Source organism: Malaclemys terrapin, chromosome 1 (genome assembly GCF_027887155.1).
Source record: "Malaclemys terrapin pileata isolate rMalTer1 chromosome 1, rMalTer1.hap1, whole genome shotgun sequence".
Classification (NCBI taxonomy): domain Eukaryota; kingdom Metazoa; phylum Chordata; order Testudines; family Emydidae; genus Malaclemys; species Malaclemys terrapin.
In genome coordinates, this window is record NC_071505.1 from 229503774 (window position 1) to 229575862 (window position 72089).

The 72089-nt window shown below is 40.5% G+C and overlaps 1 long non-coding RNA gene across 1 annotated transcript; it reads right to left on the reverse strand.

Annotated features, from left to right (window-relative positions):
* Window positions 1–6813: 6813 nt before the first annotated feature.
* On the reverse strand, window positions 6814–49269 carry LOC128830657 (uncharacterized). The gene is made up of 5 exons (XR_008443634.1): window positions 48978–49269; window positions 47537–47685; window positions 15027–15083; window positions 11666–11770; window positions 6814–7051 (listed from the first exon to the last, which is right to left on the reverse strand). It is a non-coding gene; the product is annotated as an uncharacterized LOC128830657 (long non-coding RNA).
* Between the last annotated feature and the right edge of the window lie 22820 nt (window positions 49270–72089).

Below are 72089 nucleotides of genomic sequence, written 5' to 3' on the forward strand. Positions count from 1 at the left end.
TGTTAAAATCATGTGGTGGAGGACTGGGTGCAGACATCTTTGGGGGGAGGAGTGGAAAGTCTGGTGGTATTGGAAATCTTTGTAGTATCATCAGGAGAGAGAGAGTAGGGGTGTCCAGGTCCTACTACTAATCTTTAAAGCCCTTAATGGTATGGAGCTAGGCTATACCAAAGGTCACCTCTCTGCCTGCAAACCACCCATACAGTTGCTCTCATTGAGACAGCCTTTCAATATGAAGGTGAAACATTCAGAAGCAAGAGCATTTTCTGTGCTGATTCTTAGCCCATGGAGTGAACACCTTGTCAGATAAGACCACAATGAGTTCTGTATGTCTGGAGTCCAACCCACGTCTTTTCCTAACATCCTACCTTCATAAAAAATCCTAAAGAATGAACATAAAGAAGCATGAGGAGAGAGAGGGGAAAATAGAAAATGAAGAAAGAAGAAAGCGAATATGGAGTAAAAACAATCTGAGTAAAATAAGGAACCAAAGCCAAGGAGACCCAAAAAATTCCATACAAAGTGGAAATTGGTCAAAGTACGAAGGATGAATATAAACTAACAACACAAGCACACAGGGACAAAACTAGAAAGACCAAGGCACAAAATGAGATTAAACTAGCTAGAGACATAAAGAACAAGAAACAAAAAAACATTCTACAAATACATTAGAAGCTAGAGGATGACTGGTAGGCCCATTACTCAGTGAGGGGGGAAAGACAATGACAGAAAATATGGAAATGGCAAAATTGCTAAATGATTTTTTTGTTTCAGTTTTCACCAAAAAAGTTTGTAGCAATTGGACATCTCACAGAGCGCACACCAGTGAAAGTGAGGTAGGGTCTGAGGCTAAATTAGGGAAAGAACAAGTTAAAAATTACTTAGGCTTGATGTACACTACACAGTTATGTTAACGTAAGCTTCCTTGTATTGACCTAGCTGTGGAAGTGTCTTTAATTAAATTTGGCTCCTACCAATGTAAGTGCCTCTCTACTCCGACGTAATAATACTACCTCCCCGAAAGGCATAGTGATGGCTGAGGTAATTAGGTCTACAATGTCTACCATAGGTGCCAACTCCATGGGTGGTCCAGGGCTGGAGCACCCATGGGAAAAGAATGATGGGTGCTGAGTATCCACCGGCAGCCCCCCTATCATCTGCCCTCCATCCCACCAGCGCCTCCCGCCTGCCACGGGCCCCGTGGATCAATGCTTCCCCTGCTTCTCACATCTCCTGCCTGCCACAAATAGCCGTTTTGCGGCATGCAGGGAGGTTGGGAGCAAGGGGGGGAGGAGTGAGGTTATGGTGCACTCAGGGGAGGGGGCGGAACTGGGTGGGAAGAAGGGGGCGGGGATGGAGCAGGGTCAGGAAGAGGCAGGGCGTCGGTGGGGCCTTGAGGGAAGGAGTGGATTGGGGGCAGAACCTGGGGCAGAGCCAGGGGTCGAGCACCCCCTGGCACTTTGAAAAGTCAGCGCCTATGCTGTCTACACTGCATTGCTTACATTTACTGTTACTGGCTTTCAGGAGCTGTCCTACAATGCTCCACACTGACAATACAATCAATACAAGAGCTTCTGGCCGACACAGTGAGCCATGTGTGGACACACACAAGCAATTAATAACTGCAGTGGCTGTATGCCAATGTAAGTCAACATAATTTTGTAATGTAGACATGGCCTAAGACAAGTTAGATGCCTTCAAGTCAGCAGGGCCTGATGAAATACATCCTAGAATACTCAAGCAGCTGACTGGAGAGATATCTGAACCTTTAGTGATTATCTTTGAAAATGCATGGAAGATGGAAGAGATTCCAGAGGACTGGAGGAAGGCAAATATAGTGCCAGTCTATAAAAAGGGGAATAATGACAACCCAGAGAATTACAAACCAATCAGCTTAACTTCAGTACCATCAAGATAATGGAGCAAATAATCAAGCAATCAATTGCAAACACCTAGAAGATAATATGGTGATAAGTAACAGTCAACATCGATTTGTCAAGAATAGATCATGTCATACCAACCTAATAGCTTTCTTTGAGAGAGTAACAAGCCTTGTGGATGGGGGGAAGCAGTAGATGTGGTATATCTTGACTTTGGTAAGGCTTGTGATACTGTCTCACATGACATTCTCATAAGCAAACTAGTGAAATACAGACTATATGGAGCTACTATAAGGTGGGTGCCTACCTGGTTGGAAAACTGTTCCCAGAGAGTAGTTATCAGTTGTTCACAGTCAAGAAGGAAGGGCATATCAAGCGGGGTCCTGTAGGAATCAATTCTGGATCTGGTTTTCTGTTCAGTATCTTCACAGATGATCTAGATAATGGCATAGAGCAGTGTTTCCCAAACTTGGGATGCCGCTTGTTTAGGGAAAGCCCCAGGCGGGCCGGGCTGGGCCGATTTGTTTACCTGCTGCGTCTGCAGGTTCGGCCGATCGCGGCTCCCATTGGGCGCAGTTCGCTGCTCCAGGCCAATGTGGGCTGCGGGAAGCGGTGCGGGCCAAGGGATGTGCTGGCCGCCACTTCCCACAGCCGCAGTTGGCCTGGAGTGGCGAACTGCAGCCAGTGGGAACCGCGATCGGCTGAACCTGTGGACACAGCAGGTAAACAAATCGGCCCAGCCCGGCCCAGACTGCCAGGGGCTTTCCCTACACAAGCGGCATCCCAAGTTTGGGAAACACCAGCATAGAGAATACATTTATAAAGTTTGCAGATGATACCAAGCTGGGAGGTGTTACAAGTGCTTTAGAGGATAGGATTAAATTTCAAAATGCTAGAGACAAACTGGAGACATGGTCTGAAATAAATAGGGTGAAATTCAATAAGGACAAATCCAAAATGGGAAATGACTGCCTAGAAAGGAGTATTGTGGAAAGGGATCTGGGGATTATAGTGGATCACAAGCTAAGTATAAGTTAAGAGTGTAACACTTGCAAAAAAACCGAACATTATTCTGGGATGTATTAGCAGGAGTGTTGAAGCAAGACACGAGAAGTAATTCTTCTGCTTTACTCTATGCTGATAAGGTCTCAGCTGGAGTATTGTGTCCAGTTCTGGGCACTTGGTTTCAGGAAAAATGTGGACAAATTGGAGAAAATCCAGAGGAAAGCAACAAAAATGATTAAATGTCTAGAAAACTTGACCTATGAGGAAAAATTGAAAAAAAAATGGGTTTGTTTAGTCTGGAAAAGAGAAGACTGAGAGGGCACAAGATAAGTTTTCAAGTCCATAAGAGATAGCTAACTATATTTGGGAGGAATAGCTCAGTGGTTTGTGCATTGGTCTGCTAAACCCAGGGTTGTGAGTTCAGTCCTTGAGGGGGCCACTTAAGGGTCTGGGGCAAAATCAGTACTTGGTCCTGCTAGTGAAGGCAAGGAGCTAGACTCAATGACCTTTCAAGGTCCCTTCCAGTTCTAGAAGATAGGATGAAAATTGTCTCTTTTAATCTCCGAGGAAAGGACAAGAAGCAATGGGCTTAAATTGCAGCAAGGGCGGGTTCGGTTGGACATTAGGAAAATCTTTCAGTCAGGGTGGTTAAGCACTGGAATAAATTGCCTAGGGAGATTGTGGAATCTCTGTCATTGGAGATTTTAAAGAACAGGTTAGACAATCACCTGTCAGGGATAGTCTAGTTATTATGTCGTCCTTCCTTGAGAGCAGGGGACGAGACTAGATGACCTGCGGAGGTAGCTTCCAGTCCTGCACGTCTATGATTTTATGATTGACATCCTATATATACCCTAGCATGTAATATATATTTGGTCACATTCATTCCCTATGTAATTCCAGTGAAGTCAATAAAGTTACACCAGGAATAAATTTGGCCCATAGATCTTGAATGTCCTCTCATTTACATCAGTATAAATATGAAATAACTCAAAACATCAATAGCATTGACTCTATTAATGTACTGTAGAATTCTCTGAATATGTAAACAAAATAATAGATGAAGGACAACAGGTAAACAGAATTTATTTGGATTTTCAAAAGCATTTGACTAAATTCTTCACAAGAGGCTGTTTAGGAAACCATGTTGTCTTGCAGTGAGGAGTAAAGTATATCATGGATCAGAAACTGGCTAAGTGACAGGAAACAAAGAGTAGAAATAAATGTTCAATGTTCAACATTGTGAAAGACTGAGATTGGTGTACTCCAAGGTTTTGGTCTAGAACCAGTGTTCTATATAATTACAATTATTAGTAATCCGGAAAGGGGGCTGAAGAGTGAGATGATAAAATTTGCAGATGGCATAATTATTACATTAGTCAAGACTGAAGCATCTGGTCACATACCCCAACAAAGAAAGCTTTGTCCCCAGCTCTCACATGCTTCATCCTCAGCACATTGTTCAAAGACAAATAGAAAAGGAGAGTTGCTGGGACATCTCTCAGTCTGGAGGAAGCTGGAAAGACCTTTCTTCTCATATTCTAGCATCTGTGGATCTAGTCCCAGCCAGAAAGTAGAAGTAATAAAGTTGTGGACAAATTTCAAAACCTCAAAAAAGGTGCATTTTAATTTTGGTTTTAAAACTGGGCAAACACATGAGTGTGGAAAGACATATATTATATCCAAAACAATTTTCCTCTTCTCACATCAAAAGTAACTGCTGTAATCCAGAGACCAGCCAAACTGTGGACATATTTTCATTGCTTGCTGGTCTAACACAAAGTTGGACAATAATTAGCAGGAATATTGCTTACTTATTTTCTGCATTTTAAAGACAACTTCATCTTTGGCATGGTATATGCACAGAATAACTTTAATCCCAGGATGGCACATAGTACTGAAACCTGGGTTTGTCAGTTTCTTTTTTGTTGCCTTCAACAAACCACTACTTAAATCACACTGCCCTTAAGAAATGCTGATCTGCAGAATATTACCAGATGGGTCTGTTGCCTTCTGAAGAAAGGGGGAAATGAAAGAGTCTCATGTTTAACAGCATATGAAAGAAGAAATACAATGTGTAAACTTTCCACTGACGGACATAATAGTGTTCTCACTTTTAAAGAAAAACAGTACTTCCTAGCAGGAGGCCTGCAAGAAATTTAACAATTACCCAAGATTTAGTTATACAGCATGACATTTTCAAACATGTGCAGAGACTGTTATTTTTTGTAATTAAATTAATTTAAATAATAAATAAAGTAATTAAAATACATGTGGACTGTATACTCCCTAGGGTTGGAACTATGTGAAGAGAAGTGATGCATATTCAATGCGAAGTTTAATGAATAAGAAAATGCAGAATCCTGGAAATCTGGTAATGTGCAATGTATTTTTGTCACAAAACCCCCTGTTGCTTTTGAGAGTAAAGGAGGGGCCAATTTGTGAATCAGGCTTTAAATCATTCACATGTCTAGTTTCCTAGAAAGGAAATGTTGCTGGTGTTTAGGGTTTTTTCAGTAAAACATGTGGTTACCCAAATGTTTCCCTACAATAGCCCTAGTGAAAAGAGATAGGAAATTGAATCTGTAACTTTGTAATAGCAATATTTACTTTACCCTCATCCATATATTACAGACTATAGGAAATCATTACTTGTCTCTTTGTTATAAGGCTAACCGTCATTACAATCTTGGGTTGAGATTTTCAATAGTGACTAGTGATTTTGGGGGGGCTTACTTTGAGACACCTTAAAGGGGCTTGCTTTTCTGAAGGTAGGTGCTCAGTATTTTCCCAAAGTTGGGATCCTGTAAGATATTTTTCAAGATGGTGGTCAAAAATCGCAGCCTGCAAAATTAATAGTCATTATTGAAAATTTTGGTCTCTATCAATTTAACTGAACCTCAAGTATGGAGCCTGGACTTGTGCCTCCACAATACACTTTCTGTTAGTGCCTGATTTTGTTCCCGAAAGGTGTTTTTCCACTGGGGTGAATGGGAAACAACAGTTACATCAGCTGAACTATCACTTAATATTGGCAGGGCAGAACATGTGGCACTGTTGCAATTCGGGCCACATCATGTAAATTACCACGTAGCCTAAACAGCAAGGCTGTGCACTGGATTTCTTCATTGGGGCTGGAAGGAGAGAATCCTCCTTCCTAGGCTACAGAGACATTTTGCCTAGCTTCCAAGCTGTCAGTGCCTCCATTCCACAAGGGCCAATAGCTGGTGGATCCACATAAGAACAGAATCACTGGCCCATCCTCTCCTTCCCCAACACTCCTGCCCTGTTACTAATGCTCTCCAAGTAACAGTGGACGAGGGAACCTCCATGCTTTTTAAACCAGTCTCGTATTTTTGGGAGGACCTCCCTCATTAGATTTTAACAGTTGACCATACAGATGTCTAATAGAGGAGCATTTAATACTGCCCTTCTTGTGGATGTTTGCAATGACTGTTTAGTTAGCTGTTTTCTTGTAGACAAGCAGCCTTTAGCTCAGATAAGACAGATGGGTGCTTTTGGTAATGAAGGTTTTGGAAGTTATCCCCACTGATGACTGTGGTGTATGTATATGTATATGGCCACTATGTATTATAATTAGCTATTATCAGCATTTATACTCCAGAATAATTCTAAAGAAAATTATTACAGTGCAGCAAAGTGGCAGCATCCATAATGCTTGACATTAAAATGTCTATTGACAGGAATACCTCATTAGACATACATTCTTTTCCACCGCTGACATGCCAACTATTAAGACTTACAAATTATGCAGTTTCTTACTAAATAACAATAATACATGATAAGGGCCATTATTAGTTTGTATAGAATTTTGTAATTTTTCATCATGAAATGAATTACATACATGAAAATCACTATTTCTTAACATCGTCATTAACATTATTTTATATGATCTTTCATCCAAAGATCCAAAAGTTTTCACAAACTTTTTTCATGAACTGATTACAAACTATATATATATATATATATATATACGCACAGGCACATGCACCAGACAGAGGGATATTGTCACCCTTGCCTGAAATATAGCCAGCCACCTTTGAGCTTTTTTGCTGACATTTTCATTTCATCCCAGTAACTGCCAGAAGGTGGCAGCAGATCTCTGCCTCATTTTCTTTCTAAGGGGAGTCTTTTTTTCACAATAGCTAAGAAAGAAAAGAAAGAAAGAATTTGATCAGTCATCTGACAAGTACATAACTTTAATGTATCGAGGACATTATAGCTGAGTTTTAACCCCACAAGCAAATGTTAAAAGGCTGAATCTCACATCTCTTCCTTATAGCAATATCATTCTTTCAATAGCATTTGGGCCTCAGCAAAAATCAGGAGAATCTGCAGAGGACTAAAAATAATTCTTCATCAAGATTAGCAGGCAGGATTGATGATTATCAAGCTATAGAGCCAGATTGTGCTTGGCCCTGGGTGAGTCCCCAAACTTGGCTGAAGGCTTGTAGAGGGACTGGTCGCAAACTGTAGTCTTTGCTCTCCCTGAGCACAAGAACTTTCTAGACTAAGTGGCAGTAGAGCTGAGCCAGCATGGGGGACAGCACATTCTGCCCCCTTTCGTGTGGCGGAAGAGCACCACTCAGTTGTGTTCTCTCTAGAGCCTACGTAGGAATTTCAGCCAGAATTTCTGCATGGATCTCCTGTTTTATTGAGAGAGAAAATGTTCTCCAGTTCCCCTTTATTCTTTAAAACCTCTCTTGGGATCTTTTAATTTTCACCATGACAGCCACTAGAAAACCTCAGTTTAATACCTCATCCTCAGGGCAAGGCTTCCCATTGTGCAGCACCCCCTATTGCTGCACTCCAGTGCCAAAATTACACAAAAACCTCCGGCCAAATGCAGCCCTGTTGCAAGCAGGAGCAACTCCACTGATCTCAGTGGAATCACAACCCACTTATATCAGGTTTGAGTTTGGCATTTGGAGATAAACCCACACCCTTTGGAGCTAGAGGTGATAGTGCCACCAGAGCTAAGAGAGACATCCTAACATAAGGAGGAAGAGGATTGCACAATTTAAACCTGTCATAAATTTAGATAAATTCCATGTGTCTGTCCATGCAAAGCAACCCACAAAATAACCTTGATCATCAACAGCAACAAAGAAAGAAAAGTCATCATTTTCCAGTTCAATTTTCTGTCCCCTCCCTTCGTCTGCCACATTGCCCCTTTTCATTAAATCTTTTCCCCAGCCTTTTGATCTGTAGATGCTTCATACAAGTTACAACTACTTCAGCCAGTGAACCAACAGCACAGAAGGTACACTGTTAGAAAAGGAAAAGAATTTGAAGGGGAGGTAAAACCCTTAATAACTGCACTAAAGCGGTCATAATTAATTATTTGGTTGTAAAGGCAAGAAGCCAAGGACCCACATTTACTAAATAGTTTATTGTTAAAAGGGAAACTTTCATCTGTGACTAGATTTTTTTTTAATGTGTAAGGTGCAGATTATTTATGAAAGGAAGCTTTCTTTCTCTAGGTTTGGCTTAGGTGTCAAAATACATTTTAAATGGATTTACTTCTGAGCGATTTGTGTGAGGCAACCACTTTTGTTTGTCTGGGAAGTGCCTGCTCCTGATTGTTTGAGTTAGTTTGTTTGTTTTGAAATAAACCAATTCACCAAATGTTGATTCATAGATTTTTAAGGCCAAAAGGGCGCATTGTGAGCATCTAGTCTGACCTGCTACATAACACAGGCCATGCTATTTCCCCAGCTCAGCGAAGTATGGTTAAACTGGAACAACTCGTAGAAAGATATCCAATCTTGATTTAAGAACTCCATGTGATATTGAAGTTACAACATCCTTTGATAAATGGTTTGAATGATTAATTTCCCTCACTGTTAAAAAGTTGAATTTTACTTCCAGTTTTTAACTGATTTGGGACAATTGAATTGTGTTAGGGAGTTAAGACTAATAGCAACAGATACTAACCACTGTTTGTATCTTGGTCAAAAGAACAATGGGCGACAAGGTAGTAAAGGAGAAATCTTTCTCATTTGTCAATTAGGATTTGGCACATTACAATGCAGAATGCACTGCACAGCTTTCCAATGGTGGTACATAGCCATATTATCACCTACTACACATCCAATACCAGGAAATTTTGGAGGCCCTGGTTTGTTGCTCTTCAGAACTTTGTCACAGTTGCCTTATAAATTTGTTTCACTCAAGACAGTAAGAGAAATCGATCTCAATGTGAAGGACGATCATATTGAGTAGCTTTGCTTATAGGTCTTCCCACACACTACATGCCTTTGGATCAGAAGCTGCTCTCAGTTACACTAGAAGAATGGTTCTCAACCAGGGGAATGCATATGCCCGGGGGTATGCAGATGTCTTCCAGGGGGTTCATCAACCCATTTAGATCTGTGCCTAGTTTTACAACGGGCTGCATGAAAAGCACTAGCGAAGTCAGTACAAAGTAAAATTTCATATAGACAAAATGAGAAAGTAAGCAATTTTTCAATACTAGTGCAGCTGTGACACTTTTGTATTTTTATGTCTGATTTTGTAAACAAGTATTTTTTAAATGAGGTGAAACTGGGGTATGCAAGACAACTCAGATTTGTGAAAGGAGTACAGCAGTCTGGGAAGGTTGAGAACCACTGCACAAGAACACAACTGGAGTGGTAACTCTTCATTCAAATGGAGTTATTCCATATGGTAACTGGTGTAACTGAGAACAGAAACTGGCCCTTTAATATTGAGGTCTTTTAATTTCATTATAGTACAGTTAAAATGTTTATTTTAATTGATTGTGGTTATATTTGAGAAATAGATTCTATCTGGTATCAATTAACCTAAATGATGTTAGAGGAAAAAAACTAATGCAGAGAGAATTTTCCAGCTGAACCTTATAAAATGCAAACAATCCCAAAGAAGCACCAAAACAGACAGGAAAGTTATACATAGACAAATTGTCATCAGAGGTTTCAAAGCAAAATGTCAGTTGCTAGAGATACAGTAGTTGAAGATTGATCAACCTTTCAGAATAATTAACAGGAGAAGATTGTTCTTAATCAAAAGGTTGTGACTAGAGCAAACAACATCATTATGAGGTCAAAAATGCTAGCAGGCCAGGAAAGGAGAATAGAATCAAAACTGTGTTCCTGGAGATAGAAGAGAGGAAGAGCTGGGAATAGAAGAGATTTGGGGTTGTTACAGAGCTCTTTAGAGCATGCAAGAAATCACAAACAGCTGCTGGGGCTGGATTTTGTGGGATGTTCAGAATCTCACTCTCAGCTCCCACTGAAATCAATGGCAATTGAGAATGCTCTGCACCTTTCCAGATCAGAGTGACAATGATGATAGTCATTCCTTTTCTTTTCCCCATTGTCATTTTCCAAAATGTCTGTATAAGTTTATGAGAATGTTGACTATTTCCTTTTATTATAATTATGGCCAAAAAGCATTTCCTTTACAGAGCCTATTTTCAAGCATTAATAACTTTCTGAAATGGTCACCACTTGGGCTGATATCTTTCAGGTTTATTCCCAGCACACAGATGATTATGTTGTTGGGTTGGTTGATTGACTTTGGTGAAATTCCATGTCGACGGTTTTTTGTGATATCTGAGTAAAAGCACGAATCATAGTCTTATTCTACATCTGAGCCTAGCAAATTCCCACAACTAGAAAGATACATGGTTCTTACCCTCATGAGATTATAATTAAGACAAGACAAACAAATAAAAAGGCAAAACACAAGCCAACAGTTTAGAATGGGAGGGGGGAAGGGATTATACTAGTTAAGACATTCTGCAGATCTGATTTCCATTCCATATATATATACATTGACAATTCCAAAAAAATAGATGTAAGGGGCCTGCTTCAGCTCTCACACTGGTTTTATACTGGATGTAGCTCCATTTACTCCAATCACATTCTTCATGATTTACACTACTGAGAGATGAGAATCAGACCCAAGACACATAAGCTATAGGCTTAATCCTCAGTGAGGACTAGTGAAAAAATATATTTGGGAAAAAAAGTTTACACATAATGATTGTAGAAGCATTTGGAGTAGCCTATTGCACTGCACTCTACTAACATTTGAAGAGCACAATGAGGTGCAATGCTCCAGGTATGAGCCACTGTGCACACAGTCAGTCTGAAACTTTGCAGGTTGAATATAGTATTGCTAATCCCAATAGGGTGACCAGATGTCCCGATTTTATAGGGACAGTCCCGATTTTTGGGTCTTTTTCTTATATAGGTTCCTATTACCCCCCACACCCTGTCCCGATTTTTTGCATTTGCTGTCTGGTCACCCTAAATCCCAAGCATTCAAAAATATGAATCAGGCTCCAAAATATCATGAAATTGTGTTATTTAAAAAAACCCTCATGATTTTTAAACCATTTTGCTGTTTATTTGCCTGCTGTTTTTTGAGTCTCTAGGCTTTATCTTTCCAGGCTCTTTTCCTGAGCCAGTAGGGCTAGAAACTTACATTGTTAAAAAACAAAAGCTGAAATTCTCCTATCATCACCTGACTCCAGGAACTGGGGCTCTCAGAAAAACTCCAGATATCACAAGGCTCTCAATAACATCACAAGATTTGGCAACACTGGATACAGCTCTGTTTTGTTTCAGTGATTACATAGAGTGTGAGATCAGACTCCTTTCTTCTTCTTCTTTTTCAAGAAAAAATTGCAAGGATGTTAAATGTTTAAATCTATGCTAATGCCATATTATGGTTCAAATTTTACACATATAAAATCAGGACATTCAACATTATGGCTCCTGCCATATTACCTGCACTGATTTCTTTCATGATTGCAGTTTTTGTGCTGAGGCAGAATGTGGTAATGCTCCTTTGAAGTGCTCATGTTCCAAATCCAGAGTTTGAAGATGATGGACCTGGAAAATAGGAAAGTGCTGGAATGTTCTGATTACCTCAGAATTTGTCTCTTGCCCTATGTGATATTACAGCCATTGAAATAATCTGATATGCCTGAGATAACATCTTGCAGTTTAATTCTGAAGTGACCAGAAGTGAGGTACTCTTAGTGAGGGATCCTGAAGGGATCATTTTTCTCCTAAGCTTCTCCTAGGAGAGAGGGTAGAGGTTTGGGAAAGTACATTATTGTTTTTGAATAGGGGCCTGAAATGTTCTTGTTATGTTAAATTACTTCTACATGTGTCTAGAGCACTGACACATTTGTGAAATATTGAAAATTGACTGCAATCCTTTCCTTCAGCAGTAATTTACTCCACATGAAGTCCCACTGAAGTCGATGGGACTACAGTGTACTCCCATTTATCCAAAACCCTATTATCCAAACTTTTACATTATCCAAATCCCTTCCTCGTCCCCCAGTGTGAGATCCATGCCCTCTGCAGTGTGATCTCTTTTTCTGGTGAGGACTGTGAGGAGGAGGACAAGCCTCTGGCTGAGTGGGAGGCCTCCCTGCTGCTGAATGGCTCCTGTGGTGGCGCAAGGAGCCCTCTGCAGCCCTGTCGTCACAGGAGCGAGTGAGCGAGCAGGCCCGTGACAGTGGAGCTGCCGCGGGGCTGGTGACACTCAATCCCTGCAGGCACAAGGTGCAGGGAAGGCTGCAGTTCTGGTGGGACAGAGCAGAGTCTTGACCAAAGGGTTTCTGCTCTGTCCTGCCTGGACCGCAGCCTCCTCTGCCCCCCCTGCACACAACCCTTGAACCTGCAGGGATTGGGTGTCACCAGCCCTGCAGCAGCACAGGGAGCCCTCTGCAGTCCTGCTGTCATGGGAGTGAGTGAGCAGGCCACAGCAGAGACCCCGGGCTAGGACTGGGAGGAAGAGGACAAGCCTCTGGGCACAGGAAGAGCCATGCCGTTGCTGAATGGCTCAATTATTCAAACCTCTAATTATCTAAATATATTCCATATCCCCCCCATGCTATTCAGATAATTGGGCTTATACTGTATTTACGGAGTACAGCGTGACAGATATGGCAATATCCAGCAATATCTTTGGGAGAACTTACTGAATTAAGTTTATGTGTCACTGTGGGCCAGGGATTGTACATAATTACATGGGGGAGGGGAACCAACAGCCCTCTGGGAGCTAAGAACAGTGTGTGTGTGTGGAGGGGCGGGGGGTGATTAGGCAAATTCACTCAGGTGGTAAGACTTCCAGAAAGGCCCCACCACCTGGAGAGACTTGTTCAAATTGGATTCTCTAGAGACCAACAGACAAAAGGAAGGACTTTTGAATAAATAACCTTATTTTAAATTGACGCAGGGCCTTTGTTCTGATCCAGCAAATGAACAAGATCTTCAGACCAAGGGAAGGGACTGACATTGACCAGAGCCCTTGTTGGAGATGGGGGGTGGAGGGGCGATCTCTGGTAAGCTTGCTAGCAAGCATATAGGCTTTTCTGTTTGTTTTAATATGTTTTCTCTGTAATGTTTTTATCTTAACAATAAATGTACTTGCTTAGAAAGAGTTGTGTGGTAACTTATCACTATGGCTATTACATGTTTGTAGCCTTAAAAGTATAGCAGGCCTGCTTAGGCAGTCTGACTTGTTGGGGAATTCTCAGTGGAGGCAGGGAACTGTGCAGCCTTGAAATACCTCCATCAGAAGGGAGACAGACACAGGTCTCTGCCCAAGAGAGGTGATGGTTGGGGAGCTGGAAGTCTGTGAATGGGTGCCATTTCTGGATCATGGAGGGGGAATGCAGATGTAGTTTTTCTGAACTGTAACATACAGTCGTACCAAACGTGAATAATGGTATCATAATCTGGCCCAATATAATTATGATTTTTCCTGGCATACAAGGCATGTGAGTTACAGTGGATAACCTTTACAAGTTTTCTTCTACCTTTCGAGCTTTGGGATAAGCTATTACTGGCATAATCAGATGATTCCTGTTCTTAGAATTGGGAATACCACTAGTACCAGTCTTATTTTATCCCAGAGTTAAAAGGTAAAAGAAAATATTTTAAGAGTGCCCACTGCAGCAGCAAAGCAAATGCAACTTAATGGCCAATTTGCGACAGCCTAACTCACTCTGTGTACCACTTTGCAGTATAGTAATAATCAGTATATCTCATCATTAGCCCCTTTTACAGAGAAATTAAGTGACTTGGCCAAAGTCATCCAACAGCAGAACTGGGAACAGAACCACAGTCTCTTGAGTCTCTATCCAGTGCATTAGCTACTAGGCTACACTACTTTACTGAAATGAATGGAACCAGTCAAGGAGTAAATTACTTCTCTGTATGTGTAAGGCCATCCCAGTTGATCTGTAATGCCCTAATAATGTGTCCATTAATACAAAATACTACGCATGCACTAGAGGGACAAGTTCTAGCGGCTGTACTCCTTGACTCACAAGGCAGTTTTCATGAACTGGATTCTGTCCAACCTTTTGTAGGGTGAAGCTAGCACCATCCTCTCCTTTACACACCTATGTATGTCACTTGTTTTTTTTCATCCTATTCTCAGAGACATCATGCCTTTACTCACATTCCTTTTTCAGGTCCTACCTTGGATGTTTTGATTCAGGATATTGGAAATGGACTGCAATGACAATGGCTCATTCATACTGGCAAATTTAGAACCTATTGGAAAGTCATGAATTCTGTATTTAAAACAGAATATAAGGGCCCGATCCTCAGCCATGGGTAACTCTCTTGAAGTCAATAGAACTACACTGATTTACACCAATGGAGGTTCTAGCCCACAATTCTTGAGATTCAAATTCCATTCTGTTCTGGCAAAACACATGTTTTAGAATGCTACATTTTTGGTTTTTTAATTTTTTTTTATCCTCAAATTAGTCCTACCAGCAGGACAAGAATTACTTTTACACAGGATTCTTTGTTTTCATAGCACTTGTTCCCACTTAGTAAGAAATACATTTTCTTTTTCAAATTAAATTTCCGTTGGAAAACAATGGGTTTAAATTAAGGGGGAAATGTTTCATGAAACTTATTTTTTTTCCAAAATGCAGAATTTTTTTAAAAAATAAAAAAATCAAGAGCATTTGCATCGGGCTCATTTGGAGGGGGAGGGAATTTTGGGTAAATTGTGCTCCCTAGAACTGTATGTCAAGGCATTCTCTACTCATCCCACACATGCTAAAGGGAACAACTACCTTTGTATTCCACTGTTCCCCTGTGACCTACTTACCATGAAGGAGGTTTCACAGGTCTGGGTCTCCATGATCAGGAAGGGAAGGAAGCGGACCTAGATGCATCAAAGGAATTTGCATCATCATTCCACCAGTCCCACAGAGAATGCTCAAAAAGGAAGCTGTGTTAAAATTCTTTTCAGGCTTCTCTACTCAGGGGAACCCCTCTGAAAATAGGTCCTGGGACAACTACAGGCTGAAAAGTCACCATCAACACTGTTCCAATGGAGATCAGGCGCCAATGCAGAAGTAGAAGGACTCCACATCGGTGGCTCTATGCCTTCAGCAGATTTTTCCATGATTCACCCTAATCTCAGCAGATCCTTGGTTGTCAACCCCCCAGTTCATTTAAAGAGAGGTAAGTCTACCCTCCTTACCCCGTAGAAAGAATGTGGAGGAAACTCCGCAAGAGGAACCTTGCAACATTTTTCTTCCTACCATGGATTTTTCACAGAGGAAGTTATGAACGAGCCCTTTTTAAACAAGGTCAAAGTTATGAGGCTTTGCTCTGCATTACTGCTTCAGGCATCTGGAAACTTCTTTCTAACCAAAGCCACTAATAGCACCCTTGCTACGCACAGTCCTACCTCTAAGAATCCAACAGAGCATTCAAACAATAATACGGCTTGATCCTATTCCTAATTACCTCAATGACAACATTTTTAACACTTTAGTGATAGCATGAAGCTTTGCACTTAATGTCTTTCATCTGAGGATTTCAAAGTGCTCTACTTTGTTCTCACTAGAGGTGCTGAAATATCTATGGCTAAATGAAAAACTGCTTTAAATTCAAGGTTTATTGCATTTTGTTTTGACCTCAGAGATGCGCCCAGTAGCATGGAGAATCTCACTGTCATGAGTATTTTGACCTGCCCCCTTTCCCAGAGAAAATGGCCTCATTTTTAAGCAAAATAGAATCTGTTTGCTAGATAATATGTATGAAATAGGCCAGGTTTTTTTTTAAGTCAAGATAGCTTTTGAATTGAAAACATGAGGATTCACGAGTTTACATGTCTTTAAGCAAAAAGAGTTCTTTGACTGGAACCTGAAGGGAGTTGCAATATGTATGAAATAAAATCATTAATAGTTCCCCCATAAAATTCCATAAAACAAAAATGACGAATTTCTTACAACTTCAATCCTGTGCTGCAAAGGAGATCAGACTAGATGATCTGGTGGTACCTTTTGGCCTTTAGCTCTTTGACTCTCATTTTCATAAAAAGGCTCTCAGGAAGTTAAATGAGAACAACAGGGTAGAGGGGGGAAAGTGTAACCTTTTGTGTATCTAACTAAAACCTTTTTATTTATATATTTTTTAAATTGGGCCAAACTCATACTTGATGCAACTCCACTGATGTCAATGGAATTACTCCAGAGATGAATTTGCAAATTGTAATTAGGGCTGGCCTACACTTGACACGTATGTGCTTATGTCAGTTAGACATGTGACTTCTTAGGCCTGGTCTACACTAACGGGTTAGTTCGAATTTAGCCCGGTTAGGTCGATTTAAAAATGAATGAATCCACAAAACCAACCCCGTTCCGTCGACCTACATGGCTCTTAAGATCGACTTCTGTACTCCTCCCTAGTGAGGGGAGTAGTGCTAAAAACAGCTTTGCTGAGTTGAATTTGGGGTAGTGTGGATGCAAATCGACGGTATTGGCCTGGGAGCTATCCCAGAGTGCTCCATTGTGACTGCTCTGGACAGCACTTTGAACTCCAATGCACTAGCCAGGCACACAGGAAAAGCCCCAGGAACTTTTGAATTTCATTTCCTGTTTGGTCAGCATGGTGAACTCAGCAGCACAGGTGACCATGCAGTCCCTCCAGAATCGTAGAGCGTAGAATGTTTCTACACTCCCCCTATCATCTCTGTCCCTGAGGTTATCGCAAATTAGAAGGCGAAAAAAACGCACTTGTGATGACATGTTTTCCGAGCTCATGAAGTCCTCCCATGCTGATAGGGCACTGCTTTATGCATGGAGGCATTCAGTGGCAGAGGCAAGGAAAGAATTAAGTCAGTGCGAAGAGCAGAGGCAGGACACGATGCTGAGGCTAATGGGGAAGAAAACAGACATGATGAAGCATCTGTTGGGGGAGCAAATGGACATGATGAAGTGTCCATTGGAGTTGCAGGAAAGCCAACAAGAGCACAGAACCCCGCTGCATCCACTGTATAACCGCTTACCCTCCTTCCCATGTTCCATAGCCTCCTCACCCAGGCACCCAAGAACATGGGGTGGGGGAGGCTCCAGGCACCCAGCCACTCCACTTCAGAGGATGGCCCAAGCAACAGAAGGCTGTCATTCAAACAGTTTGATTTTTAGTGTGGCTACAATAAGCAATGTGGCCTTGTCCTTCCCTCCTCCCCCACCCCACCTGGGCTACCTTGTCCATTATTTCATTTTTGTTTTTTAATTAATAAAGAAAGAATGCATGGTTTTAAATCAATAGTTACTTTATTTTAAAGGGGAGAGGGTGGTTGGCTTACAGGGAATTAAAATCAACAAAGGGGGTTTGCATCAAGGAGAAACACACACAACTGACACACCAAAGCCTGGCCAGTCATGAAACTGGTTTTCAAAGCCTCTCTGATGCGCCACGCACCTTGCTGTGCTCTTCTAATCGCCCTAGTGTCTGGCGCAAAACGATTGTCTGCCGTTGCTTTTACAATGTTTTTGCCCCATCAGGCGTTGGGAGCTTAACCCAGAATTCCATTGGGCAGCAGAGACTGCGGGAACTGTGGGATAGCTACCCACAGTGCACCGTTCCGGAAGTCGATGCTAGCCATGGTAGCGAGGATGCACTCTGCCAACTTAATGTGCTTAGTGTGGACATACACAATCGTATGTTGTATAAAATCGATTTCTAAAAATCGACTTCTATAAAATCAACCTAATTTCGTAGTGTAGACATACCATTACTGACATAGTTATACCAGTACAAGCCCTAGTGTGGACAAAGTTATTCTGGTTTAAAGGTGCCTTATATTGATATAACAGTATAACTTTCTAGTGTAAACAAGGTCTTTATTTGTATAGATGCAATGAGAGCTTTACTCTTAGCAGGTCTTAATCAGTCTAATAAGGGCAGGCATCACTAATTCCTGATTACTTAGTAGTCACTTACTGAAGAAAAATATCCCTCTCCTGCTGATGTCAAGGCTGACATTCATAAAAAGGAACTAATATGTATAAGCTGCAGACTGACCTTTGAGCCAAGAAAAGGAAAAGAGAAGGATAATGAGGAAAATGCTCACTATTTTTTTTGTCACTCATCAGATACATTAGAAGGGATAAAAGAACAGAAAATAGTTGTTGTAGGCATGCTTTTGCTAAGTCTAGTTGTTTGCTATTCATTTCAGTTTTAATGGCTCAATAAGTTGTGTGACCAGCACAACTGGTTATTGTGCTTTTAACAGTGATGTTTCCTAGACAGTGGTTCCCAAACTTTTTACTAAGGCAATCCACCAACTGCATTTTGTATCTTTTTTGGAACCCACCATTATCTAGCTAGCAAGAAATACTATTTGCTATTTTTAAATCCTATCGCTGTGCAACAACAATATTGATTTTGTGTTAATTTAATAAAAACATTACTGTAGTATGGAAAAGTAGTCTACACTACATTGAGTATTGCTATCAGATCCCAGCATGCCATGTTTTAAAACAATCCTGAGACATGGCCAAGGCTGGATTAAGGCACATACAAACTAGGTACATGACAAAGGCCCAAATTTGGTGACCGGGGTGGGGGGGAATTCATAGGCCTGTGTCCTCCTTCTCCTTCACCACTTCCTCCTCCTCACCCCACAAAGGAGGCTCTGACCACTCACAGCACACCCTCTTCCCCGACACTGCACCATAATCCTGGCTTGGTGCGGGGGGGAGGCCCCAGAGGTGGGGGGAGAGGAAGTTGGAGAGTGAGCCTACCACGTACTCACCCTGCAGTGGCGGCTCCTGTCCCGCAGGTGGGTCCAGCTCCCCACTTGGTGGCCAGGCCAAACCCGAGTGGCATTGAGACTACTTGCACCAGGTAACAATACCTGTAGCGGGGAGCCAGGCGTAGCCACCCAGAACAGGAGCTGCTGCTGCAAGGTGAGTAGATACAGGGCTCGCTCTTCAACTTCCTCTATCCCTTTCCTACTCCCCTGCCCTCCTGTCCGCACTAGGCCTGTGACCCATCTAGAACCTTGTTGGGACCCACCATTTGCAAAATACTCTCCTTGACAATAGCATATCTTGGTGCTCCCAAAATATAAAAGGAAGGTAAATTGTTATATGTTTTACACAGCAAACATGGGTGGGTGGGGAAAGTACAAATTTACATTCCATATTACACTCCTTATGTTTTAGCTTTACTTCTGGTTTCTAAAACTAATGTTATTTATTACAGCACCAGTGCTTGCCCATGTAGAAGTATTATGATTTTTAACTTCTGTCTTTGTGACACTCTGTACCTCAAAGCAGCGCCCTGAAACCCCCATATTCACCACTGTCATATAATTATTATATGTTTTGTACGAAGTGTGCCTTGTGAGGGATCAATTAAAAAGTCTCAGTTGGATGAACATTTATATCCTCTTGGATTACATGTGCTATTATTGTATGTGGAGTTATGAAGTTTTGCTATGCGTGTGTTATTGAAATGTGCTGTGAGGTTTGGAACATCCACAACCAGCCTTTCAGGTACAACAATGGAGTAGCCTTATATGCTGATGGCCCATTAAAGAGAATCCACTATCCCAGGAACTCTATACAATGGAGCCTTCTTGATCGACGTCATAGCAAAAGATCTTTCCAGCAAGCTGGAAGAAACTATAAAAGAAGGGGAAGTGACATCATGATTTGGCCTCACTCCCACTACAACTCAACACCTGGGAACACATCTGGAGGACAAAAACTTTAAACTGGGGAGGGTAGTCCCAGGCTAGAGGAGAGTTCCAGCTTGTGGACTGAAGATCTCTGGCCTGTTTGTACTATCTACCAGGGTGAGACACTGCTTGATTCAAATCCTGTTTAGTTTACAGAACTCAGATTGTGAATTTACTTTTATTTCTTATGTGACCAAGTTTGATCTCTACATGTACTACTTATAATAACTTAAAATCTATTTTTCTGTAGATAATAAATATATTTCTATATTTTACCTGAAACAGTGTGTTTTGGTTGAAATATTTGGGAAATCTCAACTCAGTTTACAAAGGCTAGTGTGTGTCTTCTCAAACATCAAGGGAGGGACAGACAGGGTAATGAACTTACACTGGTTAGACTTTTAACCAGTGCAGAACAGTACAGTTATGGGGTGCAAGACTGGGGAGCTGGGGGGAATTGGCTGCTGCATCTTTATTGTTGGTTCATGAGCGGCTGGGAGAAGCATTCATGTAACTCAGTTGGGTGTACCCCTGCTGATGGATGTCCGTGTAAGTGCAGTACCTGCCAGAGGATTGTAATTTGACAACAGCATCACAGTGTGAGATGGATACCCCAGGCTAGTGGAACAGAAGGCTTAGTGGTCCCACAGTCCAGGTTGCACCCTGGGAATTCCGTCACAGTCTTCTCCTAGGTGATATAGAGGGAAGAAGTGGCATATATGCACCCATCACCGTAGTATCTGGCACCATAGATAATATAGTAATGGATCAATCCGAAGTTCCTGATAGTAAGAAGATAACTAAATTACATACAGAGAAAGAAAACCAGAAAATGTTAGACAGTAAAACAGAGATCTAGCTTAATTAAAATTAGGTTAGATAAATTGGGGCCTGTAAATGCTGGCTTATGTGTTTGTCATATGACCACCAGGTGCTAGCATCCCCTTGGACCTGACAGGTTTCAGCAGAAAGCTCTTAGTTTATGTTATGTTGACAGAATACACCCACAGAAGTTAGATAAAAAATATAAATACTCTTGCTAGAAAGTGGCAATGAAATACTACTTTATTTCTTAGAATTCAGAACAATAACACACACAAGAATCCCAAAACAGTGAAAGAGAAAACAGGCTGCTACCTAAGGCAGAGAGGCACAACTCACTTCACTTTGCTTTAAGATCGCTCTTTCCATCCTGACTGCTCACATGCTTTGCTACAGAGCCCTCTAGCCAGCAACCAAGACCATGAAACATCCACCACACTTAAAGCTATAGCTTACAATTCAAACACAAACAACCAGGAGCTTCACAGATGTCTCTGGGCCACCTATCTTGGAATTTCACAGAACCAGCAGAGACAGAACTCATGTCTTCCTACTCCATTAGCATCTGGTAGCAATATAGAAACTCTGACTGAAGCTTATTAAAGAAACACTGCTCTTGCTAATGTCATGTTCCTAAACAGTGAATACATGTCTTCCTTCATTTTGTTTGAATCCTGTCACAAGTGCCAATCTGTCTTGTCATCTTCTTCACCTCCTGCTGAGGTCCTTCATCCCAGGTATGGCCTGATTATTTTCAAATTGTGGCTCATTTTTCTTTGTGGATTCAGGCAACAGAGCAGTCTCCAGGGTTTGAACAAGTTACTCAACAGCTTTCATTAATACCATTTCCAACTGCAACTAGCAAGGCACAGGCAATCATAGAATACTTTGTTTTCAAGACAGTCTACCCACCAACTGTGTAGGTCCTTCCCTGACAGCTCTAAAATAGGATATGACCAATATGCACTGTCATCAGCTACATCTATTCTATAGCTCAAGGGGGATGTCTTGCAGGAATCATACTGCCCTTTGGGAAAACTGGGCATCAGTGAGAGACTTCACTGTTGTGTTGTTGCACAGAATTAAAGATGAACCTCGTCTGTTAAAATCTGTACAGTTTTACCCAATGCCATGGAACAGTGATGCCAAGAATACCCCAGAGCTATCAGGGTGGGGGCAGGAGAAACACTTCTATATACTCCAAGGGAAAGTGATTAACAAAAAGAATTATCTTTGTCAAAGAATCTTAGAAGTTAGAGATGGAGAAGATACGGTCACACTTAAAAAGTTTCTTCTTTGTTGAAAGATATTACTGGTGCCAGTGAGATTCTCTCAAGAGGTAGAATCATTCAAACAGAATAAACTTTTAAAGGGGAGTAATGTAGTCCATCTCCCTGCTAATATAGGATTAGAGTTTTAACTAGTCCAAGTGATGGGTTTTTTCTCAACATTTCTTTGAATACTATACTACAGCCATAAAAAGCTACTATAAGGTATATTTTCTTTATTTTCAGCTTGAATTTACTCTTTCTTTAGTTCAGCTCATTGTCCATAGTTCTGCTGTCTTTTACTACCCAAAATAATACTCCTCCTTCCTTCAGATATTGGTGAACCATTATCATTTCCTCCTACAGTTATTGTTTACACATTTAACTTTTAATCTTTTCTTGTAAACTAGGCCTTCCAACCCTCGCAGAATTTTTGTTCTTTTTATCTGATGTGCATCCAATGTATCAATAAATATCATTCTGATTGAGACAGGGCGGGTGCAAGGATGTTTTGCACCCTAGGCGAAACTTCCACCTTGCACTCTCCTCCCCGAGCCCCGTGGTAGCTCTCCGCCCCCCCTCCACCCTAAGGCACCCCCCCTTGCAGCTTCCCCCCCCTGCCCTGAGGCGCCCCCCTTGCAGCAGCTCCCCCCCACCCTAAGGCGCCCCCCCACCCCCGCGGCAGCTCTCCCCAGCCCAGGATGCCGAACGGCAGCTCCCCGCCCCAGCTCACCTTTGCTCCACCTCCTCCCCGAGCACGCCATCGCTGCTCCACTTCTCCCACCTCCCAGGCTTGTGGCGCCAATCAGCTGTTTGGTGCCACAAGCCTGGGAGGGAGAGAAGGCAGCGTGCTCAGGGGAGGAGGCGGAGCAGAGGTGAGCTGGGGCAGGGAGTTCCCCTGTGTTGTGCTGTGTCGTTCCCCCCCCCCCCCCCCCCCGGGCCCACTGCCCCAGCTCCCACCGCCTAAATGCCGATGACAACTGGGGCGGCCAAAGATCCGGCTGCCGCGGTCGCCGCCGAAGGACCTGAAATGCCGCCCCCCAAATACTAGCGCCCTAGGCGACTGCCTAGGTCGCCTAATGGGTTGCACCGGCCCTGGATTGAGAGATTCCAGTAAATGCACACAATGTCCAAGATAACATCACTCAGACAACATATAAAGAAGGTTCATGACATGATTTCTGTGCATGTAGCCTGTAACTGTACACAGTGGTGTAGGGCTTTTTTTACTATTCGCTGTCACTCCAAAGCTTCTTTGCATTACTGATTTCTTGACTATCTATATTTTGCATTACAATATATTTCTTCATGTGTATCACATTTTTGGAAGTTGAACCTTTTTTCTGTCTATGTCCCTATTTATTATTTCTCTGTGATAGCTACTGTTTGCAACTTTTTCCAATGTAGTATCACCTGTTAATTTAATTAAAATGTGGTCTTTAACATTCCATTAATAGGCTTTCACTAAAATAATTCCTCTTCTAGATATCTTTAATGACACTTAAAATAAATAACACCTAATACTCATCCCTTTGGTATCTCACTAGACACGTGAAGCAACCTCAAAACTTGATACTTGACTGTTTATCATAGTCTTTGAACAGTCTTCAAACCACAGAACAGATGTAAATTCAAACCAAACTGAATTAATTTTGAGAGTCCAATTTTCATGAGACTCCATATCAAATGCTTGAGAGAGACAGGGTGGGTGTGGTAATACCTTTTATTGGACCTTGTTTCTCTAATATCCAGGGACTGACACGGCTACAACTACATTGCATATATCAAATGCTATAGAAGAGTGCAAATATATTGCATCTATCACCATTCTATTTAGCTATTAAGTCCCTGATCCTTCAAACACTTACACACATGCTTAACTTTAAGTCTCAATGACGTCAATGGGACTTCTCATGCTTAAAATAAGGCATGTGTTTAAGCATTTGTAGGTTTGTGTCCTAATTTTGTAATTCAACAACAGATCTATAAATCATGGGCTCTTATTTGTGCCTGGGTCCATTAACTCTGGAAGCTGAATGCATCCAGGGCATGATCCAAAGTCCACTGAAGTCAATAGAAAGACTCCTATGCATTCAATGAGTTTTGCAGCAGGCCCCAAATCTTTTTTTTTAAAAATGCACAGAGCAGTCAGTGGAGAATAAGGTTCCATTTTGTTCAGTAATCCCATTAAGAAAGCACACGTGAGTTAACAAAGGAGTTGCCAATACCTAGACACTAATAACCTTAAAAAAATAAGGTCCTTAAGGGAAAAGACTGGCAAAAAGTACTTGAGAGTTCTGTACAATTACCTCTAGTTACAGCATAGTGAAACTCAACTACTTGTTAAAACTAACGTTCCCCTTGTAGAACAGACAGCTGCTTTCTTGCTAACGTTAGTGTTAAACTTACAAAAAGAAAGACCAAAATATTAAAGGAAATAGGTCATTAGCAGACAGACTCATAGGCTTTTTAAGACTTCTATAAAACTATCTTCAATTTCCCCAATCTCTGCTCTTTAAACTTCAGCATCATGAAAGCAGCATCTCACAGTAGAACAGGGAATTATATATATATATATATAAATTTCTTCAAATTTGACATGTGAAAGTAAACTAAAATATCCAAGTCTATTAAAACCAAGGGGCCTTCCAAAAAAAAAAAAAAAAAAAAAAAAAAGAGGTCAGCAATAGGGATTTTCTATGAAGAGAAGCAGGGAATCATCAACCAATTTACCAATGACTTTGTTCACAGCCCCTGCCATCTCTCCATTTCAAAAAGCAAAGACCAAATTATCCTTGTTCTCCAGCAGTGGATTTGACATCTTCTGCACCAGGACTGACTGATGATGAGCTGTGTCGTTAACATAGTGCCTTTTGTTGCGATAAATGGCTCGTGGCAGGGATGCTAGCTGAGGGTGACAGATCCTCTTGCATCCTGTACAACAAGAAGACTGATTCTAATCTTTTGAAGTCACCTGTCAATGGAATCATTAGGCAAGTGGATAAAATAAAATGTTTATAGATGGACAGAGAAGAAAAAAATCAGCACAAGCATGTCTGGATAGAGAAATTTCCTCAGATAATGTATTGAAACAGATCAGATGGGGGGAATTTATATACACACATGCATATACATACACATATACACACATTTTATAAGGATTTGTATATATATCAGGATATATATATATCAGGGACAAATCCTGCCTGCTTTATTCAGGAGAGTAGTCTCATTAAAGTCTAGAGAGTATGTCCTGCCTGAGTATGATGGGCAGGATTTTCCCCATAATTTCTAGTTAGCAACCTTATCTCTGTCATAATTTCATTCAGTACAAGAAAAATAATGAAATTTGGAAGAGAAAAAAATAAAGAAAAATTGACTTGTAAAGATTATCTTCTCTGAAATGGGTACTTGGCTTGATATTTTTTCCTACCTTCATAAGCTCTAAAATGCACAAAATGCATTTACTGATTATATGTATAAGCCTGTTCACAGAGTTGCAGGCCAGTGTGTACGTTCACAGAGAGACTAATCCTGTTTCCATTAAAGTCATTTTGCCATTGGATTCCATGGATACAGGACCACACTCATGTTGTATATGAAAAAAATATATATATTGTTACTTTTGTAACAAGTGAACTACAATCCCAAACACCCTTTTGATTTCAGTCTTGTTTAGTATAAAAAAGAGGCATTTTCTATTTTATCTGAGGCCTTGCATCTGGCACAGAAGCTAAATAAGGACAAGTTTCATAATGTTACCTAGTGCTAAGGAAAAGTCTGTATATTTGGTGTTTAAAAAATTCTCTATGCATCCATGAGACAAATATCTGTCATTAATTTCTGTATTAATTCTCTCATGCTTTTTTAAAAATAGAAATGTTTAAGAAAGAAGTTATTGTGAATTTACTTTTCTCTTTTGTCATGTACAAGATTCTGGATGGTATGAGTGACTTGTTGAGTTAGCTCAGATTAGTTTCAATTTTATGGCCTTGTCATATATGTATCATATTGCCTACTTACACAGACTTTTGTCCTTTACAGGATTTTCATTCTTACAGTGAGAAAAGTATGCTGATTAGTAGAATGTGTGTGTGTGTGTGTGTGTGTGTGCGCGCGAGAGAGAGAGAGATGGATATTATTTCTATCTATATTCCTATTTGAAAAAAAATGCAAGAATTAAAGGTTCTCTGTAAAATAAGTGAGACTTTACATATTTAAATATACATCTGGTAAATATGCAGGGTTTTTTGTAGGGCGTACCACATTATTTCAAGCTTCTGTTGGTTTTAGGACTGGTGGGAAAGTAACAAGGGGCCAGCTCCCACTGAAGTCAATGGGAATATTTTAAGTGACTATAGCTAGAGGTGGATCAAACCAAAGACAAGGAAGCTTTTAACTGGGAGATAAGTGGAGGCCATTTAGGTATTAAATCTTAGCTCAGAATATTTTTGTACTCTCTTTTTGTGATTGGAAAGTAGGGTGGGTTCTGGCCAGCCATTATCCTGACTGAGCAATGCAAATGTTTTGTTCACTCCACTCCCATTTTTTTATATCTATTTTCACAGTATAGCTGTTCTCTAAGGGAAGCCATGGTAACATCGTATCTGAACTGTGTCTCTTTAAATTTCAATTACGAGTCCCTTTTTCTATAGGCAGTGTGGAGCTATCAATAGACATTCAAGCAGACATTATCTGCACCAATAAAGACTGTATACATTACAATCTAATCCCTTTACAGTGTATTTCATTTACTGCACAAACTCAATTATCTGGATTGCTCTATTAGAGGAATGGCCCCATAAGACCAATTTTTGAAGTCTTGCATGTATTTACAGAACATAAATTGAAAACTTCCTACTTGTTATATTAGAATAGTAATTTCTTTGGCACTTGATTATCCAAACAGATCACACAACCTTTGTCCCCAGTTAGCTTGGGTAATCAAACTTCAAGTTTGTATCTTTTGGCATCCATTTTCTCCCTTACAATACAGTAGGTTGTGTTAGAACAGCATGCAGAACACGGAAAAATGTGTCCACCGCTCAGTTCTCCCAACAGGTGGTAACATCAGATAATTTAAAGACTAACAGATTTATTTGGGCATAAGCTTTCGTGGGGAAAAAACCCACTTCTTCTCCATGCATCTGAAGAAGTGGGGGTTTTACCCACAAAAGCTTGTGCCCAAATAAATCTGTTAGTCTTTAAGGTGCCACCGGACTCCTCGTTGTTTTTGTGGATACAAACTAACACGACTACCCCCTGATACTTGGTACCAGATAATTTGTTTTGGCAGGTAATAACTTTAATATATACCACACCTTTAAAACAAAGATTACTGTAAATGTCACTTTGTGTGTGTACATTAAACAATACCAGTATTCTGAGTCAGTCTAAACATAGGCCTTAATGTTACCAGCCCCCTAAATATATTATTTAACAATAACACCTTAGGTAGCCCAGCTATTAATACGCTCTTTCTTCAATGACTAACACAAGTGCTGATTATTCCATCCAAAGCTACCAAATATGCGACACATGTATTTATTTAATTAATTAATGTTGTACTTTCAAGTCAGATCTAGCAGTTGGGTATAATGTATGGGCCTTCTGTGTGCTTTTTTTTTTTTTTTTAATAATTGGGACATTATATATATTAGTTCCATGGTAACCCAAAGTGGCCAGAATTGCAGCATTGAGAGGAGGGTTATGAAAGGTGGGTACTGCTTTTTATTGGCAAGTCTAGCCTTTAGGACTGAATCAGTGCTGCAAGAGAAAGGAACTTGGGTTTACCCCCAGCAATTACATTAAGTCCTTTCCCCCCCATATACTATAGGCCCAGGTTTTAAAATTAAGTAACAGATGGACTTTGCAAACAAACTCATTTCAAAGCAAAGTTCTTACATTGAATATACAATTAAATGATCAGTGAACTATCAGAGATATTGAGCTAATTTCCATCTCGTGTTTCAGATAGTGTGGTTATTTCCACAGTATCCAATGGATGACCTTGAACACATCAAAAGAAACAATCTCCTCCCCCGAAAACACTTAAAAGTCGTCCATTAGCCTTCCTTGAATTATTCAGTACAGCTACAACCCACATCCCAGAGGCCACCTGAGTAGCTGGAATGAAGTCTGTGAAGCTATGAGGGTCAAAGGGAGGAATCTTCCTCCCCAGACAATGGAGCACAGGTAGAGAAACTCTACAGACCCTACCCCAGCCCCAGCTCTAACCTTTCTCCAGACTTTCCATCCTCATGCCACGGCCACCCTGATCATTGCCATGCAGGGCTGCCGTGCTCTGTACCACTCTGTACCTTCTTGCTCCCCTTTACCCCCAATGGGATGCTCCCAACTGAAGAGAGGGCTCTCTCTAGGGACTGGTATCCACACAGGGGACTTGAGGCTACAGAGTGCTGAGGACCCCTGGAAGATGCCGTGTCCCTTCTACCCAATGACAGTTGAGGGTACTGAGCATATCACAGGATCAAATCCAGGGAGAGGGGGTATAAACTGGGCGGGGTCCACACCCTTTCTTGATGTTGATAAGGGGGATCCCCACTGAGATTTCCTTTGCTAGACCCCTGCTTCCCGGGGCTTTTTGTCAGAGGGGGTGATCTCTAGGCCACTGATTTTAATGGCAGTTGAAGGAGCTCAGAATCTTGCAGGTTCAGGTCCAAAGTAAACATATGACATTCTCTCATAAAGAGGTTGTTCTTTAATTTTAAAGGACAAAGGCAGGAGTTCAGATTCTGAGCTCAGACATGCAGGCAGATTATATTCCAGTTGTTCAACTAAAAAGATAAAAAGTGGTCAAGGAAAGCTTCCCCAAAGTGGTGTAAGGGTCATCACCAGCCACTACACCTGACCCCGTACAAAGGAGGAGGTGCACACACCACACACCTTCGGAAGGCTGGGCTCCCCAGAGCTCTGGGAGATATCATGTCTGCGCTTCCTTACTACCTACACGGTGGAGTTGTGTCTTCCCACCACCACTGAGCCTTTACTGTGAGGTCAGTTTTCACAATTATATATCTGTTTTTTGTGTCTAACTTACACTCTGGCTGCACAGACAGGAGAAATCTTAATTGAATCAGCAGAAGCTTTCTGAAGTTTTAAACATGTCTCTTTTATCCTCTCTTAGATGGGATTCTTTTCCTGAGTAAAGACTGCTAGATGAGGCCAATTACACTTAACAAATATAATACTATCCAGTTTATTTCTATTATGTTCTTTGCTGGATGCTGTTTTTTTGTTTTGTTTTTTTCATATTACAGTAGCAACTAGAGGCCCCAACCAAGAACAAGGCTTCATTGTGCTAAGCCCTGTACAGACACACAGGAAGAGATGCAGGCAAATGATACATTTAGAGTGTATGTCCTGAAGAGCTTATATTCTAAATAGACAAGACAAAGAAAGGGTGGAATGGGAAAAGGAAGCACAGACAATTGCCTAAAGGTTAATACAAGTCAACAACAGAGCTAGGACTAGAACCAGGTCTTCCCACAACTCAATTTGTTACCCAGTCCACTGGTCCACACAGCTTTTTGAAGAGTTAATGTTCCATGGACTATTCAGACATCTTAGTTTGTGTTTTTGTTCTGTAACCTGTAGATTAATATCTAACATTAAAAAAAATCTGCTCCCGACAGCTGCACAAAGCCTTTTGAATGGATGTTTGGTTATATTGGAGAGGCTGCACCTTTTATTTCTTCTACCTCTGACCCAGAGGAAAAAAGAACAACACTGAACACATTTCCCTCTTTAGTGCAATTCGCTCTTGAATGTCATTACTCTGAAAACAAATGGCCATAGAAAACCCTCCTTTGTTGACCAGGAAAAGAATGTGTGCACATTCTTACATGGAATATGTACAGGAAATCACTCACAAACGTTCAAAGGCACTGATGAGGGGGGAGCTGGAATAGCATTCCTAGGGTACTAGCACATGAAAGTCTGGTCAGATCAGTGTAGTATATTATACAAATGTGACACAAAAATGTTAAGGGATTATACTTCCTTCACTGTATCATATTAGCACCTCATCATCTCAGCCTACCACAAACAGATGCTAACACGATAGAAGAAGGGAGCTAGAATAGGCTGAGATTTTTGTAGCACATTACTAGTATACACAGTATGATGTATTTACAGACACGTGGCGCAAATATTACTTATCTATGCAAAACCAAACCACTATCTTTAAAAGAGTGTTTACAATGTGATGCACAGCAAAGAAGTGTACTATGATGGGGGAAACATCCTGCATCTCCTCTAGTACTATTAAGGCACTGTGGCATGTACTGCATAGATTTATTGGGTCTCAGCTGGTACTGGAAATATACTATCCCGTTACTGGTGCATTTCTTTGCTCTATATTAGTTTAATATAGTTTTAGGGAATACATGTCCTCAAGTTATATTATGTTAGTAGATTACAGATGTCTTCATACTCCAACTGGATCCTCTCTTTCCAAATCAATTTGGCTTCCGTGGAAGTTCACAGGAAACTGCGAAGTATTAGCAATGTGCCAGTCCAGTCCCAGTGAACTCTGTGGGGAATCTTGATTCAATAGAGTTCCTTTCTTGCATTCAGCCCTTAAACCCTTAAATACTGTGATACCTTCACTACATATGCACAGCAGCCATTATGAAAGCTCTTTTTTTAAAAAAAAAAAGAGGCAGAAAACAATGTGTATGCATACACTCGCATTTGTGTACACAAGAGGTGCACTTTATACATGCACTTACTTGATGTGCAGATACAAATTCAGGTCATATGCAAAAATGCATGTGAATGTTTGAGGATCCTCCTTTCCCCCCATGCGCAACAGATAACACGTTCAACTGCTGAAAAATGTGGTCATCAATATCAGTCTCTCAGTTATTAATGAACAAACAGCAAAAGACACTGAGTTGGACTAAGTTCCAAATGTTGCTAGTTTTTTTAAAAAATGTTTATTTTGGGAAAAATATAAATAACAGATAAAATTTCTTTCTCTTTTTGAACAGTTATTATGCCATGCTGTCCATGTTGTATGCAGTGTTGTTGTAACTGTGTCAGTCCCAGATATTAGAGAGACGGGGTGAGAGGTAATTTTTTTTATTGGACCAACTTCTGTTGGGGAGGGAGACAAGCTTCTGAGTTACATAGACTCTTCTTCAGGACTAGGAAAGGTACTAAGGGTGTGACAGCTAAATACAAGATTGGAGAGATAGTACAGCCTAAATAGTTAGCTGTCAGTGTGGTAAACATATGATTACACAATCCTGGAGCTGGGTCCACTGCACCCATATGCATATACATAGGCCATACATTTTGTCAAGTTCGGCTTTTTTAAAATTCTTATATGCTTTTTAAAATAGAAGTAAGAAAAATTGAACTACAGAAACCCATTGTGGTTTTTGTGCCCAGGCAACAACAGCAACAAAAAACTATCTCAGATCTATTCTAGCAGAATTGTAAAGAAAAACAGATTTCCTCCTAGCCTAAAAATTTAAAGAAATTTTGCACTGATCTGCATTCATCTCAGCAGAAATTCCCCAGGTTGAACAGAACCTGGTCTGTTTAAACTTGTATACTAAGTTTCAGCCCCAAAGGATATTTTTTCCCCACAGGGTTATAAATAGGGGTTTATATGGGAAGTCCAGACACAAACTTTCTTTCTTAATATTGAAAAATTGGCTCACATAGCAGCTGAAATTCCATCATGTGTTCAAATATGTTTATTTATAAAGTATGCCATGCTACATTATTTTCTATGCAAAGCAAGAAGGTACTAATAGAAAACCCACAGTTGCTGATGAAATAATAATAATTATTATTATTTAAGGCTCTGAGATCTCTGTGAGATAAGTAAAGTATACAGGACCTGATCTGAATGATATCAAGAGGAATTTTGCAGTGGATTTCAATGGGAGATAAACGGGGTCCATATGGATCACTTCACCCATCACCTCTCTCTTTCTTGTGCCGCCTCTAATAAATTCCCACTGTTGCTAATGCTGGTTCAGCTACACTGGTGTTAGTAATTTTGGGAGCTCTAGTGTAGCCAGACCTCTGACAATCTTAACACTCTCTGTTAGGCCTGCTTGGAGTGGTGTTAAAATGTTGGCAGCAACTAGGAGTTTGGCCATAGGAGGACTAACAATGTAGCTTGCACCAGTGCTGCTGAAGCAGTGTTAGCACAGTGCAGCCCAGGCCTTAAAGCATTTTATTTCCAAGTCCAGTTTTGAAATGACTTTATGGGGTAATTCCTCAGCCTAGGTCTCAATTGTTTGGTGAGCAACTCATTGTCCTCTCATATGCTCCATCAAGCGTTAGTTCAATATGCATGCTGCAGAGCTGTATCTTACAGAATAGCCAATTTCATGTGGATAAGAATAAGAAATGATACGCTGAAAATAATTTTTCTCTCCAAGCACAGTTGGCCATCACAAGGCAAGACAAATGAAAATGGAAGTAATGTGAGTTTTCACTGTAGTGACTGTCTTACTGTGTTTGTACAGGGCCTGCCATCATGGGACCCCGCTCTGATTGGCGCTAGCTGTTGTAATGGTATGTCTCTGAACCCTCACTTTCCCTACATTTGCTCTGATGCAAACGCACCTGTGAAAGCAGACTAGAATCCAGGTCTCCTGACTCAATTTCTCAGTCCAGTGCTATAGTAAAGTGCTCATCAAGGGGTTAACTTGGTTACTCAGAGTATTATGGGTTGGAGCCAGGCTCTATCTCTTCCTTGGTTTCATCAGTGTGTGTTCCCTGCCTCCCCTCACCCTGTGTAAGTAATTGAATAAAGCAGCATGTTCCCATCCTGAGTGCATTTCTGATGCACTGAGTTATCCTTTTACCAAAAGTTTCTAGCACATTTTCCAGTAGACCACACTGCTTCTCCAATCAACTTTTCAAAATGTTATTTTTTTGTATTTAAATTATTGAGAAAAGGAGGTAAGATTAAGGGAAGAAAAAAAGTGACTACATATGGCTAAAAATCAAATTTAAAAAAAAAAGAGTGGCATTTAGAAAAACTGGACATGCACAAGTCCATGGAGCCGGATGCGCTGCATCTGAGGGTGCTAAAGGAGTTGGCAGATGAGATTGCAGAGCCATTAGCCATTATTTTTGAAAACTCATGGCGATCGGGGGAGGTCCCGGATGACTGGAAAAAGGCTAATGTAGTGCCCATCTTTAAAAAAGGGAAGAAGGAGGATCCAGGGAACTACAGGCCAGTCAGCCTCACCTCAGTCCCTGGAAAAATCATGGAGCCGGTCCTCAAGGAATCAATTATGAAACACTTAGAGGAGAGGAAAGTGATCAGGAACAGTCAGCATGGATTCACCAAGGGCAAGTCATGCCTGACTAACCTAATTGCCTTCTATGAGGAGATAACTGGGTCTGTGGATGAGGGGAAAGCAGTAGGTGTGCTATTCCTTGACTTTAGCAAAGCTTTTGATACGGTCTCCCACAGTATTCTTGCCTCCAAGTTAAAGAAGTATGGCTGTAAGGTGGATAGAAAGCTGGCTAGATCGTCGGGCTCAACGGGTAGTGATTAATGGCTCCATGTCTAGTTGGCAGCCGGTTTCAAGTGGAGTTCCCCAAGGGTTGGTCCTGGGGCCAGTTTTGTTTAATATCTTTATTAATGATCTGGAGGATGGTGTGGACTGCACACTCAGCAAGTTTGCAGATGACACTGAACTAGGAGGCATGGTAGATACATTAGAGGATACAAAGGGACCTAGACAAATTAGAGGATTGGGCCAAAAAAAACCTGATGAGGTTCAACAAGGACAAGTGCAGAGTCCTGCACTTAGGACAGAAGAATCCCATGCACTGCTACAGACTAGGGACCGAATGGCTAGGTAGCAGTTCTGCAGAATAGGACCTAGGGGTCACAGTGGACGAGAAGCTGGATATGAGTCAACAGTGTGCTCTTGTTGCCAAGAAGGCTAACGGCATTTTGGGCTGTATAATTAGGGGCATTGCCAGCAGATCGAGGAACGTGAGGCCATTGGTGAGGCCTCATCTGGAGTACTGTGTCCAGTTTTGGGCCCCACACTACAAGAAGGATGTGGAAAAATTGGAAAGAGTCCAGCGGAGGGCAAAAATATGATTAGGGGTCTGGAGCACATGACTTATGAGGAGAGGCTGAGGGAACTGGGATTGTTTAGTCTCCAGAAGAGAAGAATGAGGGGGGATTTGATAGCTGCTTTCAACTACCTGAAGGGGGGTTCCAAAGAGGATTGAGCTCGGCTGTTCTCAGTGGTGGCAGATGACAGAACAAGGAGCAATGGTCTCAAGTTGCAGTGGGGGAGGTCTAGGTTGGATATTAGGAAACACTATTTCACTAGGAGGGTGGTGAAGCACTGGAATGCGTTACCTAGGAAGGTGGTGGAGTCTCCTTCCTTGGAGGTTTTTAAGGCCCGGCATGACAAAGCCCTGGCTGGGATGATTTAGTTGGGAATTCGTCCTGCTTTGAGCAGGGGGTTGGACTAGATGACCTCCTGAGGTCCCTTCCAACCCTGATATTCTATGATTCTCTGATTCAGTGTATATGGCCCGTGACCTCTCAACAATGGAATCCGTTCTCTCTGTCATCCAAGACTGATGAATTTCAAGGCATGATGCCAGGTCTATCTATTTACAAAGGCTATTTCTGAGAGGTGGTTTGAGTTTTGCTTGTATTTGGGGAGGGTTCCCCCCCCCCATTAGTTGACATGGTGTCCATTCATTAATGAAGGAATCTGATTTTACAGTTTTTGCATGTGTGCCTAGAGGTCACCTTCGGCGCATTTTTATGAATTAGAAAAATAAATTAATTGAAGTGATTTTCTCCAGGGAATCTCACCACCTGAAATAACAATTGTTTTCCATGCTTATTTAGATTGAGGCTGTCATATGGCAGTATTTCCCGTTGGCCTTAAAAGCACTGTAAGCCCATAGGCAGGAGTCAGATACTGTGGTAATGAGGTCCTAGACAGACAGACAAAGCTAGCAGTCACTTCTAAATGGCAGAATCATGATTTGATCTATGTTTGGTCTCCCTTTTTTGTTCACTTTTCTGAAAACATTCATGTAACCATTTTGTGCCACACTTTCATTTTGGAAATAACCCTTAGTCATGTGAATGTAAGACTAGAGTGTGACCAATCCTACATGCCCATACAGTGAATGAAGTGAACATATGAGACCCTCCTTTTCTCCTCTGTGCTGCCTACCCAGACCGGTAGTAGTTGCGTGGGGTGGGAGGAAAAAAAGCAACCTCTACAGGTTGTATATCTCCACCGCTGTTCATATGGATGAGAATGAGCAGCAACAAGGAAGGGGTGGTGCCTTGGCTCCACCTACCAACATTCCAGCCAGTTGTAGATGTGCTGGGATGCTAGGGCTCATACAATGTTCCACATTGCAGACACATTCCCCAGTGCTACCAGGTGTCATGATTTTATCTCACGTGATCTGATGTTTTTATCAAAGCCCCAGCTCCTGGATTCATAGGATTATGAAAGAACGCCAGCTTTCATTTTTTATAGGTAAGTTTCTGGTCTTCATAATTCATGAGCAAAGCTTGAAAACATGACTTGACTATACTTTAGCAGCTCACAAACCAGAAGACAAACTGAACTTAAAATTTATTATTTTTAAAGATCACATGCTTTTTAATATGGCCTGACTCATGATTTTTTAATTCTTTAGGTTAGCAATAATATCCCATCCCCCACTGTGCAAGGAACCAATTACTTTTTAATCTGGGGCTCAGTTATATTGTTAACTATGTCTTGAGCAAAACAGGATAGTGAAAGATTTTAAATGTCTCAAAATTTTCTTAAGCCAGTTTATTTCCTTTCTTTCTCTATTTTACTAATGTGTTTCCTACATCTCAATGTTTTCTTCCGTCACTTCCTCTATTTCTAAAGGTTAGGTTCTCCAGTGGGGGAACAGAAGCCATACCATGTGACAATCACACTCAATCCCAAACGCTAGTATTCAAATAAGTATTCACTACACACCAGTCATGAAAACATGAGGTCTAAATATTACAGCTGGTCAAAAATATAAAAGTCAACATTTCTAATTTTCAAAAAAATTCATCTTTCTATAACCTGGTTGAAAATCAGCAAATATTTTTGTCAACTATTTTAAAAATATTTTGCAAAATAAATCAAAATTTTGAAAAAAATATTTTTAGCATTCTAATAGATATCTCCCTAAAATCTGTTGTGAATTTGAAACATATTCTTAGTTTTGATTGGTCACATACGTCACACAGTACCATTCTTGTTCTCTTATTGGATATGCATAAACCTTGTAAACAAGTATCTGGTATGAATGCTCATAGAACCCAATTTAATCTTCACTTTTTGTGACAATTCAAACATACAAGCTTCATGTTTTCTTTGCAGGAGCAAACTAGATTGTTCAAATGTTCATGGAAAGTGCACACAAAAGGGCAATGAACACAGCTGAAGTTAATCCATTAAAAAAATATCAAAGGAATATTCATAGAATTGTTTTTGGCAGTATTCACCCAGATCTATTTTTAACACCAAATACAGCAAAAGAGGAACAGGAGCAACATTTTCTTCTGGAATCAGTTCAATCAATTATCTCTGACTCTTTTTCTTTCTTATTTAATTACCGCTGTGAAAAAGCAAAGGGAATTAAAGCGCAAAACAGCCACTCGGATCATTATGGGTTTAATTTAAGACCATGCAAGTGATCAAATTCAGAGGTAAAGTGGAAACAGTTTCTGTATCCCACCCAGTAGTGCCTAGACATTACAAAGCACAGTGCGCTGACTTAGGGAGGGAGTCAGTGCAAAGGCTGGATTTTTCTGTTTAAATGGGCTCTCAGAATCCATTCAGATCCTAGGAGAATCCCTAAAGTTTCTCTGTGGGACCCACCTTTTCCAGAGGCAGAAGGCAACCCCTTTCCCCTCCCCCAGTTGATTAAACAATTTAGCAGAAAATTCCACAAGGAAAACCTCTAATCTGTGGTCTCCTTCTTAATGGTTCCTGATGTTAATTTGTTTTGGAAAAAATATTCCACAGACCTTTCTCATGCAAAACTCCCAATGAACTCATTACAAAGGTGAAGAGTGAAGATGCAAAGGTGAAGCTGCACTGCCTTTCTCAATGTGTAAGAAACTCTTGTCCCATTTTTTTATTCCCTTTTTTCCTGTCATATGTTTTTCTTCCACTTATGTTGCCTTCTGATATGCCATACAATCATCCTTCTCCCAGCTAAAGAACTGGAATGAACATCCTTCAGGGACCACCACGGCTCTTATTCGGTAGGGTCATTGCTGAATTATGGGAGCCACTTTTTCCCTTTAGGAACTAACCTGTCAGCCTTCCCAACTTTATTTCCTTTCCTGGCCTGGGGAGTGAAGGACAAATTGGGAATGAATATAAGAAGGTCCTGAATGTCAATACAGAGATCACTATGCAATTGTGTTGCCTACACCAGCCACTGAATGCAGATTTTTTCTATTGCTGGCTATCATGTGGGTCAAATTTGTCAGACAACTTTTTTGCCCAAAACAGCAAATTTGAGTGGACTGAAATATTTTGCAAATTCATGTTGAATTTGCTAAATTGTTTCAGAAAAATATAATCTGAAACATTTTGTTCTGACATTTTCAAAACCAAGTTTTTACATTTTTCTTATTCTAAACAACTTTTCATTTCAAATTTCAATTTTTTAAATTCAATTTTATTTAAAGAAAACAGAAAAATCCCTCAAAGCGAAAACATTTTACTTTGGGTCAAACAAAGCATTTCATTCAACCTGAAACAAAAAAGATTTGAGTTCTTTGGTTCGCCAAAATTTGAAAAAAATTAATTTCAGAGCGGCCTGAATTTAATTTTTTCTTGATTATTTGATTCTGTCCCCAAACTGAAAAATTGGTTGTTTGCACATTTCTAAAGCTGTATTTTACTAAGCAAACTCCTAAGTGCAACCAACATTTTTTTCAAGGAATCAGACAGAAACATTATATTTGGTCAATGAGTATCGATACCATACAAAGTACTTGCACAATAATATCACAATGCTATCACTTGTTGCATATGTCCAGACTCCTGCACACCCCCACGGAGGTCAGTGGGGCTCCATACATGGACAGGATTCTGCCCATGAGCGATATGTTGAGAGTTCAGGCCTTATTCACTATTTCTGAATGCTTTTGCGTTAAAACAGCATGGTTGTGAAGCTGCATCCTGTGCTCTTTATTCTTTTCTTGTTGCTACTGGCACTGCAGTTTCATGAAAGAATGTTGGTATTAATTAGAGCCTTGTTCTCTTTCCACCCCCATTATATTTTGGTGAAAGGACTACATTGGTGAAATAAGTAACGCTTTTTATTTTTAAGTCTGCAGTAACCACATCTCTAAGGCTCCAACACTAGTGATTAGAGATCTGAAGACAAATCACTTAACCTATTGATTCTCCCAGTAGAGGGCATTAAACTTACACTGATTCAGCCTTAGAACTGACAAATGGCACACTATTGCTGTATCACATTACGACAAATATGAAAGTGCTTATACTGCTGCATGATCTGAGATCTGTGAAGATGGACAAGGGTAAGTATTTTGTATTAATATCAAAAGAAATTTAGTCAGAGGATTTTTTTTCAGCCATAGGTACTAAAAAAAAAAAAAAATTTAGGGCTTCATATGCCATAACAATGAAAATCATATCCAGCAAGCCTTTTAATTTCCTTATGGTGTTATTTAAGCAATAAGACACGACCAAGTTTGTGTTATGCTGGGATATTGCTGTGCCTTGGGTGGGTTGTGTTAGGCATGAGGCCGAAAAACAAGCACCGAAGCCACCTGAAAAGAGATGTCCCAGCATAAATTGTATTTTTAGCATTATCCTGTGGACCTCTGTAAATATTATTAGGAATAAAAGAAAAGAATTATGCCACTAAAAAAATCCCCAAAGGATCTGTAGACAAATTAAACTATAAGCAATACAAGCACGCCTCTGTCAATTATTTTTTTTCATATTTATTTTCCACTAGCGTGGATTGGTAAATATTTTCCAATGAAAAATTTCAAAAGAAGTGAAACATTTTCATTTTTTAAATGGACATTTTCCTGTTTAACTACAAAACAAACAAACTTTTTTTAGCATGAACTGAAAAATATTGGTTTTCGATAACTGGTTTTCAATCTTGAACCCTCCCATAATTTTCATTTTTTTGTTTGTTTTTCATTAACAATAAACACGGGACATTTAGAAAGAAACAATGTTTTCCACAAAATATTTCATTTAGAAAAAGGGTGTTTTTCATTCAAAAATGTTTGACTGTCTTTGATTATCTATTTTCCACCTTTTATTGTATCCTGGTCAGGAAGTTGCCCTTTCTTCCTGTACCTCCCATTTCGCTCTCTTAAATCCTTCTCTAAAAATCCTTGGGGCATATTAATGGAGCTGTGACAGTTTACACCAGCTGAGGATCTTCCCCCTTGTATCCAGCTTGGGTATGTTCTGTTGGGAGCATGTTCTTTCCTGAAAGAATTGTCTTTTAAAACCCACTTTTTTGCTTTTGGAAAATGGCAGTGTCTACCAGTGGCTCACAGAGGTACTTTCATGTCAGGGACAGGCACAATCTCCACTCTGTCTCTGCTAAATAGTTGAATCAAAAGTACTTTATAACATGGGGGCCAGATCCTGCAAACACTTATGCAAGTGAATAGTAACTCATGTAAAGCTATTAATGTATGTAGTGTTTGCGGAATGAGGGCCTTGGATTTTACATTTGTTTTACTACCTAATTTATACCTGCAAAGCCTCCCAGAAAAGGGGGACTAGAGACAGGCACAAAAAGCCTGATGCTGCTTCCCCTGAGTACCCAACATGCTCAATGATTTCAATGGAAATTTTAGATGTGCAAGGAATACAGAATCGAGCCCTGATAAATATTGGAAGCACTTGGGGGAAGGAGACAAATGGGGAGAGGCCTGCAAAGTAGAGAAAGGTAGAGGAAGGGAGAAGTGAACTCACAGGGAAGAGGCTAGGGACATATAAGCATAGTAGATAGGGGAGGGAAGGAGAAACAAGAAAGAAGAAATGTGTTGGGAAATCAAAATCAGTCATTTTGGTTTAATTACCTAGCTCTTATTGAGTAAAATATAATTAAAAAATAATTGTCACTGCAAAACAACAACAGTGCTTTGCACTTTTATGGCTTCTTTACTCCAAAGACTTTGACTAGTCAATGGGCATTACTTTTTTATTTCAATTGGAGCCAACCGAACCTCTAATTTATCATTCGGATAGATAAACCAACCCTGTTCTGCCTCAATATTGTGCTAAAATAGTGTCATGGTCTATTCCAATTGCTGGTTTGCATCCACCACTTTGTAGTGATTTTTAGGGGTGTGTGCATATAAGTATGTGGAGAAATTAATGGACACATTAACTTTTAATAATTCACAGCAGTGGGCATAAATAAAAATTAGCTTATCCTTGTCCTGCAGTCAGTGTAACATGAAGAAACTGTATTGCAAGCTATCCTGGTAGCTATTTATGTTAGTCAAAGACAAAGTACACTATGTGCTTTTAATTATAGCTGTGCCATTCTCACTGTGATAGATAAAGTTGTGTCAGCACTTCCATTACAAAACCCTATTTTTAGGGGTTTATAAGTCAGCTGTTAAAATTCGCTTTAGGCTGAAACTTGGCATGCAAAGTGTCAGCCTGCAAGCACTATTTTATAAATATGAAAAAAAAATACTTTTGGTCACTTTATTTTACAGGAAAGCAGTTTTTAACACTGTCATTTCTAACTCAGAAAAAGTTTCATTATTCAAATTCAACAGGCTTTATATAAGCTGTGCTACATTTAAAAAAAATAGTTTAGCTTTTATTCATGTTAGCATATGGATAGTAGCCAATCTGCAGTAACTATTTTTAATCATGTATTCTTATTTATATTGGTATGGCCCATGCTATGGATCTTAGAAGAAGAATAGTAAATGATAGGACTTGCAGCACCTGGGCAAAAACACCAACAGCTGTTCTCTCACTATAGCCACACAATTTGGAGTATGTTATTCCACTTATTAGCATTGCTAATGTTTAATAATAGCAATATTCATTCTCTGCATGAAAAATTCACCATAACTAAATATGGGCTTGCCCCCTTCAGTCCTTACTCAGGCAAAACAACCAGTGACTCCAATGGAAGCAGGAGAAAGCCCTGAGATTTCAACCTGTGAGCAAAATTCTGTCCTCAGATGCATGTGAGGCTTCCACTCACTTTAACAAGAGATCCATGCACACACCAAAGCACCTTGCCCTAAGTTTAGGGCACAGTATTTCAACAGCTGAGAACGAGGTTACGATTCCAATCAAATGATTCCATTAGTCCTGCTCATTTTATAATATACACTAACAGAGATTAGCATGATGGATTGAAATGATCCACTGAGTTATAAATAAGATGCTTTTTGTTTGTTTGCATCATGTATATAGATATTTTTACCCTCCTGAGTGCAATGGTTCTTTTTTGCCCAATCCACCAGGTGACTTATTTGTGCCTTTAAAAAAATCTATAAATATTACACAGCTTCAAGACATTCTAACATACTGAAGAACTATGCATTTCAAATAATATATTTACAGGCTCCTGGTGGTTTGTATGTTACTGTGCACCTTTTAAAAATAGCTAAAATACTTTTGATATCATAAGAGCTCAAAGGCATTCTTTCCAGTCTTTAAGGCAAATTTTACCTTCATGTATATGTGTACAGCCTTTGTTCAAGTCAATGGGTAAAAATTAACTTATAGTGTTAACTCCATGGAAAGAATCATGAGACTTCTGTTGAGAACTGTGCATGCAAGGGTAGAATTTGGCCCTATGTATTGTCCAAAAGTAAATGAACCTTTTAACATCATAGATAAATATTATGATCCAAATTCAGACTAGTGCAAGCAGATGCAACTCCATTAATTCTACCCACTTATTCCTCATTAAAATTTGGCTCTAATGGTATTTACACCTTTCTCAAGTGCTAATGAGAGAGAAAGAAATGGAATGAAAACAAAAAAATGGACATTTAGACATGTAAATATTATCAGTTTGATCCTGCAGTCCTTATAGAGGCAAAGCTCCCTTCAGTGGAACTTGTCTACATTACCATTGCAGAATTTGGCCCTATGATTGTATTACACACTCAAAACAAACAGGAAATTCAAAGATAAGGCTGACACATCTCCATCCTTAGTGAACAGTTAGGTTTTTTCCACATCACAGCAGTAGGAGTTAAATCATGCATTTTGCTGCTCTCTGTCACTCACAGCTTCTACATTGCCCAACTAAAATATTTTGTATTTGATGCATTCATATTCATTCAAAGCAATTACCATGTAATTGTAAGATAATGCAGTGAGGATAATAAAAGTCTATTGACAAAGGGGCTCTGCTCTCTCCCAATCATTTGTTCATTCTTGTTGTAAGCTGGAAAAACACTGATCTGCACAAATTCAGAAGAGCTAAGCTTCCTTTCCCTTTAATTCTAATGTGATGTATAATAAAGAAGAAAACAGCAGTGCACCAGCATGATCACATCTAGTGCTAATAGCACAGAACTGGAATCTTGCTATATGCAACAATCAAGGAACAATAACAGGTGACTAGTTAATCAGCCCTGGCATGTAGACAACATGACAGCCTTTAAATGTTAAATCCCTCTTTTAAATAACACTAATACAAAACATTGGAGTTGTGCATTTTTAACAAGTTAATTCTCCCTCCTTCCCCCTCCCTTTTAGATGGGAAGGGGTGTGGCCTGTTTGTTGTTGCAGATTTTTTTTTTATCCTGGTCTTTAATCCCAGACTTGGCTTGTTGCGCTTCAAATTGAAATATCCTGAACAGATGTAAAAACACATGTGAGCCACTGCTCACAAGCTGTGCAAAGCTTTGTTTCATCTGCTGATGATGTGAGCCTAAAGGAGATCTTTTTAAAATTTCATCACTATTCAAAAGGATAATTAATACGTACCCCCAGGCTTTGATTATGCTATACCCAGTGTGTACTGCTGGTACAAAAATAATGAGGCTCTCATCAGGCCGAATGAATACTTGCAGCAAACATTCAGTTTCCATAAGAAATTTAAGATTCAGCGGAGGTACCATGTAGGTGGCTTAATCTAATTTTAATTTGTAACACAATACAATAGATAAGATCATTTGTTTGTAACCAGCGCAGGCATTTTGTTTACATGAAACCCCAGTCAGCATTCAGCAGATGGTCTTTTTAAAGGCTTAATTGAAGTTTTCTAATCTAACCTTTTTTTTTTCCATTGTGAAAGAGGAAAATAAGACAAAAAATAAGAAATTACAAGGAAGCAGAAAAACAGCATTAAGACCATTTCGCAGGGCACGTATGGTTTGTATGAAGAGGTTTGCCACACTATGCAGATTTGATATAAGAAGAGAAGACAGAGAGGTCAGAATTTTAAGTCTCTATTTTGGTGCTCGGATGGGGCACCATGTCCTCTTTATATGTTTCTGGCACAAAGGCCATGCCACAGCTAAATTGTTTCACAGCTACTAAGCTCATTAAATTAGCTCCCAGTTTTTCCAAAGCCCAACTGTATCCGTTTCACTCCGGACTTCTCACAGGCTGATTATTCTGACTTTTGCACTTTCTACAATCAAGTTGTTTCTGCTGCAGCTCCATCCTGCTCTGCTCCTGCTGCCTCTGATACTACCACACTGACCACAATAAACACTTTCCCCCCACAGGCTCCAAGCTGCCTCTGGCAGCCTTCCAGTGAAATAGACTGGAATAAACCTTTCCCAAACATTTAAATATTCCTCACATACTTTGTACCCGAAGTGTCTGACTTTTTGTTTTTTAAAAATGAAATACAACATTTTTTCTGACTAATCCTGGGGAACACACGGTGGGTGATTTCACCCCAATGTGGAAGGCCAAGGGGTGCAGGGCTCTGCATCACTTATGCTTTGGGATGGGGAAACACTGATACAATAGCCTTACAGAAGAGGTGCCACACCCTCCGTGTGGCAAACACGGGTTGGACTAGAGGTGATGTTGGGGGTGGGCCAGGTGCAGGCTGGGTAGATGTCACAGAGCCAGAGGCCCTACGCAAATGATGGGATGGGGGGAAAGTGGCTAGATGTAGTATTACTCCATAGCTTCCAGCATGCTTGTTATGCGACTGTAATTAGTCACGCAGGATCTGATTCTGTTCCTGTTACTCAGAATGAATAGTACTTTGCTCTGAACAGGAGTACTCAAGATTAAGGTACTGTTCAATTTAAATAACAGGAGCAGAATCTAATTGATAGTAAGCAGCCTGAAAGCGGAAGCTCTGGAGACTGTTTTTTATCCAGAAAATTCTTGGTGACCATTGCCATTTACAAATAATTATATGCCTGGTCCTTCCTATGTTATTTTATTTTACAGTCCTTACAATATTACCCTGCTGATGGCTTATACCAATGGGGATAGGTATCAGTGAGAATGACAAGACAGAAATTAGCTATGGCAGGTAATTCAATTAGGTTAACTATTCATAGTCACATAGGCAAACTTTGGAAACATAAATAAGCTCTCGCATAACTATTTGGTTTGGTTCAAAAAGGTCACTTTAGAATCACTATTGCAGTGCCTAACTTCAGGTGCCCTGCCACCTAGGGAAATCCACAGCCCTGAGTTATGCACCCAGTTATGCATACAATGCATGAGGAGAGTTTGACCCAAGAATGGGATTTGCAAAAGCCAGCATGCTAAGTAGGGAGGTTCCCAAATTTGAAAATGTTGACCTATATGCTGTTAAGTTGAGGCTAAATTGTGACTTTAACCCATATGTCATGCTAGTGTAGATACAGTGTCTCCTGTAGCTCAGGGGAATTTGGTCATAGTGATATCCTACAGAAATTGATCCATTTAACTGGCTGCAGTGAAGGATGATATACATCCATATACCCTTTCCTCTTGCCCTGCACACTCTTGTCCACGAGGAGTAAGATAGCACTGATTTTCTGGGGGTTAAACATTTTTTTCAGCTAGCAGAAGTTTGCATTCCATGAGAACATTTTCTTTCTTTACAATTGTATAAATAGAACCACCTCCTCCTCCTCCTCCTCCTGCCCATTAGGCAGCCTCTGAGAATGCCTCCTGGATTAGGACCTGCAGGAGAGATAGGCAGGAGAATGCCTAGTTTAAGGAGCTCACTGGGGCTTTGACAAGGCAGATTTTCAGGTGCCATAGTGACTGTACTGGTGGAAACTTAGTTGTCTAAGGAATTCAGGCAACTGCAGGGTAGACAACAGCTGAGTGGTGGTTTTGAGGATCTAAATTGTGGACTTTGGCCCCTAAAGTCATCAATTTTTTTGTGGATTTAGATGCCTAAATCTCTTTGTGGGCCTAGATCCTACAGTTAGGTGCCTGAATCCCTGCTTAGGCACTGGACTTCAGTAGGAGCTGCAGGTGCACAATGTCTTTGAAGATAATCATTTAGGCATCTATATATGGTTTTCAGTACCTAGCTTCAAGGATCCAAGTTTGAAAATGTTGGGTCTAGTGCACTAAGTATCAAATACATCTCTCAAACTGAAAGGAAACTTTGCATACATTGTTTGATATAAACTATCTGAAGCATTGAATGCATGTTGAGAAGAATTCAAGTGTGTCTTTCTTGCCACAGTAAGGAATAACAGTCATTCATCTTCAGTATCCCTTGTGAAGTAACATATTGATCTAACGAGAGGGAGTAGAAAATGACATATGGGTAAATACATAAGAAAGTATTGTTTGTTTAAAAACCATTGCATCATTTGGTTGTCCATGTTTTGAGAGACAGACATTATGATTTAGACTGAAAGCCTTCTTCCTTAAAGAATATGAACTTTTGGTTTAAGATTTGTGACTCTTTCCCGGACTGGCTAGCAAGGGGGCTATGATTTTTTTGGTGTGAGATTCATTTAAATGGATTTGCTGGATGTGACATTCAGAAAGGTTAACCATTCTAACAAAGCTGGGTTTCATGTTTGAAGCTTATTGAGCCCATAGGCAAGCCTTGGGTTCAGTGACTTCATGTCCATTCATGCTAACTTGCTGCATCACTGGAATTGGGACTAAGATGCAGTTCTGATGCAACAATAGAATGTTTAGAAGAGGAAATTAATTTCCATAATACCAAATTGAGATATAATTATCACATGAGCTCAAACATAAATAATGAAGCAGTGCATGATAACTGGGAAATTCCAAAAAACTGGTGGTATAATTGGCTACTGCCTATCAGACGCAGAAGGACAAGGGGGCTAGTACAATTATTTTTAAGCTGAATTTTCAGAGGTCAAGTAAATGCAGCCTCTTTCTCTAGAAAGCAAGTAAAACTGCCTTCTGCTTAGCTGAGTTGATTAGCTAATGTATCTCCCTAAATGTATGTGCCTCATCCACCATTGGAGTGTCAAGCCACCACTGCACACAGGAAATGGGACAAGTTCCACAGGACTTCCATCATGTGATTTATCTCAATGAATCAGTCTGAATTCAAATATCAGGAGGTAGCCGTGTTAGTCTGTATCTACAAAAACAACAAGGAGTCTGGTGGCACCTTAAAGACTAACAGATTTATTTGGGCATAAGCTTTCGTGGGTAAAAACCTCACTTCTTCAGATGCATAGAGTGAAAGTTGGTAACTTTCACTCTATGCATCCGAAGAAGTGAGAAGTTACCAACTTTCACTCTATGCATCTGAAGAAGTGAGGTTTTTACCCACGAAAGCTTATGCCCAAATAAATCTGTTAGTCTTTAAGGTGCCACCAGACTCCTTGTTGTTTCTGAACTCAAAATTCATCATGAATCGCAACCTGATCAAATTAAAAACTATCCTAATATCAAAAAAAAAACCTCTAAAAAAGCTACTATGTAAGTATCTGGCTCTACCGAAAGAAGGACAGGAGACATTTGATATGCATTTAATCAGGGTGCAACTTTATTATTAGATGTCTGGGACTACCCAGCAGATACACGTGTACAGTGCAGGCAACTTCATGTTCATTCAAATAACTATGTAGGGGTTTCTGCCAGTCCCCCTTCATTTTCCATCCAGGTCTCCCAGCCAACCCATGGCTGGATCTTAACATCCATGCCCCCCCCTCCCCCCATAGGACAGTTAAGGTGCGCTAGAAGAAAGGAGGGTTGGCTCTCTGCTGTATCATTCACAGGAGCCCCAAACCTCCCCCCCAATTCTGTTCCTTTAACCAACACCTCATTTTAAAGTCCTTTACCAAGCCATTATCTGGTCACTGGATGCCTTCCCTATGGAGTACCTGCAGTTGACATCCGCCCCACACTCACATAATGTGTGCTGACATACAGCCTAACCCCCTTTCCTTCTCACCATAACTTCACCTAGGCCAATCTGGTGGTGAGGGAAAAATTCCTTTCCAGCTCCCTTTAAAAGAAGCAGCTAGCATGATGCCCACAGCAGATCCTGCCCAAACCTGGTATTTTGCCACCTCAAGGGAAGGGAGGTTGGGTGCTGCCTTACCTGCTGTGTAGAGAAAGGGCTTCTCTCATCTGGGCTTGCCACTTTTCAAGCCTTCCTCACTGCTACTCTTCCTCTGGCAAGCCCGGACAACGTTCCTCCTGCTTAAGGTGTGGTGCGGTGTGGTCAATTTTGTAGACTGGAAAAAAAACCTAGAGCAAATCATGAGTGGCTTGTGGGTTTGAAATTGCACCAAGACCGATTACAAATAACTTTCTTGGTTCAAGCTGGCCAGTTCAGACAGCTCTGATTACTGTATTTTAAATTTATATGAAGTGTAGATGGAAAGTTGAGCAATACTGCAAATGCAAACAATGCAAATGAAAAGTTTTGATCAAACCATAAGCAAGAGAATTTAAAAGTTGGTACATTTCCAGGGTCACAACGTAATGCTAGAGGTTAGGTCAAGAGTGCATAGGAACAGAGTAATATAAGAGTAATAGGAACAGAGTTTCAGTGAAATTGGAGTCATGAAATAGCGGGCATATGTTTTTACGTTGCAACAGACACAAAATACTGTGGTTAGTTCCATCCTTTTAAGTCATACTGAGTGCGCTATACGACTTCAGTGTCAGGTCTGAATGGATACATTTCCACAGGCCTCAAATTCCCTATGCAGATGATTTCAGCGACACAAAACTGAGTAATTATCACTTTTTAAAACATTGTTAAAAATGGGACTTGGGTGCTTTCGAAAATCTCACTAGGTACCTAAATACCTTTGAAAGTCTAGCCCTGTATGATTTACTTGAGGTCACACAAGAATTTTATAGAGCAAGGAAATTGAACCCTGGTCTCCTAAAGCACACATCTGTGCCCTAACCACATAACCAGCCCTACTCCTGCTTTAAACCTGTTAGAAAGTTTTATGTTAAATTGTTCTAATCTAGAACTAAGACATGTTGTATCAGCCTGTAGGCATCAAGAAGTAGTGTAGCATTCTACCAGAAAATAGGAAAATAATATTAAGGTCAAAGACAGAGATTTTGTTACCATAAAATCTCCCTCCTGTGTCTGATTTGCACTACAAAATGTTATCATGTCTGAACAGGATTGTTAACAATCACATTAACTGATCCTGGACTGAACATAGTTTTGGGGTTAGTTAGACCAGTGTGCTCAGCACTGGCAGATGATATGATTGTAGACGACCATGCTCAGACATAGTAAATATTTGTAGTGGACTGGATTTACAAGTATAGACAATAAAGGTATATGAAAGTTAAAGCTTGTTTTATGTGTATGGCAGCCTAAAATTAGTCTTCTGTATTTGTGACATGTCTTTTAGTTCTTTCTTTGTTCATGTAGCTGAGCGATACAACTTCAGGGTGTCAGTGTGATGATCTAGTTACCATAATGAACAAACCAAACATACTATAGTATCTTTCAGAACAAAATTCCAAACAGATATTTATTTATACTTGAAGGAAAACATTCAACTCACCTCACATTGCATGCTATTTGGTCCCATTTGAGTGAATAAAGCTAGCTATTTGGTTTCAGGCTTGACATCCAGATTCCCATTCTGTAGTTGATCTCATTTGTTTCCTCCAAACAAAAGAGCTTCCCCCCACCCTTCCTTTGAATAAGGTAAATGATCAAACCCAAATCCCAGGTTAATGAGTGCCAATCATAGCTCCAGCCCCCATTTCAGACTTGGCAACAAGTTCCCCAAGCCTTAGCAAACAATTATCATTCTGCTCCTGTAGAAATTGATTCTTGGGTTGACGAGAGCAGTCCTCCCTCGGCTGGTAAGGTCCTGCCATGGGAAGCAATTACTGCAAGATGCCAGCTGACAGACTCATTCCGTAGAAAGTCAGGTTGTCTTGATCCTCAGGCACTCTCTAGGCAAATTGTATCCTCACACTCATCTGAAACCTCTTACGAACTGTTGGCTTCTATCAGGAAAAATGGATTGTACCCTTTGTTTCTGTGGCATTTGATAGAATAAAACTGGACATCCTGCCTGCACAATAAGAACATTTAATTTTAAAATTCTAACACCAAAATGCTGCAGTATGATAAAGAAAAAAAGGAGCATAAAGCAATGAAGATTGCTACTTGCCGAAGGGAACATTAATAGAACGCAGCTAGCGTGACTTTAAAAAAAAAAAAAAAGACCCAAATTCCATTAGCAGAAGCCTGTCTCTAGTGATCAGAATTTTCATTTTTCCCTTAATTTTCTAACAGTTTGTAGTACCACTTTCACTTCCTTTCTTCTGACATTTTTGGCTTTTTTTTTTTTTTTTTTTTAAATCTTTGATATTCCAACGAGGGCAACTGGGAAAAAGTAAAGATTGTCTGCATAATTACAGCCAATGTGACTGTGTTTGAACTCTGATTGAGACTTTGCCAAATGCTGGAGAGACAGAGACACAGAGCCAATACCAGCTGCAAAAAGAAGGTGGCATTAAAAGTCAGCTGAAATCTATTAATCTTGATATCTAGCAACAGATGATCCAAATGTGGAACTGACTAAATAAAACAGTGAGCCATGTGCTCCACTTCAAACACAATATTGCCAGTGAGAAGTAACAACATTCTATTTCACAAATTCATATGATGAGGGTTATTGTTTATTTGTTTGCTTATGGTGGTGGCCACAATGTGCTAGGGATTTTCCAGACAGTCATGAAGAAATGGTTCCTAACCATCACAATTTGACAGTCTAAGGACAGAGAAACAAATAGACTGAGGCTAGAAGAAAGGGAACAACAAGCAAAGAGTTTTTTTTAAACAAGTCAGTAAGTCTATTTTATTCTGTTCTCTTGGGTTCTTACTCTGCACCCCTCTCTGTAGTCTCTGAGCACCCACTATAGCTGAAATGGGTCTTTAAGAAGGACTCAAATATAGACAAACACATTCCAAATGCTGCTTTACGCTAATATGCACACAAGGAATGTTGGGAGCTCCACGTGAACATCATCAAGTGATTTTCTGGAGACTGAAATATGAGCCATGTCTATCCATATCTCCATGGGTAGGAAAGGCAATTCTTATTTTTCCCAATTAGAGTGTTTCTATAGAGTGGAACATTCTATTTATATAACTTTATTACAATAATAATAATTAATAATCATTTGATTTTTATGAAGTCATAGGGCCTAAGTAATATTATTTTAAATATTCAGGCCCAGACCCACCAACTGTGTTTATCAGCATAACTTCATTGAAGTCCACAGAACTATATGGATTTACAACAGCTGAGGATCTGGCCTTCATTGTTTATCCTTTCTAGCATCCTGAGGAAGCATTCATTAGGATTCCTCCTAATTAAATTTCTGCTTTTGAGATTTTTTTTCTGAAATCCATTTACAATGTTTTCTTGGGGTTTTTTTGCCTTTGATTATCAGTTACACTCCAGATTCAGTAAGGGCTGAGTATACCCTTAGAAAGCCTTTTAACCTGGCTGGTAAGTTAAAATTCTCCAAATCTCACAGGCCCACAGGGTTCCCCACCTTAATTAATTACTAACCCACTCCTTGTCCTCTTAAACTGGGTCATGAATTAATTTAGAAAGTTAATTATGCAATTTTCCCCTCTTATTTCACTTATGCCTTTCATCCCGCTGTCCATTGGCTATAAACAATCTGAAAATGTCACCACATAAATGAAGGATGGCTAATGCAAATTTAGGACTGAGAAGAAAAAAACCCAGCTATATATTATCATCACACTTAATCATTATTAGAAAATGCTTTAATTTTCCTCCACTTGTTCTGCTATTATATGGTACATTTTTTTTAGACCTTGGAGAGAGCAGTAAATTCCATTATTCATTTGAGGAATAATTTAGGTAGATGCTATCTACATGTAAGAACATTAAAAAATTAGAATTGCTATACTGGTCACACCAATGCTCCATCTAGCCCAGTATCTTGTCTTTCGACAGTGGACAGTGCCAGAGGCTTCAGAGGGAACCAAAACAACAGGGCAATTATTCTGTGATCCATCCCTTGTCGTCCAGTCCCAGCTTCTGGCAGTTAGAGGTTTAGGGACACCCAAAACATGGAGTTGTGTCCCTGACCATTTTGACTAATAGCCATTGATAGACCTACCCTCCATAAACTTATCTAATCCTTTTTTGAATCCAGTTATACTTTTGGCCTTCACAACATCGCCTGGCAATGAGTTCCACAGGTTGACTGTGTGTTGCAAAGAGAAGTCTAAGGAGGAATATAATAGAGGTCTATAAAATCATGAATGGTATGGAGAAAGTGAATAAGGAAGTGTTATTTACTCCTTCACATAACACAAGAACTAGGGGTTACCTAATGACATTATTAGGCAGCAGGTTTAAAACAAACAAAAAGAAGTACTTCTTCACACAACACACAGTCAACCTGTGGAACACATTGCCAGAGGATGTTGTGAAGGCCAAAACTCTAACAGGTTTCAAAAAAGAATTAGATAAGTTCAGAGAGGATAGATCAATCAGTGGCTATTAACAAAGATGGTCAGGGATGCAACCCCATGTTCCGGGTGTTCCTAAACTCGGACTGCCAGAATCTGGGACTGGATGACAGAAAATGGAACAATCAATGATTGCATGTTCTGTTCATTCCCTCTGAAGCACTTGGCATTGGCCACTGTAGGAAGATAGGAGACTGGGCTAGGTGGACCATTGGTCTGACCCAATATGGCTATTCTTATGTTCTCATGTTGTGTGAAGAAGTAATTCCTTATATTTGTTTTAAACTTGCTGCCTATTAATTTCATTGGGTGACCACTGGTTCTTGTGTTGTGGGGAAAGTAACACTTCCTTATTCACTTTCTCCACATTATTCATGATTTTATAGATCTCTATCAGATCCCCCCTTACTCATCTCTTTTCTAAGATGAACAGTCCTAGTCTCAGTCTGTAAGTAGAATACATTCCCAGGAAGCAGAGAACAGCAGGTATGAACAGGGAAAGGACTAAGTGATACAGACTAACACAACAACAAGGAGTCTGGTGGCACCTTAAAGACTAACAAATTTATTTGGGCATAAGCTTTCGTGGGTAAAAACCTCACTTCTTCAGATGCACCTTCTTCAGACTAACACGGCTACCCCTCTGAAACCTGGTTCTCCCTATTCACACATTTTCTGTGATCCTGTTAGGCACACATTTATTAATAAGTACTTATACACTATGTAAAATGGGTAATGGAGAAAATGGGTGACACATTCGAAGTAACATACTATGCTGTAGACTAGAAAACTCTCTTCATGATGTTTCTTTTTAGCTGTGTGTTGGGGTGTGGAAATGCAAAGAGGAACAGTTTGAGAAGGCTTTTAAGCCCTGTGCCAGATGCAAGAACCAAGCAACCTTTGCAAGTTCTTCTGCCAGCTCTCCAAGGACCTGATCCAAAGTCTCCTAAACTTTGATTAACAATGGCCCTAAATTTGTGGCACACACATGATTGTTCATTTGTTTTTCCCGAGAGGTGAGATTGTCAAACACTACCTCCCAAATAATCTTAGGACTACATTTTTTACGGTGGACTTTTTTTTTTTTTTCAAACAACAATGCATCAGTATGTCCTGAGCATGCTGCCATAATTTCTTGCCATTGTGCTGACTATTTGCCATAGTATCTTTTCTAAATGCAAATACTGTAGAGATGCAAATATCACAATGACAAAGTGCATTTACTAACAATCATAGTTAATATAAACATCAGAATGCTTTGCGTTTCTCTGTCATCCAGCAATCAAAGATGGCAAATGTTTTTTTTTTCAATATATTAATATTAATTAAGCCTCATAACTCCTTTGAGGTAGTAAATTTCAGGAAGCTGAGACACAGGGCAATTCACACAGGCCTGCATCCACAAAGGGACTTAGGCACATTGAAATGCTTAGCATTGCAACTTCTAACTTTTAGGTGCCTTGAAAAGTCACTAGTATCCACAAAGCCTCACTTGGGCACCTACAGGGTTAGGCAGCAGCTGAGCGGTGGTTTTGTGGATCACAGTTGTGTCTAAAACTGGGACTTAGGTGCCTAAATCTGAGCTTTATGCACTTAAATCCCTTTGTAGATCTGGCCATGGTGAGTCTGTGGTAGAGACAGGAACAGGTTGCAGACCTCCCAAGACCCAATCCTGAGCTTTAACCACGAGATATGCTACATAAATTAATTCTAGGAAACATTAAGAGATTAACATTTTACACTAACTCGAGACAAAGGACAGAGGTTGCTCTAATGCTGCAGTATTCCACACAGGAAGTAGTATCTACACAACAGCACGCTTACAGCAAATCTAACACATGCACTGTGGGGATCATTTGTCTTGGCATGCTGCCATTTCTTTGTTTGGAGTTAAGTGGCAAGTATGAAACAGTTAGAAAATCATAACCTTGTAAACAGATTACAGGAAATATTACTATGAATGAAACTGCTCTGAGGATTAGGTTAGGTGAATGCCCATTCAAATTGCATAAAGGTTTCAAATGTTACTCATGTCACTGAGGGGACTCTGCATATTCATTAAAGTATCACGAGGAGCTCATTTTATATTAATGGAGAGGTCATGCAGCCTTCCAGAGGAATTCCGTTGTAAGGCAGCACAAATCGATGTGCCATTATTTTAAGCATTACCAATTTGAAGCCCTCCCGGTTCACAGAAGATCCTGAATTTGCAAAAATGATGCAGTCACCCGGAGAAGAAGTCAGTGACTTTTTTTTCATCCAGAGGAAACACAACAGAAATCTAGTAAGTGTCTCTGCATATGGAAGCTCAGTTGAGACTGTACATTAGATATTCATGTTCTGTGTTCAGTAAAGCTTTAAAATATTATGTAATATATATACAGTACTAGTGTTCTAAGTACACTTTATGTAACTGCAGTCCAGGAATTTGAAAGTTTTTACAAACATCACCTGTCTAATACTGTGAATACTTGCAACAGTCTGTTCTGTTAAAGTTTATAGTGGAAGCAGCCAAAACTTCACACAAGTTTACCATAAATGGCTCTATGCACCTTCACGGTTTGAGAAACCAGAGAAGTATATACATCTATAGGGGATGTGTGTGTGTGTGTGTGTGTAGTGTCATACAAAATCTATGAACCCAAATGTTTGCATCTGTGGAATATCCAAGATAGGTAATGCTAATTAGGGTACTTATCTAAGTGCTTCTCCTCTTCTGTTATCCACATTGTTAAAATGAGACATTAGGGCTCTTTCTAAGCAGAGAAAACACCCTACAATATATATATCTGTATGAGGGAAAAGGGGTCAGAGATTAGCAAAGGAGTCTGTGGGCTGGTAGGAAGCATCAGGTATGTTTCTGCATGAAATCATTATTTGGACATTGTTAATTTTCTGCAGTATTTCCTCCAATTTCATCTTTTTTCGCTTCTCCTGACTTTCCCCAACCGCCCCATCCCGCCTTCTGTGTTTTGCAGTTTGTTGGGAAATCAGACCCACCCACATAATGGTTGTACAATTAAGCATATATTTGAATACACATTTAGGAAGCATCAGAGGGGTAGCCGTGTTAGTCTGAATCTGTAAAAGCAACAGAGGGTCCTGTGGCACCTTTGAGACTAACAGAAGTACTGGGAGCATAAGCTTTCGTGGGTAAGAACCTCACTTCTTCAGATGCATTTAAGAAGCAGTCTGTGCTGCGCTGCTATGATACCCAATTCAGATTGTTTAGATTAATGGCATCTACATGCCTAATTTATTACTGTAATTATTGTGATAATTTAGAGGAGATAAATTGAAATCTATTAGAATTTAATGTAAAAAGCTGTAATTAGTCTGCTTTAGAGAGGGGAAAAAGCCAATGCACATAACTGAAAATCCATTAAGCCAATTATAATGCTACTGAGGCAGAAAATATGCAGCCATCTAAAATATATCCATGGCTTTAGTGTAACTGTACCCTAAGCATACAAACCCATGTGTCAGATTCCTTCATTAATTTAATAAACACATCAAGGCAAAAAAATCAGAGAATTCCTTAATCATCATAATTAATGCACATGGTTCAGACAGAGGGTTCGTGGAGGGAGGAGGGGGAAGGGGAGATAAAATTTTGTTGCCATCCAGCAATTATCATGTAAATAAAAACAGCAGCAAATCATTGGAGGGGGTTTATGGGAGAGGAAGGTATATTGCTAATCATGGCAGTGGTTTTCTGAGCTATTCCCAGAAGTGCTAAAAGCTGTCCTGGTGCAATTAAAAAAAATAATAATAATAAAAAAAAGAGAAGCAGCAATTGCTATCACCTATTTACTGTCAAATTAATTCAGCCGCTCCTGAGATGCCATCTGTATCAGGAGAGCGAGGGTGTCACTAGCTTTACGATCCATCAGGAGAAGTGAGAGCGCTGTTCTGTTTGATGGCTCTGATAATGGGAAGAAGCTAAGCAATTGCAACAGATACATCATAGATTTTCTCATAATTACCTGACCTGTTACACTGTGTCACTCTGCCGCCAAACACACTGTTTTTATGTCAGAAGCTGTATGGGCATTCTTTACTTTGATCATTCTGTATTCTGCAGATGTCAGCATTACTGTATTTTAATTGACTCTGGGGTAGCATTAAAAAGCACCTTCTATTTCGGTTGCTTAGACCTGATGAGACTGACAACCTGGCATTTATGAACATTAGGCCTTCATGGTAACTATGTGAGGAACTGTGTTTTCCCTAAATCCCCTAAGTAGGAATAACAAAACGATGTTAGTAAACCAGTTAAGAAACTGCATCTTTGCAAAAGAGCACATCTGACATTCTCTAGCCATAAATATGGTAAACATTTTCAATAAATTAGACTCTGGAGTCAAAAGTGCATGGTCTATCATAATGTGCAATTAGGATTTTAATGGTATTTTGGATCAGTTATTATAGTTGTCAAGGCCTCGGTGGGTAAAATGTTGGTGCCCTCCAAACAAGGATGGCTGACAATCTCTGCATTCCCAGCATATCCCATTTGCCATGTTCATCTTTTTCCTCCTTATCACACAGGCTAGGTCCACACTACCCGCCTGATTCGGCGGGTAGAGATCGATCTTCTGGGATCGATTTATCACGTCTCATCTGGACATGATAAATCAATCCCAGAAGCGCTCCCCCGTCGACTGCGGAACTCCTGCTCGCCAAGAGGAGGAAGCGCTGTTGACGGAGGAGCTTGCCTGTGCCGCGTGGACCCGCAGTAAGTAAACTTAGTTCGATCTAGGAAACGTCAACTTCAGCTATGCTATTCTCGTAGCTGAAGTTGCGTTTCCTAGATCGATCCCCCACCCCAGTGTGGACCAAGCCATAGACAGAGACAGGTGGACTTACAGCGATTAGTGCAATTATCAGTCACGACAGATAAATGGTGCACATCTCTGAGACTACTGTAGAAACAACATTTGTGGATCCCCAGAATCCCTCCGAACACTTCCAGGTGGTCCACAGAGGTATGTTTTCCGCAACAAATAGCTGTGTGTTAATTTTCAAGTAGAGCACTCCTTGCTACTTGCCTAAGAGTGTAGTGTTTTCTAGAGACTCTTCTGACCATCTACACTTCTGAAAGAACCAAGCACTTCTCTACACTGTGTGTTGCTGTTTCAAAATCATATCTTTACTTGAAGTACGATAATAGGGAAGTATCACTGATGGCCGGTGATAGGACGCTAGATGGGGAGGGCTCTGAGTTACTACACAGAATATTCTTTCCCAGGATCTGGCTACTGGGTCTTGCTGAAATGCCCCAGGTCCACCTGTCTGCCATATTTGGGGTCAGGAAGGAATTTTCCCTCGGGTCAGATTGGTTTTTCTTTTACCTTTTTCTGCAGCCTGGGGCACAGGTCATCTGCAAGTTTAAACTAGAGTAAATGGTGGATTCTTTGTAACTTGAAGGCTTTAAATCATGATTTGAGGAGTTAAGTAACTCAGCCAGAGGTTAGGGATCTATTACTGGCATGGGTGGGTGAAATTCTGTGGTCTGCAATGTGCAGGAGGTCAGACTAGATGATCATGATGGTCCTTCTGCCCTTAAAGTCTATGAATTTATGAGATGCTTCAAAGGAAGGACAGAAATATAAAGTTATAGATGAATACGAGATAAAATACAGATGGAAAAGACTTCTTAGATTATCCAAACTAGGGGTGTCCAATCATTCCAGACCAAAGGCCAAACATATTATTTCAAAGGGCTGCAGGCATCTGCCTGTTCCAGTCACTTTACATAGGCAGAACAAAGGCAGTGCAAACCACCCACAAGCCCCCTACTGGAGATTCCGCTGACATGGCGTAGAGCTAGCATCTAGCTTGTATGCCTCCATCTCCACAGACCCTCACAAATAAGGCATCTTGGAATGATAGAGGGAGAGTAGCTGGAATTTGTTGAACTCTTGCTATACTCAGTTGGCATGTTCTCCCTTGGGGACCACAGCCAGCTGGCACAAGTTAAAGAAGCCCCTAGGCTTCTCTAGCCTATACTGTGGCAGAGAATCAGGGAGCTAATGGTTCTCATCTTTTCTTTTTCTCGTCCCCAGTGCTGCCCTGTAAAAGGAAGGGGACTCATGCTTCACTAGCTGCTCCCTAAAGCACATGGAAAGCCAATACACTCCCTGAAACTCCCACAGCCTGCCAAGTAGTTCCCCCATTCCCCGTCTGTAGTCATTCAAACACTTCAGTTTAAAAGTAACAGGGCCTGATTCAAGGAACACATTTTCAGTTCATAGAGACAAATTTTCTTTGCAATACAGTCATTTCAAAGGCCAGAATTCTCTCAACAGATCTTGAGACCACTAATCTAGTCCCTCTTCCTGTCAATACAGAAGCACCCCTGCAGCGTGTTTTCTAGTGCTTTACCAAGTATAATTTTAAATTTTAAAAGTGATGAGGTTCCACCACTTTCTTTAGGAGACTATTCCACATTCTAACAATCTCACCCTGAGGAATTGTTGCTAGTGATGTTGCTGGAAAATGTATGTTAGTGGGTTACCCTGAATTATAGGGGGATGAAAAGTATCATTATAGTAAACAAAATGCACAAGATCAACTGAAGCTTTGCCAGGTCTTTTTTCTGGAATTCCTTCATGGTAGAGCCATTCTTATATATATGACTGTTCATATATAAGTATATCACACCCAAGATAATGTTGCTCAGTTGTAGAATTTCCAATTAGGTAGATTAATTTCCCTGTTACTTTTGGCTCTGTGTGATCTTAACAAGCTGTTCCAGGTTTTTTCCCTGCCAGACCACATTCCAACAGATCTTTCTGAGTTCCTTCTTATACCATCTTGGAAGCAGTACTGGAAGAACTTGTAAAAAATAAAGCATCTGGAGGGAGGATGGACATTATTATTAGGTTAGGTCTGCCCATAAATTAAGAGAAGATTATGCCACCTAGGATTGTTGGTTCCAGGATCTTGACGCAGGCATGCAAAGTTAATAGAGAACAATTCAGGGGGAAAAGATGGATCCCAAGGTATTTGAAGCCCTGAGATAACCAGCTGGCCTGGAAATCTGGTGGGAGGTGAAATGTAATTAAATGTTCCAAGCAAATTGTCTTAGATTTATTGATATTGCTTTTAAATCCTGATAATCCTCTGTAAGGTTTCAAAAGAAACTGAGTAGCTGGCTTATTTAAAAATGGTAAAGTAGCACTATTTGCAGATTACATTCTGTGTTCATATCCATTTACTTTAATACTTTACTTTGGAAATAGGGCCTAATCCAACTCCCACTGAAGTTAACGGGACACTTTTCATTGCTTGCAATGGGAACTAAATTGGGCAGATAGTGAATTTCACATCACAGTTACTAGAGGCTTTATGAAAACATAGAGACAGAAGACCGCCCTTCCTAGTCTCCCACTGAAGGAAAGAATTTTCTGATTGTATGCCATGTAAATATGAAAACTATTTAGTGAATTGTAAAACATCTTTAATCAGGAGATAAACTGCCTACCTTTTCTAAGACTTGCAATAAAAATTGCCAAATGACATAGTGAGCGGCTCTCAAGAGGGGACAGAAGTCTGTTAAGTTTAGAGAATTCTAGTTGATGTTCATCTAATATGAACATAATATATCTGTCTTATGATACTGACCTCCTTTGTAAAGCACTTTGAGAACTAATGATGAAAAGTGCTCTATAAGAGATAGGTATTATTATTATTGCTGCTTGTTGATGTTCCTGAGAGGGTTCCCAACTGGTTTATATATATAAAAAGCATCAGGGCTAATCAGTTAGCAAGTACTTTGGCCAAAACATTAATATTGAATTTTGAAAGCATGTTGGAAGACAAAATTTGCAAACTTCTCAATCTTCTCCTCTCTGCAGGATCAGCATGATGGTGATCTTGCAGCTTGTATTTGTATTTGGATAGATTTCCAGTTTCAAGGAATTCTGAAATGTCTGTAGTGGCGCTAGTAAAGGTTTAGGAACATAAGAATTGCTTTACTGGATCAGACCTAAGGTCCGTCTAGTCCAGTACAAGTTACTTCAGAGAAAGGTGAGTGTAAGAACCTCACAGTAGACAGGTGTGTGGTAATTTGCCTTCCACCAATTTGCCTGGTTTCTAATGGCAGGAGGTTTTAAAAGCCTTCTACATTTTTTGTTATCATTAGTTAGGCTAACTCTTGATATTCCTAATAGCCATATAAACGTTTGAGCTCTTTTAAAATCTAAGTTCTTGGGCTTCATGATGTCCAGTGGCAGTGAGTACCACAGTCTAATTACATGATGTGTGAAAAAGGATTTCCTTTTACTGGTTTTGAATTTCCCACCTTTTAATTTCTTGGAATATCCCTTTGTTCTTTTGTTCTGAGACAGGGAGAAGCTCCGAATCTATCTTTTCTAGGCTGCTGGCTGTTTTATATACTTTTATTGTCTCCTCTCTTATTCATCTCCTTTCTAGGGTAAAACTTCTCAATATTTTCACTCTCTCTTAATATGAGTTTCTCTGTGTCTTTGATCATTCTTGTCACCTTTCTCCTACCCCCCACTTTTTCTGCAATATCCTTTTTGAGATGGGGTGACAAGTATTGCACACAATATTCCAGATGAGGCTGTACCATTTATTTCTATAAAGGAATTATTATATTCTTTGTATTATCAACCACCCAGTTCCTTATACAGCCTCATGTGTTGTTTGCCTTTTTGATTGCAAGTTTACACTGAACAGAGGTCTTGACTGAACTATTTATAGTGACACGCAGGTGGTCCCTTTCCTGAGTTGGTACAGTTAATTTAGAACCCTGTAAGGTGTATGCATTTATCAACATTGAATTTCATTTGTCATCATGTTGCCCACTCACCTACTTATTTTAGGTCTCTCTGAAGTTCTTCACAGTTCACTTTGTTCTCTAAAGGACTAATAGTTTTCTGTCCAGTCCTAGTGAGGTATGAGCCAGTGGTTTGCCATTATGAAGAGTGCCTATTGCTGATATAATCTCAGACTTGATATTTTTCACAGAATTGGTTATAAGCTGGTGTAATATTTTTCTTACTTTGATTGCTCACTGTTGTAAGTTGTCCTTTATTATTGTCAATTAGAAAAGAGAAAAAAAAAAGGATTTTCCACCTTGCAGGAAATTCTGATATTTCAGTATTGGCTTTTGTCACAAATTGGGATGAAAAGTTGAAATTTTTCATGGAACAAAACATTCTGAAAAATCTCAGTTCAGAAACTTTCAGTTCAGCATACTCCCAAATAATTTTTTTTTTGTTTTGATTTGTTCAGCTGACCCAAAATGCTTCATTCAAAATTAGTTTACTTTAAACTCCATTTCCCTATGTAGTTCAAGTCTGATCACACCATTCTTCCCTAAGGGGCTAGGCTCCCTGACTGGACTGGACTCATTGGCTGCTCCTTGCAGTCAGTTGGATGAGTCCCACACAGCCGCTCTAGGTAGCTTGGAGGACTCTCCTCTACTGCCCTTTTTCTGGGATGGGATGTAGTAGGACTGCAAGGCCTCCAGAATGGGGCCTCCGGGCCTGGTACACCTATCACTGTGGCTCAAAAACTTAGCAGTGCACAAGTTCCCTAGTCTTACAGACAGGAGATCATTGCCCCATCCCCCACTGCTGCTGGACTGCTGAAGATCTTGGCCCTGCTCTCCTCCTGCAGCTGTAGTAGCCCTGTGATACCACTTGTGAAGGGGAAAGAGAGGGAATGGCAATGGCAATGGGAAAGCTTAGTCAGAGAATTCCCATAAACACAACAATTCTGTAAAGAATTCAAAGTGATCCCTGCTGTCAGTTGCCTACAAGGAAACTACCTGTATATTTTTTTATGAATATGGTACATGCCTCTGCATGTTTATTTATTATGGGTTACTTGCTATGGAGTTCAATCAAAAGAGCTTGTTAAAGGAGTGTGATGGGACGACTGGTAGATAAGGGGTTAAAGCCACCCTGGGGCGGCTGTGAGGGAGGCAGCTAATGAGGAAAAGGCTTATAGTGCCAGCCAATCAGGAGAATCTTTATTGGAACAGCCAATCAGGGCCAGGCTGGCCCATATAAAAAGGGGCTGCTGAGCAGAGGAGGAAGCAGTCATTCCTTGAAGTGTGAGGAAGGAGGACTGGCTGCTTAGAAGGCTGGAGCACCATGGACAGAGCAGTGCTGGGTCTGCAGAACAGGAGAAAGCTTCATGCTGCCAGCTCCCAGACTGAGGCCCTAATACAAGGACAGAGAAGGTGCTAAGGCTTCGGGGAAGTGGCCCAGGGAAGGAGATGGCAAAGTTAGAGGGGCAGTATGAGGCTGCCAGGTATAGGGTCCTTGGGTCAGGACCCGGAGTAGCAGGTGGGCCTGGGTTCCCCACTCTGCCCCCACTTGCCACTGAGGGGAATGGCCAGTGAATGGACTCCAGTTTCTCACTGAGATGAGCAGCTAGAATTGGGACTGCAGTTTGTCACTGAGGCAAGTGTTTGGACTAAGGACTCTCGCTCCCCTGGAAGTGGGGAAAGGACCGACTGGGACACTGTCAGAGGGCTGTGTCCAGAAGAGGACGATGCGGTCTGGGGAGTGATGTGGGTCCTGGAGGTGGAGACAGACAAGATGATGGGTGAGATGCCACCTGAGAAGGGTATACTGGCAACCCCCAACCTAATTCCCAGGATGGCCAGCAGGAGGTGCTGTGGTGGTGAGTCACCCCCCCCGTTACAAGGAGCCAAGGAAAGACAAAACAATGACATAGACAAGAGTCCTGGAGGAAATAATGGGGAAGCTGTTTATTAGAGAATACTGCTTACCTGGGTGCAGGAAAGCTGAGAATTGTTTACCCTTCCCACGGCTAGAATCAAAAGGAGGATACCAAACATTAGAGGATTGTGGGGCCTCAAAAAAGGTTGAGGCTTGAGTGAGAGGCCAGAGGTTGTCCAGGGAACATCAGGTCCTAGGAAGATACACAGCTTAGTTGTTTAAGCATTGGCCTGCTAAACCTAGGGTTGTGAGTTCAATCCTTGAGGGGGCCATTTAGGGATCTGGGGCAAAAATCTGTCTGGGAATGGGTCCTGCTTTGAGCAGGGGGTTGGACTAGATGACCTGCTGAGGTCCCTTCTAACTGTGGTATTCTATGAAAGAGGCTAGCAGGACAGTCTGCTTCTCCTAGCAGGAGATAGAGAATTCTAGACTCAGGGGAACTTACAAAAGCCAGCAAGAAAAGATTAAGGTATGAGATCCATGCACAGAGGCCTTTTCTCCCCTCCCCCCCCCCCCCCCCCCCGCTCTGTGCGCTTTATATCTTTGAGGGAAATCACAAACAAGGCTTTGTTTTGAAGACACTTTTCTTGAGTCACTTCAATCAATTCACAGGTCCCTGGGGTGGGGGAGGGGCTTAGGGGTGCCAAATGCAGTTGGGGCTGTCACGTTAATAAGATTGGTAAACAGGGGCTGCAGCCCAAAGATCCTCTCTAAGAATGGGGGGACTCGGAGTGAGGCACAGTAAGCCAGGCCTATCACTAAGGGGTGCACTCAAGAGGGATGAAAAGGGGTCTAAGCTGCAGCTCACCCTGCAACCGAGAGAGGCTGTCAGATGATTCTGGTCCTGGGTTTGGACAAGAAGAGTCTGTTAGTCAGGGAGCCCAAGTATCTCCCTGCCATCACTCCCTATTTAACCATTTGTTTTTTAACTCCAGCATTGTTCATAGGATCTCATTGCTGGGGCTCAAAATACTACAAATCATTCTTTGTGCTTAAAGTTAAGCATGTGCTTCAGTGCCTTTCTGAATTGGGCTTCAGGGCACAACTTATTTATCATTTACCGAGCCAGTTGGCAAATTAGGTCTGTTGTGTTTGTCTCTTTCCTATTTCTTCCGGTTGCTTTGTAACTGACCCTTTGTATTAGGGCTGCTCCTTTACACTTGAAGATATCAGCTTCACATGGGAATGGCCTCCCACCTCACCCCTTTATGATTTGTTTCAGTTTCCACATTTCATTTACAGGTGTGCTGTCTCACTGAAACTTTCTTTACCATCTGAAATGCCTGCTGTGGAGAGGGCCATCATCTGTATTACTGTAACACCTAGGAGCCCTAATCATGGACTAAGACTTTTTGTATTAGGTTCAGTATAAACACAGAATTAAAAGATGGTCTTTGCCCCAGAGTACAAGAGACCACAGATGACTACAGACAATGAGGGGAGTACAAGGAAATAATGAGACAAACTCTGATTTGGTCATCTTCAGCCCCGTGACCATCAGTGTGCACAGAATCAGCAGTAATTTGGCTATACATTAACACTAAGATCCTGTGAACTCACATGCAATGCAGAAGTTCAGAACAAATGGCAAATGTTTGAGCTTGTGCAGACATTAACGTGAGATTTTGTGTTCACAGAAGTGCATTGACACATGTATGACTTGTGATTCGCACACAAGCCAGTCCAATGGGAAATTCTCCGAGAACTTGGATCAATAGAGTTCACAGCTGTAGCTATGTTGGCAGGGAGAATTTGTACAAGGGAAGACTTAAAGATACCTAGTAAATGAAAAACAAATTACTTGTAACTGGATTGTCATCCAGAATTATGGATCAGTTTCTAGTTGTAAATATCAGAGCTCTTATGGACATTGAGGAACCCATATTGCATTTACACCAGGCAGAATTAGTGCCTGTTGAAGTCAGTGGGAAAACTCCCATTACCTTTAACAGATATTGGAACAAGACTCTAGAGACTAATTTCTGAAGAGAAAAATTCCTCACCTGACTACTGTATAATTAAAGCAATCTAAAAGGTTTGGAAAACTGAATTCCATACCATATCAATGCCAGCGTTAGGGGGGTTTCAGAGTAGCAGCCGTGTTAGTTTGCAAGGCACTGCATTTAGCCGTATGGAGTGGAAATCCATCAACTTCAGTGTTAGGGAGAATACTGCCAAACTGAAATACTGACCTAATTCAGACCTTGGGTATTCTTATTATCAAATAAAAGGACGATAAAGTAAATATAAGAAGTGAGTAAGAAAGAAGGCTGGTCTTCATCCAGTAAGAGTCACTCTTCTGTTAGGGAATCTGAGAAGTAGGTTACATAGGCTGGCAAAAATCAGACAACTAGTACAGCCCATACAAATAGCACTGTCACTATAAGGGAAGAGAGCTTTAGTATGCTCCTCACCTGTTTTCAGTGGCAGAGACAAAGGATTTCTCTGATGAATGGATTAGCTATACAGGAACACAGCATACTGTTAGTCAAATAGCAATACGTAGCTTGTATGAAAAAAATAAAGTTGGATCATGAGTGTGAGGTGCTGAGAAGGGGTCATCCCTTTACAACTGACATTTGTAGGGAATGCCCATCTGTCACTAATGGCTGACTGGACTTCAGTTAGCTGTGAATTATTTACCAGATACACTCACACTGAACCTATTTCTGTGGCATGGAGCAGAAGGGCACTTTGAGTCTGCACTGGTGGTGCCGATTGACTGGGGCACCAGCCCTTAGACAAAGAGATGGCTTTGAAAACATTTTAAAACCACGTGCCTTTGACCTTTTGCTTACATGGTTACTATTTGTCTGTCTTGTCGATTTAGATGGCAAGGATGTAAGAGACCAAATCTTCTGTTTGCACAACTCCTAGCACACTGGAATCCTGAGTCTTATTAGGACCTTTGATTGCTACCACGATATAAATAAAATAAAATAATTTGTCAAGTCTTCTTTGTGTGCCTGTTACAGAGAACAGCAGATGCCTTTCAAGGACAAAACTTCCAACCTCAGAAAGCATTTTTAAAATTTTTGGATTCGAGAAGCAGCAGCAATACCAAGCAGCCCCTGAAGACAGTTCCCGGTGGGGAAATGCCATATGGCACCCCTTGAAGAGCTGGCAAAGAGTGAGTGAAGGTGCACAGCGTTGGAGAGGAACTGGAAAGGAGCTTACACCCACTCTCTGCACCTGCTCTCTGAAGACATCAAAGGGACAGGAAGGGTCCTGGCAGAGGAAGCCTTTCTGAAGGTGAGCAACCCAGATCCATGAGTATTCAGTTATCTGATACCAACAGGAGCATTGAGGTTCCTGAACAAAGGCTGATATTTGTATGTTCCTAGAACATTTATTTCGATTGCACAGCCTAGCATTTATTTCTAATCCATATTGAACACTTTTCACATAATTATTTTATTAAATTACCAGGTAGGCCATTATTTAACTGGTTTTCCTCCAAATGGATTCATCGGTAATTTTTACAAAAATAAGAAAACAGAACCTGTGTTAAATATTTTAATTAACAATAGACCAGAGACGGGGATATCGGGGAACTTTGAGAGAGAGAAATGGAGAGTGAAACCTTGATACACACTGCACCATCTTCCCCCTTGTAGAAATGCAAATTCCTTGACACAGTAGAGTATACAAATGGTTAACATGCAACCAGTACAAGTGAGGACCGGGAAAGATGGAATCTCAGGCTGGCAGTACTCATCTGAGGAAAGATGGAAACAGGTAGGCAGCATTTGTCTTCTGGGGCAAAGGACCAGAGTGGCAACTGGAAGAGGGAGCTAAGGCAATGGAACCATGTTTGGAGCTGCAGTGCACTAGTTGGTAAGGTGGAATCTAGCAGTGGTTATCTGAACTACTACCGTCTGCATCAGAGGAAGGTTTTTTTACTTATTTTATTATTATTCACACTTTTAAAGACTTGCTGGTGATCTGTTTCTGTGTATTTTATGTACTTATAAATTTTGTCTGACTAAAAGATCAGGCTTTGGGTCATATCTTCACCCCATTGTAGTCAGTAACAAAACTCCCATTGACTTCAGTAAGGCCAGGATTTCACCCCTTAAACCTATATTTTTCACATTCCTTTTTTCCTCCTCTTATATTTCTATAGATATTTGCAAAAAGTAGGATCCAAGGCACATTGTGACTCAGACATACATGTGAGTAAAAATTCTTTGCCTGCTTCCTCCTTCCTCTGGGCAGTAATATTTGCTGCAGATCTACACTAACAGCTGTGTTGACCAACAAGTTGGGGGAACGATAGGTGGAGCTAATGCTCCGCCCATTTCCCCACCTCTCTTCATTCACCTGCTCTGGGGTAATTAAGTGGGTACACAGAAACTGTTATTCCTATTCACGTGGAACCAAGGTCTGGTCAGCTTACTTACTCTATTGCCAAATTTCATTTAAAAAGGCTGTGCCCAGAATGAACACCAAACAGGGAATGTTTCACCTTGAGTGTAATATTGTTTTAATATTTGAAAAGAGTCACTTCTCAGCTTTCACTATACATATTTGTTGTTTATTCAACCGTATACAATATAGCATTAGGTACCCATCTACCTATCTTATGAATATAAACCCCCCAACATTCAGCCCATTCCCTCAATGGTCTGAGAAAACATATGTAAAGAGAACAATGTTCGTTCATTTTTCTAGCCTACTCAAGTTGAAATTAAATTAAATCTCGAAATTCAAAATACCTTGTACATGTAAGACTCTAGCAATGTAGACTGCAAGCAAGATTGAGTCCTATATACCCCCTTTCCATTACAACACTGACTTATCAAGCCAAAGGCTAGTAAAATCCTCAAAAACATATGCCTGGTTGTGTAGATTCAGCTCTGATCATAAAACTTTCAAAATGCACATGCATTTTGATCACAGAAATGGAAAATGCTATCTATGAATCCAAACTGCACTGAACTAGATCTTCCATATTACTCGTGAACTAGGTAAGCATTTCAAAGGCTGCCTAGTTCTACTTCAACATCAATTGCCAAACTCCACCTCAGAACTTTTTACACAGGAGCAGAGAGCAAATATTTTAAAAGCCTTTTTTTTTTCCTGCCTCACAAAGCATACCAGAAATACCCATTTTTTAAAAAATAATAAAGCAGGAGTACTCCCAACTGAAACTCTCCTTTCAATCAAGGCCACAGGCTAAAAAACTAAAAGACAATGGTACCAGGAGCCTCCTGGGATCTTGGACTACTGCATTATTCCATCTCAGATGTGCAAGTATAAGATGTTACTTCGGTGAAAAAGGCTGTGTCAGGAATATCAACCCCGACATTTTCCTTTGTAACTCTAATTTTGTACACTTATGTTACTGAACTCCACAGGAGCAGTGTATTTGTTCCTTTGAACAAGAGAACAAAAGCTCACTTACTTCACTATCTTACTACGTACTACCCGGATGTAGGAGGCAGCAAAATTGGTATTAAGTGCAAAACTCTCAGTGGCTACAGCTATAGTTTAAGGGCAATTTTGTGACGTTTAGGCACTCTGCTGCACCATGTATATAGATATGGGTTTATTTAACCATCTTCAGCTTTTCTACGGGGCCCAGTGTTGTAGTATTGAAGTGAGTCCCCAAAAAATTAGATGTATTTTAGTAGACGTCAGAGTCTTCTGCTTTTTGGTATACAGGAGTTTTTGCTTAAGGAATGTATTTACACTCAAGTCAATTGTCCAGTTATGGGAGGAAGATTTCATCAATGAAAGGGGTTTTGCAGGATTCTCTAATGAGGTTCAGAATGTGAATTAGCTTAATTAGTGCTGGGATGAGTTTCCAGAACAATTAATTCTACCCACCGAACACATGTTGTATGTTCTATTCCTGGTCCAGTGCTGGCTTGACACTGCTGTGCAAAATGATAGAAAATCACCCTTTGAGCCCCAGTGCAGGAGTCAGCTACTACCTTGTGGCTGGGAAGCAGTGCTGATGCCGGTGAATGCTGCTCACAACACATTGGTGCTAGTCTTCTGGAAGAGGTCAGCAAGGAGCCATAGCCCCACCCTGTCTTCACGGTGCAGGAGAACTGGTCAGGCACAAGGGAGAGCCCAGGCTGCACCTGGTTAATGGGAGGTGTTTGCTACTGTGGCATACATAGAGTGTGCACAAAAGGCAATGTTAAGGTTGCAGTTCTACCTTCTTTTTCACATTTCCTGACTTTTGAGTGCAACCTTAGTTAATAGATCTCACAGTCTAACTTACATCATAGAGATATTTGGTCAAATGCTGACCCATTGTGCTTTATTTATTCAGCACTTTAACCATCTAAGGGGAAAAAATGCCCATGGCAAGCTAGGTTGCAGCAACAATCTGTGCATTTTAAACTGTCTACGTCTACTTACTATCACTACTCCCAATAGTATGATTATATACAAATATTGTTTCCATATATTAACCACAGTCGCCTTTTCCAATAGGCACTGGAGTTGATATTTAAAATACAGGATTCTCAAATGGAATAACATCTTCAGGAATAATTGCCCAAATGTATACAGTTATTGCTTGTAAGGATGTACACACCAGTTAAAATTAATGGTGTGATGAGAAATGATTTCTAATCCACCGAGAATAGAAATAAAGAGAATTAAAATTCTGCTTTTCCACACAGAAAAAGACTCCCATGTAAAACAACTCATCATTTGTCAGAGAGACACTAATAAAGTGCTAATATTTATCATCACTGATAATATACACCGACTGAATGCTGTGTATGTGCAAAAGAGTATAAATACTGTATACATTACTATGTCATGCTTTTTGAAAGCAATATTAATTTAAATAGAGATTGCTGAGAGATAATTACCATTCCAACATTTTAAGTTACCTTAGGGTTCCAATTCTGTCCCTATTGAAAATGAGGGAAACTTCTGTGGACAGAGGGCCTTAATACAGCGGTTACCATTAACTGCTCATCAAATCATACACCCTTGTAGGCACGATGAGGCAAATCCTATTTCCACACATATAGAGGACCTCACACGCAGTGGAACCTATGTGGTTCTGCTGGACAAAGGAGATTTGGGGCGTTCCTACAGAAGGCACATGGCACTGAATTCAGCTCAGAGGATGCTTCTTGCATATGGGAATTCTGGGGCTTGGGCAGGGGTGGGGCCAGGGGAGCCACTATTGTGTGGATCCTACAATCCCTCCCTCCCCACACTGAGGCCAAGGAGCCCACAGGTTCAAGTAGGTTTCATGGAGCTCTCCTCTTGCTGCCAGGTGGCCCGATGGCAGAATTCTTCTCCCACTTAATTCTAGTGCTCAGCTCAGGAGGGATTTTTGTCCTGTGTGCACCATTTAGACAAACATATCCTGGTGTTTGAAATTCCCTCCCACTCTGTATCACACAGAGGAATGCTGGCAAGAGACTGCTTTTCATTTCCTGGCTCCTAATGCAGGACAGGGTTGCAAAAAGTTAATAGTGATGGCAAGTGTCAGTGTCTATTGATTCCACTGGCTACTGTTCTATCTTCCAACCAAAACTGAACAAGCATAAACTAGTAGAACCGGATAATGAAACATCCTTCAGTGTCTGTTTTGTGTGGAGCAAGCCAGGAGCTGAACTCATTCCCTCAATAAGTGGTTTAGGCACCTAAACCGCCTGAGTCCAGGTGAAAGGTTCCCATTTGTGGATCACTAAGGTGACACAGGCATCTGCCTAGTCTGGATTTAGGCACCTATCTCAGAGAGAGGAGTGGAGTTTAGCACTTACCCCTGTTGTCAGCATCTCCCATGGGCTAGCTTAGGCAGGGAGCTGCCTAGCTTGTGTGGATCCCATTCGAAGGCACCTGTCTCTTCCCAGTCATTGTATAGGTAGATTAGGTGCCTAACTCAGGCTTTGTGGATTGCAGGATTGTTCCAGAGATTTTCTATGTGCCTAAAAGGTAGGTGCCATGATGCTATGCCTTTGTGGCTCCTATGCCTAAATACCTTGGGAAGCCTGGAAACCTCAGAAACTGCACATCCACCATACAGCTCCTTGAGGTGAGGATCTTACCCCCGTCATGTGACTGGCCAACTCATTGGGCTGGTGAATAGAGACAAATAGAGTCCTGGCTCCACCTACTTACCAACCATCACTATTTGTAGAGCCTTGTGCTCCTAAGGGAAGCAGGAGGGAGGGAGCAGCCTCTGAGGTCCTCAGAGTGGCACCAGTTCTGCCTGATTATATGCATGCTGTGCAAAGGGTGGGAAGGCTCCTTCTTTCTTTCACTGCTGTGCACCCAGGGAATGGCTGGGCAGAATGTGACCCAATAAGAGCAACCAAACATTCACAAGCAGGTCAAAAGCAACAAACAAGGGTGCCCTTGTGCTGCAGTAACACTGAGGAAGTATCAGCAAGGGCACAGATTGAACTTCTCAGAAGAGGTAACTATTATCAGTGAGGGGAGAGAATTTTAAAAATCCTCCAAAATATTCCTAAAACAAACCTAAAGAAAGATGATGCATTCAAAATAAAATGAAATCATTCATAAAACAATTTATGATATATGGTTATTTTCATCTATTAAAATTATTGTACACTAACTTTTATATTACCTTATTTTCTTTCTTCCATGGTGTACTGGAGAGGAAGTTGAGATGTAGACCAGATGATCATGATATGGCCTGCAAGTTCTGTTTCAAATATCATCTTTGTTTATTGCTTTAGGGAAAAAAACTGGCTGGACAACAAATGTTACACCTGAGGTTTTAAATTTTTTAAAAAATATGACCTGTTCCCTTAATGATCACAGCATTTAGTGAAACTAAAAGCATTGGATCTGACAGATTTGTACAGGATAAGAGTTTGGGACTTAAATGCTTTGAGTGTCTTCATACCATGCTCACAATACAAGTTATATATTTTGTTTGAATTCTAAAATATAGCCCCTTTGGATTCAATGCTTAATGAAAACAGAGTATTGCACTCTGAAAGGTGACCTATTGAAGGCAAAGTGCTAATAAGTAGCAGATTGTTCAACATGACCTAAACCCCTTTTTTATTGAAAAGTGGGATCTACAAAGGTAGTTTGTAACATGTTTCATAAGGACTTAATTTTGCTCAGCAATAACAGGACCATTAAATCTGCTTAGAGCCTGGATTACAAGAAAACAGGGATAGCTGTATTCTTTTTTACCTTTTTCTTAAAGGAAGAAATGCACATCTGTCATTTCCTCCTAAGATATTTAAAAAATAAACAGGAGAAACTTGCTAAATCTCTTCACCAGGATGGGAGAGAAGGACTTCTCCTGATATCGTTTAACACATACATAGCTATAAAAAAATGGGATGGCGAGCGATGGAACTGTCTTTCATTTTCATTAATCGCAGATGACTGCATAACTCACAAGAGGCCTAATGAATTACATTCCTACCATAGCAGAGTTGGTGTCGACAGAGCTACTA